Consider the following 71,609-nt stretch of genomic DNA (forward strand, 5'->3'; position numbering starts at 1 on the left):
GCCTTGCAGAAAACATTGATATGCTATTGCCATCAACACATTGTGGTGGTCGCTCTTATACGGCCTGGCCCGCTGGATTGCATACTAAAGTTGTGCAACTATAGCGTTATAAAACAAAGTGTAGGCAACTTTTAAACATAAGTCCTGACTGAATGATTAATGTGAGAAAACATTCTATTTTGTATTAGTCAGCAACCTTTTAATATACTTCTGTTTGTCACTTTAGTCCTAACAAACGCTGCGTCTAACTGAGGACATACCCAATGCAGTGCTCAAAGCGGTTGTGGGAGGCTCCAGGAAAAACAAAGTAGGTCCCTCCAAGCTGCTTGAGGTTTCGTAGTCTCTGGAACTGAGGTGTGTCGATGATTTGGATGAGAAGAGGGTGCAACTCCACATGACCGTGGATGGGATCATTAAACACCTGGAAGAAGACAGGACAACAGACAGCTAGGGGACTTACTTCACCATTCATAAAATCACAAAACATATATTCATAAAATCACAAAACATATAGCCATATAGTGTTAAAGATTAACATATAGTGTTAATCTTTGGCTGGCAGGGTGGTTTGAAGCCATTTTTTATTAAAACACCAGGAATAAAACCATTTTTTTTTATCATAATACGCTTTACAAACAATTTTACAGCATTAAAAACAAAACAAAAAGCAGAATAAGACATGGCTGTTTTAAATGAGGATAAGCAGATTTGAAGCAGGTTAAAATGCCATTACACTGGAAACACTTGCTGAGGCACTTGGGTGCTTGGGCACCATGCTGAGGCGTCACCATGAAATCATGATCAACTGTCTTCATTACGCACCCCACACGATCTTCACCTTTTATTCAAATTGTAACCTGTTTTTCTTGTTCACTTTTTTAGGCTGAGAACAAACAATGGGTCTATCTACTGGGTTTCGTGCAGTAACCCTTGATGACTAACTCCGTTGTTTATTCTACAAGTTCCTCTTCTTTATTCTAGGTCATTCTTATCCTTTTAGCCTCGAAAGTGTAGTATTGTGATAGGCCTAACAGCTGATACCTTATTTGCCTCTGCTTCTATCTGCCACAGCTTCCTGAGGCTGTGTAGGATCTGCAGACGGTCACCAAGGTACCTAGACATGAAAGGATCAATAGAAAGGAGTGAGGAGAAAAGTGAGGTGTAAGATTGTCATGTGGTCACTTATCTTTGACACCATTGTTAGCTTTGGTCTAAGCAAATTTCACAAATCCCACAACTCGGACACACTTACTTTATGCCAATCTTCTCCAGATCAGCATCCTTGAGATACCGCAGCCCGATGCCTGTGATTTTTTGTGCTGGGTAACAGAGCAAACATCACTGTATTACAAATCTTATATGTCACAACAACACACAAATAGGGACAGAACGCTAACGTTAGCGGCAATAATAAACAGCTTTGTACTGACTAGCTGGCCTCGATAAAATACGATCTATTTAAGCCAGCACACCACAAAACCAACCTTTAAATATATCTTCCCATTCTCCGAGACCCTCTCCTCGCAGGAATCGACATGTTTCCTCTACTCCCCATCGCATGTAGTCCGAGTCAGGCAGCCGGACCTCTGACACTCTCTTCTCCGGCGTTTTGAAGCTGTCATTAGGGGTCACAACTGCCCCTAACGGTCGTTTTCTGTTCTCCATGTTGGTCTACGAAAACAGGCGGTAATTTGGGTTAGTCAGAAGAGTGAATACCGGCAAAAATACAGCCGGTAATGTTTCCCACGTTGACTGCAGCAGCTGATCCGATAGCTAGTTCTGCACAGAAGACACTCGGGCGGCGTTGAAACTAGTTACCCGGGTTTTGTTTCTATACCGGCTCCGTCAAGCTAAACCTAAACACAGACAACGCTTCCGGTGACTGTTTTCAAAACAAAAGTCTCTTAAACACTAGCTACCTGAAATACAACCAGGGTTGTCATCTCCTACAGACGTGTGCATGCCATTTCTTATTCATCTCTATCTTATTTATCTGTATATGTATATATATAATCCTACTCATCTGTATATAAGAGAGGTGTTTATAGTTTAGTTTAGTTTATTTCAATTAATCAATCAATCACATAAATACACAACATCACTTACATAACATAAATGGTAAAAAAAAAAAAAAAAAAAAGTGTCACCTTAGTTCATGCAGTGCTCCTTTATAATCAATACTGATTGAAAAAGTGTAGGTTGAAGCATTTGCTTATTACACCTACCCTTTTTACATTCTACTTCTTAATTTGTTCTCAGGTCCCTCAGGATATTATCAATTTTATAAAATAATTAATAATTAATATCATTCATGCCTCGCTTTTATATTTGTTAATCATCCTACTTTTTAGTATTTTTTAAAATCTCCAAAGATTCCACATGTTTCCTCCTTTTGCTGATATACCTCTTTGTTTTACATTTGTTCTAATCTTTATCTTTGTGAACATGCACATTCCCCTCAGTTCATACTTGCTCTTTCTAATCTGAAACTGCTTTTGGATAGACTCTGGAACCATTTTATTTTTTACTTTATACATTATTGGCAATGTTTTGGCTTCCACCAATCTCTAAATTTAAGTGTGTGGGAGTTTATTAACAATCTGTTTGTTGGTTCAAGGTATTCTGCTCTGTTAATGAGTATTATAGTATACACAATGCTATTATTATTCTTACTCTTATTGTTCTATTCATATTATATATATATATATATATATATATATATATATATATATATATATATATATATATATATATATATATGTCTTTCTAGTTAATGTGTCTTTTTGTAGTGTTGCATTTGAGCTCCTTTAACAAAGGAATTTTCCTAGTGTGGGATCAATAAAGTCTATCTTATGCTATATAAATAAAATGATAAAGTGCTATACATGATTTGGAATGATTACTGTGAGCCAAACTTGTGATGTCATGTCATGTCAATGTTTGTTTTCTTTTTTATACCCAAATGAGCTTATTCTCTATGTCTGTCTCAGTTCTGAAACAGAAAATGTACCCATATAGTCATTCCCCTTGGTGCTCTCAGGACAATTTTTTTGTCTATGGAGCCTTTCCAGACTTTACTTGATGACATCATCAATTTGAATTTTAGCATCCTAGTTTTTGGATTTGGTAGAGTTGTTCATGTTTACTAATATATTAATATTATTTACTAAATTTCACTATGTTGAGTCTAAAAATAATGGAATCAGCGGCAGCCTATTAGGCCTACAATATCTACCAATGGTGACCCTGAATACAACTAATGATGAGGAAAAACATGTTTCCATAAATTCTTGCTTTTATAAGATAGCATTTGTTTTAGTAAATACTAATAACAGTCATACAAAAGCACGTAGAGGATTTTAGGAGAGTTTTGGCTGGGATGCCTATTTTTGAAAGTTGAATTCAGACAGTAACAGTAACCAAATGGTTTGCACTAATGGATAATGAGATTAATGATAATCAGAGTGTTTTACTTGTTTCACTGCTGTACAGAAAATAAAAATAAAAAAGAAAGTAATGTTGTGATGTTGACCCAATGTTGTTGATCAGCTTCAGTAAACGCTATTGTAAACAAATTGTATTGACTGTGAATAGATGTTATGCTTTTATTTAATAAGTAAAACACCTTGCTTCCGGTATATTACTTGCTGCTTTACCCTTGGAGGGTACCCTTGGATGTTGGAGGGTGGAGCCAAATATAGTGGAGCGAATAAGAGTGTTGACGCCAAAACCCCGGATTACGTTCAGTGACGACGGTGTACGACGTGCAGTGTTTTTAAAACAGATTACTCTTTTATTCTATTCTATTATTATATATAGTAGTAAAGCATGCTGAGGTAACTTAAACACAAGTGTTCAGGGAGAGACCAGCATTAACACCTGACATAAAGCGACGGTAAGCTTGCCCCCACTCTAAGGGACTGTAACATGGACACAATCTTCATGGTAGGCTATATGTAGGCTAATCTTTTTATGTTGTGATATGATCCTTTTCTAGAAATTCAATTGAGAAATTGTTCATAGATAAAATAAAATAAGTAGCCTAGATAGGAAGGTTTGTTTTGACACATTTAGTGAATGCAATAGCCTACCTGACAAATTAGGAACAATACTGTAATCCAACATTACCATAAAGCAGTGATGGTCTAATACTACAGTAATATTAAAGGGAAAGCTCTCACGTATAAACAGTATGGCTTACAGATTTATAGTCTCATGGTACTGTAGAATAATGTTCTCACTATTTACAGATAAATATAATAAGAATGTAAAAGGTTTCCATAAGAGACCAAGTGTGTTTTGGTGTATGCTTATTTAGCTTAAACCATAACTATAAAATAGTTAGGGTCACAGTGGCCTCGAGCCAAGTACATTGAGTAATAATAACAAATGAGACAGGAACAGAGTGAGAGCAAATGAGGACGAGACATAATATAGTGGCCCCACCCTGGCCGGTGTTGTGTTAAGATAGCAGTCCCGGTGCGGAAGAAGAAGAAGAAGAAGGGGCCCAAGAAAGAAAGTATAAGAGATGAGGGGAAGTAAAGATCGGGTCTCAGAAGGTCTGACAGTCTAGAGATACATGGACCGGCTCTGACTTTTTGTCTGAATACGTATGGTCCTCCATGTTTCCTTCTTCAAACTTGCTGGGGCCGGGAAGCAACAATACCCATTAACAGCATTAGCAGCACATGCAAATTTATCATGGGACAGCGAAAACGCGAAAGACGGAGCGGTATATCCTGTATGTCCCTTACCGGGACCAAAATAGCGCATGGAGCGTCTACCCCAGTTCATGCAAATGCAAATGTAAAATTTCAAGCCAAAAGGAATACTTGGAATTGATGGTGGTGGTAAATATTCATGAAAAGGACAAGTGAATGAACAACTAAAAGTGTTACACACTGGACCTTTAAGGCCTTTCTTTACTAATACATATTTTGACAATTTGTCCACAGTTTGACAACACACTTCATTGCTGACATATTTAGTAGATGCATCACAGCTGGAGAACACAAGTGTATGATTTGATTTGGTGTTGGACGAGTTAAACTGCACAAGGACAAACAACAAAGGGAAAAATAGTTTTATTTCAAATAAAGCAGGCCCAATCTGTTATCAACCCGTCTCAATAGAGATACAGTTAAAAAGTTCTATATCTTTGATATGTTTCCCTTTACAGCCCTGTTATATATTAAGAATCTAATACATTTTCAAGCTATGAGCAAAACACAACGATACCCAAAGTTTGTTTTAACCACATTCAGATGGTTACATTGAAGAAAGCAAGCTGAGCTATATGTTATGAGTACAATGAAAATAGTGATATATAATATCATTTAACCATAATGGTAATAGTCATCATATTTTCATTTAATTTTATAGATTCAATCTAAAGTGCTTTCCAAGTCAGACCTTTCCATTTAGAATATCTAATCAGATTACCACATCAATTCACACGATTAACATAAAAACCAAACACCTCTAAATATTTGAAATCCCTAAAGCACAAAATGTTCACTTTAACTCCAGTACAAATGTGGGTAGTGCTTTACAGCTTCCCCCCTAACATAAGGAATACACACAGAATACACAAAGAAACATAAATGTGACTGATAGCTGAATAAAACAATGCCCTAAAATATGCTTCAGTTTTAGACCAAGACATTTTAAGTAGCCATTATCGATTGTTCACAATGGAATTACACAGTGGCATGCTATTAAACAACGATTCAGTTCAATATGTGACAATATAAAGCTGCAGATGGAAAAGGGAGTCTAAAATAAAGCTGATTTCAAAATGATCAAACTAAAACAGAGATATGGCGCTAAAAAACTGAGTATATGGCCCAAATATGCAGTGATGTATCCTCATATTTGTTTTCGGGAAAACAAATGGTGTCAAGACTCAAGTAGGCTGTGATCATACTCATTTTATACAATCAATCAAAATGAAAATATGAGTATCGTGGAGTGCTTGCTTTCTTTTTTCAGTTTTAATCTCTATTTTCCAAAACTTCAGATGATTTGTTTTGGATATTTTCCTCCAGTGATGAACTATGGTGTTACAATTAGGCCTGTAACAATTATTAAATAGTTGTCCAACCGCAATTATTTTACATAACCGCGGTTATTTTGTATAACCGCAATTAAAGCATTAGAGCATTTTTTTATGAGATTCATAGGCTGTGAACCTGCGTATCTGGGTCACATAACAGTGCTATATAACAAAAGATGTATCCTGGGATTCATTTAAACTTTAATTTGTTTTGAAAAAGTAATAAATAAATAAAAATGATTTCACTAAAAGAGACACATTGTTAATCGCTATTATTTTTGACACAATTAATTGTCGGTTACAGGCCTAGTTACAGTGTCTCCATACTGCATCTAAAATCCGTCGCCTCTTCGGTCTGGTTCCGGTCTCTTTCTCCGCCGCCACCAGTGTCTAGACTCCATCGGGGGGTTATGTTCCTGTTCTCTACCCCTTTAAAAATATTATTAATTCGATGGAGTCTAATCTCCAAAAGACATTGTACATTTTATCATGCAGTTGTACAATACATATTTTGCATATCTGCAAACAAAGTCTCTCCTGATTGAAATGCAGTTGGTCATTACTGAGGCAGGGCACTAGACTGCAAAGGAGCTGAAATGATTTGTCGATTAGTTGATCAACAGAAAATAAATCTGCAACTATTTTGAAAAATGATTATTATATTCAAACATTGCCTTGATCCAGCTTCTCACTTGTGAGGATTTGCTCCTTTGTCTTATGTGATTGGTCAGTTAAAATAAGCCATTTGAAGATGCCACCTCGAGCTTTATTAAATTGTTGCAGACATTTCCCCCTTTTTTCTTACATATATAGACCAAACTATATTAGTTGATCTGTTAAGAAAATAATCAGTAGATTGATCAGTAATGAAAATAATTACTAACACTATCCCTGACGGCACTATCTCCAGATCCACGATGGAGAGCAATTTAACTGCAATCGGTTCCAGGAGCTCTGACAAGATGTAACATCCTCCTCCTTCCCTGCTCCCCATCCTAATACGCTGACGTAACACAGACCATCACTGCCATGCAATTAAACTTCCAGGGTACAGTACTTGTTCTATATTTAACAGTCTAGATCTAAATATTACCTGAAGTTTTGGCAAGCCATTGTTTTCGCACCACTGGTTAAAGTGCTTTGTGCTTCTATTGTACACTATACATGGGTACTTCTGGCCAACTACATTAAATGGCCACAAGATGACACTGTTGCTCAATTCTTTAGAGTTCAGTTTGCTTTGCTGTAAGTGATACAATAGAAATGCTGCACTATATGCTCGACTAAGTACTCTTCTTTTCTTTTGTCATAAGTTTTGTGCTACACAACAATCTACTAAACAAAATCAGAGATTGACACCAACAGAGAAAACCGGGGACTTATCATGTCACAAATGTTTTCTATGATATGATGATAGGATGTGTAGTTAGAAGTATTTGCATAGGCGTAATTTACAGGTTGGATGGGGGTTACTTTTGTTGTTGTTATGTCTGATAACTTCTAAATAACTAAACTAACTAAACTAAATAAAAATAAAGACAAGGAAATAAAAAGCAAACCCATATATGCACCACACATACTAGGGGTGTTGAAATTAATCATTGCATCGATGCAGTGACAGACAATAATCGATTATTGCTTAATGATGTTACTTGTTGTTTTTCCGCTCGCTGCTTTTTTTTTTGTGTGCCTTTTGTCTGTTGTCTTCTGTTTTTAGACTTGGCTAAATTCAGGAAGTGTCTTTTTGCAAGAGCAGATACAATAAAAGGGGGAGTCAATATAGATCTAACTGCTTGAATTTGTTGATGAAAACCATGTGTAGTAAGTGAATTTTATTTATAGAATCAAATCATAACCAGAGTTATCTCAAGACACTTTACAGATAGAGTAGGTCTAGACCACACTCTGTAATTTACAAAGACCCAACAATTCCAGTAATTCCCCCAAGGGAATTATACCATAATATATAATAATATTGAGGAGGTGACAGGATAATCGCAATCGAATCGTGACACCAGTGAAGATTCACACCCCTAACACATACCCCATTTGATCACACATTGATAACCCCTAATATGTACCTCATAGAGGCATACTGTAAGTGTAATTTTACTTTGCTGCATCTTAGAGGGAGACAGTATAGTTGTTGTTTTTTTTACTTAATTTCACATTAATGTGATTGCTCTTCTTACTATAGAGCAAAGAGTGATGATTTACTAGAGTTCAAACTGGCCATTGGCATACATTTAAAATATATTCTGCTACAACATTTAAAATAGTTCTTAGGGGTCATAATTGTAATGTAACAGTGAAAAGGGTCACTATCATAGCTTCTTGTTGAGTACATTTTCCAGCAAATACTTTTATATTTTTACATAAGTGGAATTTTAATAGAGGACTTTTAATGGAGTACTGCTATGGTTGGATTTGACTGCTTCTTCCATATCTGAGGGCTGCACTCCAAATCCGTAACCAAATTCAAGGACTCATAGCCACAGCATGTGGGTAACGAAGGATTTCTCCTTTGTAATGCTGCTGTTCCCTAACTGCCTGGGCACCAATAATCAGCCTAAAATCAGTCAATTCTGGCTGCTTTTGTTCACTCAATTGTACTTGTATCCACACGTAAGGGAAGATTAGAAAAGCCTCTTGGCCTGCAAGACTTAGCTGTGAACGCCTTCCCCCATGGTTAGCATTAGTAATCATTGCAGATATTTGGAATACTTCAAAAATCTTTAAAGTCCTTGGCCATTGTGCCCATGCTGCTTTGGGAAATTGTCAATGGGATTGACAGAAGGCCCACACACAACATAAATGCTTTAAGCTGCTGTTACCCTATAGTTATCCTCTGGCTATTAAAGCCAAGTCTTTGTTTAATTTCTTGAGCTCCTCAGAGAAGGAGAAATTTACTTGGATCATACAATTTACTACTCAAGACTGCTCACATTTCAAATGAACCATTATCTTAAAACATGACATGAAAATATATAAGAGGGAGCCGTTTTAAAAGTTGTTGCAACCCTTTTCCTATCAAAATACACTCCCATTTAATTAATGTGTTGAACAATGCCATAATTGCTGAAGCAGTGTCTTTTAATCTTTAATAATGTATTACATTGCATAAAATCATCATATGTTGTTGTTTTAGGTAAAATATTAAACTGAAAAGTAACCACAACTGTAAAATAGTACAATGTTTCCCTCTGAATTGTGGTCGAGTTTAAAGCATTTTTGATCCATGCTGTCCATATTAAGATTCAAAATGTTGGGCAAACTCCATCTGCTGAGGAAGTTCATGTGGTAGTATCGAAAGCTCCAGAACAGCTGCTAAAGAGATCTTAAGGTGACAGAAAAAAACAACATAATTCTGCTATAAAAGTATGCAGATTTTTCTTCTCATATTTTATGAGGATTCCTGGGTAATTTTACCTCCTGAAAATTATTCAAACGACACACACACAAAAAAAACAGGTCTCAGCTGGTTACACAATCTGTGACTAGGGTCAAGTCAAAAAGGTTTGGAAACAGGCTTTTAGAGAACAAATACTAATACAAATACATACTTTTAGTTTGGATGAAAACTGATTACTGACTTTACAGTAATCTAGTAGCTCTATTTTGTCTTTTGCACAAAGTAATTCCACAGATGGAGTACACCCTATCACCAGATCAATCCCATATACAGCAATGATTCTGTATTTATCTTTGGACAGAGACGACACAACCTTCCAGCACATACACTGTCAGAAATAAAGGTACGGTTGAGGTCCATTTATGTTCTCTGAGGTCCAACTGCTGGTGATGTACCCCCAAAGGGTCAAAGTTGATCCATAAGGTACACATTTGTAGGTTGAAAGGGTACATATATGTTCTAACGTGAGCAAGGGGCCATGTTTGTACCATTTATTGAACTTATAGGGGTACAATAAGAAAGATGTCAGTGTTTGACCCATGGTGTGACCAAAATTATGTTGGGGGATGGGATGGCTAGTGCCTCAGGGCTGTCAAGGAAATTATGTTCTCAAATTCATTACTTAGGAAATTAGAAACAATAAGTATATTGTTATTAATGCTAGTAAACTATATATATATAACTCCGTGAAATCAACAATGAATAGCAATATAAGAATTGGATAGTATATAATATTTATCTCGGAGGCAACATTGAATGTGGATTTTTGAAAAGAGGGAGTTCACACATGCGCAGTGGCTGTAGCAGCACTTTGCTTCTCCTAACCGTCACTGCTGCACCTGGCGCGAAAACCGGAGAACAATGGAGCTGTCAACGGAGGAGCTGCTCCAGAAGTTATCGGATTCAGGGATTATACTACTGACTGAAGAAGAGACACAGAGATTTAGAGGTAACGTCGATGTTAAGTTGATATAGTGCTTTATATGTTCTTTACAACTTTTTTTGTCAAGGGGGAATGGACTTTTACCGAACTGAACGGCAAATTGCTAGCTAGCTAACATTAGCATTATCTAGAAAATTAGCTAGCTAGCTAGCTATGTCAGTTAATTAAATCAGTCGTTTGCCATCCGAAAATTTGGTTAACGTTATGGCCTGCATGACCCTAATGTGTGGCTTTACAGACCATCTCTACTATAACGTTATATATATTCCTTTTTTTCACAATGAATTGTACGGAAGTTGTTACTTGCTAGCTAAAAAAAAAGTTAGCTAGCGAACTATTTGCTAAGGTTAATGTTAGGTGGGGTTTACACAGTTGATAAAAGCATGTAAATTCATTAGCTAGCTAGATAATTAATTGTGGAGCTGGTGAAGTGCCGTTGTATAGAGAACTGTCTAAATTGTTGAGTTTGGAGAATTCTATATTAGCATTTAACTTTGGTTTGGCTAACTTTAGTATGTGAAGCCCTCCTGTGTGCCCCCCTCCCCTCGTCATGGCGTTACAAGCTCTGCCTGAAGGAGAAGCCGCAGACTCGAGGTCTAACGTTATTGATTTGTCAATGTCTCTTTTCATTTACCGTTAGCACTAGAGTGAGTGTAACGTTAACGTTATGACAGATCTGTAAGCTGCTCTGTACAGATGCAGGCTGCTAAACCTGGCATTATTGGTTTAAAGTTTAATGCTTATCAAATTTTTTTACAGCTGTAACGGTGACCAGAATATGTTAATGTGTTTATTGGATACAATAATAGTTTTTTTTATTTGTGGTGGTTGTCTTTGTTTGTGTTAGTATACCTGGCATCAGTCACTTAAATGCAAATTCAAAGCGGAGCGTGCCCATTTGATTTGTGAAGACGAAGGGAAAAGGAGTAAAGAGAAGTTCGGTCACAAGAGAGTCTACAGAAGCGGCAAGAGCCTGTTGCAGATTTGTGTCACGAGTAAGTAGATCCATGTAGTGTATATTAGAAAGGTTTTTGTGCATGATAACATTTTACAGGATGTGTTTGTGAATAGTAACAGAGCAAAAATGTAAAAGTATCATTATTGTCAACTTACTGTATTATTGACACTGACTCATACAGGCTCTACCTCCCTCTATCTTTTTTAGTTAACACTGAATGGAAGGGGGAGTAACGTTACTGTACTGTCATTCCTGTCGTACTTGAATCCAGCTTTATTTAACTTCTGGGCAGTTCAGTGTTTGTTTCGTTTTCCTCATAATTTTTAAAATCTTTCTTGTGGTAGTGATAGAGACGGTGAGGTTTCCCATTTACTGTACAGGACTCTTATCACTGCCTCAAAACGGGAACGGCACCGCAGCCTCAAGTCAGGTTGACTCAATCTCAACTTTTGAGTTCAGGCAGCTGCAGTTTGTTCCGGCTACTACCCCCATTCAAAATAAATGGTTAATGGTCGCAAAAGCCCTGCACCTTTATCATACTGTATGATACTGGCCTGGTCTTTCAGTTTTGAAACAATGATGTATAATTAGTTTAATGCATTTCTCCTTTCTGTCGCTCTTTTCAGTTGTGCGATGAGGTTGACCGGATCCATCCATCTACGGTCAACGTGTACAGACGCTGGAAAGAGGGATTCACTGGCATAGTGCCTAAGGTGGTCAAGCTGGTGGAAAGAAAATCCGCGTTAGCCAAGATGTACACAGAAGCAAGGGAGGAAATCCTGACTCAGGATCTACCAGGTAGTCTACTGTTTCATTTTTGTATGTAGTGAATATTCATATCGCATACATTTTGGGTTATTTAATAGTAACTGTGTTTTTATACATTTTCACATTCAATTTACACAAAGCAACATGTTGTGATCTGCTTTGTGTACACAACTTATTTAAAGGCAATCAACTCAGTCATAAAAAGCCCCTCTGAAAGTAGCTAATAGATTAATTTGATACATAGACACACGCACACACATACACACATATATATCTATCTATATCTATATCACTTCATATTTACTGTACTGTACTTGTATGTCAATTATTTGTCTGGTTTCTAAGCTAACAAAGGGCACTACATAGCCTATAAATGACACAAAGTACTTTTTTAACAATGTTTTACAGACGGCCTGGTCACATTGTTGCATTCAGTGTAAATTGTAAATTTTAGCTAAACATAAATCAATGGCAGCTTTTCCGTAACAGAACAGTCCCTGTGTGACTGACTAGACATCAGACTTCTGCTCTGGACTTATTGCCAAATAAACAAAGTGCTTTGCTGCCATCGATCAACCATTAAAGTCATTAGACTATGTATTCGAACAGGACGGACACTAACAAGTGGGTGCTATAAAGTAAGCCCTATGTATATGTCAGCTATACCAGGCTTCTCCACATCTAAACAAGACCTGCTGGTGAGCTTTATGTTTCATCTTAACACTGTGAACACGTGTATGTCCAAAAGAAAAGCATTTTAGGAAATATGAAATTTTTTTGACAATATCTAATAACTTTTGAAGGGATATCATAGGCCTAAGAGGTTGGAAAATGTCAATCCATTGTGGAAAATGTAATCCTTACCTGATGGTAATGATGGGCTCTCTCCATCTTGTTTAGAAAATGATTTAGTGAAAGCCAATAAAGGAAACAAAGAAAAAGGGATGCATACATGTTCAGTGCCTTATGCTTGCTTTTTTTCAACATGTAGTTCTTCACAGTTGACGTATTAATCCTTCTCTTTATATAAAGTAAAAAATATCAAATACAATGTAAACTAAACTTGAAGTGACATGTCTAGATTTCAAAAACATGTATTTTTAAATTACAACTCTGTAAATGAAATACTAAATGTATGGCATTACAATATTTTCACTAAACCATTGTTTGACCTCTTTTGCTAAGGGCTTTCTTCTATCAAATGCATTTTTGTTTAAGTACATGAACCATTACGAAAACAGTCTGTAGGGGAAATAGAGCTCTGTGTTTATGGAGGCACAGGACTCTGGAAGTTAGTTAAATGGATAGCTATTGGTGTATTATAAACAACGTTCCTTGAATTCTCTGTATTGTGTCTTGTGCTCAGGGCCAAAAGGAGTAAAGGTTCTTGACTATAGAGAAGTAACATTTTGAATAAAAGGGTGATTTGTCTTAAAAGGTTATTTTTCACAGCACAACATCTGCACTTCATAATATTTATCTTTACTCTTTTTTTAAAGCTGCAGTATGTGCTCACTTCATCTCTCATCTCCTGCCGCTTTTGTTCTCTCACCAGAAAAACAACTGGAATTTATTTAAGTTCACATAATTAATTTAATCCCCCCCCCACACACACACACACACACAAACCAAAAACAAACAAGGTATGAAGTGCTTGAACTAAATGAACAGAATTATTTTCTCACAATATGAAATTACAGCTTTAAAAGTGCATACATCTACTGCATATATTTATGTATGTCCACAGCAGCACTGGTTGTGTTTTACGATAAAAAGCAATGTGATCCATCTGCTATTCACACTGTGTCTGTTGGTGCAAAAGAGGCAAAATGTGCACAGTACATTACTGTTAAGTACAAATATACTCAATAATGTGATGAAATAGTTAATGCTTAACTTTAACTCCCCCTATTTCTCCCCCAGTTATAAGCAGTATATAAACATTTGATAAATGTTTACAACACACAATTTTAAGCATTTATTAATGTATAGTCAGCAACAATAACTCCTCTAGTGTGCAACACATAATGATGTCCAAACATCTGCTTGCAACTACATGATAGTGTCTTATAACCCATTTGTTAAATGTAAACTTAACTGCAAACTTTAACCAGATTTCCAGAAAATTGGCAAAACAAAATGCAAGTTAATGTGCATTTACCTCCCATTACATGAATATTAGGAATTGCGAACATCAAGATAAACAGTTAAAAGTGCCATCAAAACCATTGCAGAAGAAGAGGGCGCAAAAAGATTACATAGTTAAAAGAATGCTGGTCAAAACCTCAAATGGTGGAAAGCAATGAAATCTGGCATTTATGTTTGTTTTTATGCGTTAGTTTGAGAAAAGTTTGTCTTTTCATCAGTCCACACAGATATGTTCATTTGTCGCATTTAGCTTTTGTCGATACACCGACTTTTCCACCTCAGCTGAATGATACGCTATACTAATAATGGATTCACATATTTAAGATGGTACTTGGTTATACTTCTCATCACTTCCAAAAACCTGCAGTGTTAACTTTACCAGATGGCAGCATCCAGACTCAGATTTTCCAGGCTCATCTGAATAGGCATGGGCCGGTTACTGGTTTCAAGGTATACCACGGTTTGAAAAAGTCACGGTTTCAAAACCACTAAAATTTATCATACCGTTCCTAAGGTATGCGCTGTTTTTTTCTAAACCGTTTAGAAGTTCTCCCTGACAGTGTGCAGTGTGTTTCAAAATAAAATACATTGTATTCAATGGAAAAAAAGTTTGTTTTTTACATTTTACATTTATAGCTGTAACTACAATACCGTGAAACCGTGATATTTTTGATGACGGTTATCATACCGTCAGTATCTCATACCGGCCCAAGCCTACATCTGAACAGAAATCTGCTGTAAAATCTAAGAAGCGGATCTATTGCAGGTGCAGGTAAGGTCAGAGTGAGTTTATTAAATAGACTGTCCATTCTTCCACATCCAGGTCCCATCTCTGAAATTTGGCTGACACTGGATCACCTTTAGGTGTCACTTTTTGCATTGCCTCACATTCAGAATACAATATATATTGTATTCAATAACAAGTTTAATTTATCATTCAATATGGACATATATGCCAAGAAATTGTTCCTAACATTGACAGTGTAATGCATGGTAGTCCTTGTTCTCAAGATGCAACCTTTTCAGAGTTCATTGAAGTCTTTTCAAGATGACAGGCACAGAATTGTCACAGATTGTCACAGAAAAGTGAAATAAAGAACTGGTGTTCAATCAACCCAATTCTCCATTGTTCCTTAGGTTTATGTGAGCATTTGCTTCTATCCTTCTCCATCTTCACCAACTCTGTCTGCCTCAAAGCTCAGCTGCTCCAGGTCCTCCTCAGAGCTACAGGCGCTGTGCTGCATCCGCTGGCAGAAAATCCTGCGCCTTGATTGGGTGCTGAGGTCTAGTAGGTCAAAAGAGTCAGAGGAGAAGAGGCTATCCTCGCTCACCACACTGGAGGGGCGGCTGTGGCGCTCCTCGGCGCCTCCTGTAGCCTGGAGGAGCTGCTGCAGAGCCTCAGGGAATATTGTGTGGGCTGAGCGGTGGTCATTAGGAAGATCCAGACTGCGAGAGAACTTGCCGTTACGTTTCAGAATCCCCTTCCTCCTTCTTACCGCCTCTGTGTGCATGGTAGGGCTGTCTTCTGCCGCTGGGAGACAAGTGTGCGGTTTGTTGGAGCACAAATCAGCTGCATCACCCCCCTCTTTAACTTCTGATCCAGGATTCCTTCTGTCTGAAGATGAGCCATAACCCGACTCCCCTCCATACAAGTTCTTCAGTATTCCCTTCTTGGGCATTTTGGATGAGGGCTGACGGAATGTAGAGGGAGATGGAAGGCTGGTGGACAGGACATCAGCGTGTGTGTGGGTAAGTGTATGTGTTCGAAAAGGCTGGGGAGCAGCGTTACACGATTGGGAGGAAGAGTTTTCTTTGGGAGGGCTATGAAAGACTGAGTCAAAACTCCTGTGGGGTTTCAGAATACCTTTGGGTTTCTTTCTTTCAATGGTGGAAGTGGAGGAAATCGCAGCAGAGGAGGCACCACCACAAGCTCCCAGTGCGGTCTGGGGAATTGTATTCTCCTTGCGTGACTTCCTCAGACTTGACATTCCTCCATGTGCCCTTCCTCCTCCGCCTCCTCCTCCTCCTGCATGATCGCTCTTCAGAGGTAAGCTGAAGTAAAAGGGGTGGGGAGAGAGCTGGGCTGGACGGGAGGAGTCCGAGGATAGGCACCCTGGGTCAACGGTCATGTTGCTGGTAGCTGCGACCCGGTTCTGCCAGTCGATGTAGCGAGCCAGCAGGGGGGAGGGGCATTCTTGGTGTGGAGATGAAGGGCAGTCACACACACTCTCTTCAAAACCCCAGTTCACCCACCAGTGGTTGGCCACGTCCTCTATCGTTGCCCTCTCGTCCACACGCACTGTCAACAACCAGTCGATAAGAGCACAGGCGTCTGGAGGGAACAGAGTCAACAGTTATTTATAGCAGCTAAACTGACTAAAACATTGTAATTAACAGGACACTAATAAGAACATGTAGACGTGGACATTGTAAAGGGTTACCTGAGGGGGGGTTGGGTCTGCGGTAGCGACCTTGACTGATCTGCTCTGTGAGTGTGGTGTGGCTGGCCCCATCGAATGGCATGCTGCTGTACACCAGGGCATACAGCAACACCCCCAGCGCCCAGCAGTCCACCTAGCATACAAAGACACGCATAATGAGGAACATGCCTTGCCAACTCATAACATTCCGGCTTTTTTTTAATGCAATGAGTAATTACATTACAGCGGGACAATCTGAAAATGTGCCCCACGTTTTGATTTTCTCCAGCTTTATGAAAGTTCATATTTGAGATATTAAAAATATATTTTGCTAGAGCCGTTTACTGTGGTGGTACTTCTGCAGCATATGAAAGGCAAAATCAGTGCTTTAAAGCTGCACCAATATATGTATGTTTATTAGAACTGGACCAAAATGATGTGTAACAAAAAAAGATGTTGGTCGAAGTGGTGAACCCACAGAGAATTATCACCAGACTGTAGTTCTCCTCAGCTCTACAGAGCACTTTGCCATCTTTCAGCTCATTGTTTTGGTTTCAGGGCCCATAAATTTACTGCTTTGGTTGGTTGTGGTGCATTGATTAATGTCTCCTAAAGAAACCAGCGAGGGCTATGTGTGTTGACCCACCTCTGGCCCCTGGTAGGGCAGTCCTTTCACTATCTCCGGGGCAGCGTAGAGTGGACTTCCACAGTACGTCTGCAGCAGAGTGCTCCTCCGGAAATGATTGGAAAGACCGAAGTCCGCCAGCTGCAGAGTCAGAGAAATTACTTCTTCTTAATCTTAATTATAGGAATTTTGTGTCCCTAGCTACAACTAAATAACTTAATGTGTTAACTAGACCAATAACAAGTGAAACCAGTCAAGTCACAGCAGACAACATATGAAAGACATATTGTCACAAAAGCAGCAACACTAATCTTTAGTAAAGAAAGCCATCTACCCACTGAATTAAAACAAAGTATTCAAAACAATATATTTATTAATAAATTAAAGACTGGTCTTAAGTGATCCTAAAAAATGGACTTATAAAGCAGGCAATATATACAAAACCTAAAAAACTAAAAGCAATACACACAACAAAAATACATTATGTGTCATTCAAATGTTTCACAGCTGTGGGCACCAAAGACCAGCCCAGTGTGTGTCATATATTAGTGCCAAATAAACAAAAGGGTTTATGTGACAATCACAGATGACATAACTTAAACAGCTGATAACAAAGACCACTTTAACTTTATGACATAATGGACTAATCAGTTAACACTGAACCCTTTTATAAATTTAATTTCACTCATTCATGTCAACACAAAATAGCTCCTCACGCAATCCAGATTCCTTTTCAGTGAGTATGCACTGCAGACTCTCACCCATGTGGCAAAACACAATAACTCAAAAACAATTCCTTTTAAAGGAGCCAAAAATAGGTATGCCGAGCGTTTGCCAAAGGAAGTGTGAGTGAGGAAAGAGGAGAGGTCCAAAAACATCAGGCTGCTTACGCTCACATAACGGAACAATCACTCACTCGAGGCTACGAGAGCCATACGCAGACATACCGAGGCTCCTCTCTATCTGAAGATATTATTAACATGAGCACCATTCTGCTATCAGCCCCTCTGGTGTTAAATATACTCAGCGTGACAGCTTTATTTCCGTGGAACAGAGGTTCAGGGGAACAGAGACCTTTACAGATTGATAATGGCACTGTGTATACAAGCCAGCTTACAGTTGTTATTACAGTACACGTGCAGAGGCAATAATGGTGTGTGGACTGAGCATGTCAGCTGTGAAGTTTATACAACTTTTCTTTCTACAAGCTAACGTGTGTGTGTGTGTGTCTTAGTGTCTTAGTGTTAAATGATCTTTAAAGCTACCAGAGCCTGAGGCTCCTGTACTCATTTCAGTGCTTTGACAATCCTTAAGTGTTGAATGCTTTGAATGCTTTGTATTCTAAAGATACAAACGACTCCTGTACACGTGCCTGGGAATTACGTGAGAAGCCACCGTTTCATACAAATGCTAGACTAAAACAGATTGCTGGTTAATGTTCTACACTGGCTCGCAGCTTGTTGGGGCAAATGTTTGAGCTGCCTGTTGAGGTTTTTATATTATCGTGTGAGAAGAAAGTGAAGTTTGATGTAACCAGCGGAATTATTTTGTTTGTCTGAGCCAGGATCAAGTCTTATTTGTGTTTGGATCCATAAAAGTATCAATGTTCCTTGTCTTGAATAAATCAGCTGATTCAATCTGGTGAAATGTATCATTTCAAGTCTGGCTGGGAACCCTTGTTGCATGTCTTGATACTTTATTTCCTGTCATCTCTCTACTGGCACTATCTAATAGGCATTAAAGTGCATAGGCTATAAAGTTTATATGTTTGTACTAAAACAATATGTGAGATGTCAGTGTCGGTTTAAAATACTTAATGAATACATTAAGTGAACACTTTCAAAATGCTCCATTCAGAAAAAAAGAAAAACAAGTGCAGATTTCTGCCTCTTTTGAACTGAAAATAACAAGTTTAGTAGTAGTATATTGTCAAATTACAATCTGTGACTTCAAACGTGATCAAGACTAACATTTTACCTACCATGTTTGGCTGTGCCTGCCTTCTACACATGCCATTAAACAGCTATCGTGCAGATTTAACACACACATGCATTGCACAGAGGCTTGGTCATTTCCTGCAGCGGATGCTGGGAGAGGCTGATGTTTGTGAACCTGAGGTTTGTGATGAATGAAGAGCGGGCTGCACATAGTGTTTTCTTTGATGGACAGACAGAGTATACTTATATTAAAACTCTCCGATTGCCTCTGGATTCCCTGCATTCCCCTTTGGTCATGCACAGCTCCCATATAAGGAGAGGAATACCCAAATAAGGCAACAATTACCCCATGGTTCTTTTATAAGACCTGGTAGTATGTTTGTGCTGGTTCAGTGTGCATGGCTTAACACATTAAAATGACTGTGGGCTGAAAGTGCTTGAATGTATATTCTGAATGTACACTTTGAATTTCAATTTGGAGCTGGCAAGATAAGCCATTACTAGCTGGACTATGTGAGGCTTCCTTTCAGGATGCTAAATACAGCAGCAGTGGAAAAAGACTGCTTCCTGAAATGTATCTACCACAGTGTCATAAAGATGTATGCCTTCATGTTCCAAAAGTTCAATCAGGGGCACGGTTGTATTTAACTCTCAGGCCAACAATGCTTTTGTCAGAAGACTTATCTATATTTTTATCCAGAGATAAATATCTTGTTTTAGTGCGGACATCCTCCGTTTATTTCCCAAAACTTGCATCATTATCACACTTCGTTGTCGGAAAGAGATATGAAGGCTCAGTATGTTTATGGTTTATAGATCTTACCTTAACACTGAAATCTTGATCTAAAAGGATGTTCTCCAGCTTGAGGTCTCGATGCACAACACCGTTCTGCAAGAGAGCAGAGACACGTGAGGTCCTGCGCTGCTCCTCCCTACTGTTTACAGTCAGATGTTTGAAGGGTCTAAAAGTTACAATACAAACCCAGCCTGTGGTGCATGAGGCGTTTGTCTTTCATTTATACTGTATATTATAACCATTAACATTCCACCCGGGCCTCGTGTTGCAGGGCCACGTGTCTAACATGCCTTGAGAAAGGCTCTCAGGCTGTTTAATAATCGACAGGCATGAGGAAGTGCTTTGTTTGGGTTAATTAATCTGATGAGATGCAATTTGATCCCCTGTGTAGACAGCTGTGGAGCCTGGTGAGGAAGACTACACTGGATGTTCGAAGGATGTTTCCCTGACATTGAATAGCTAGAAAATCATAAGAAGAGACAATGCCGTTATAGATAACTGTGGCCACCCAGGAAGCCGTGTGACGCAGGGAAACTTTAAATGTTGCTGTCAGTTTCTCTTAAAGCCACTGGCTGATGAGCCAGAATAGCCTCTTGTCTTTTGTTAATTACATCCTTTTCAGAGCACTTAAGTGGCGGCAATGACCTTAGACAATGTTTTGTTCTCAGTATGTGCAGTATGTATGCAAGAGAAGAAAAGCAGAAGAAATAAATCAAGGTGATTAACCAGGTTATTATTCTTGCTATTTTTAAAGGACTATGAACGGATTTGGAGGACAGCACAAAAAAAGAATTATTTTCATTCTTCTTTTGAAGCCTCAATAATCCCTCCATGTGCCCTGCATACCTCAGAGGCAAATTCAATAATTCATTCATGCTGGAACATTCGTGTCTATTTTGGGACAATATTTGAGGGCATGAGGAGCACAAAATCCACCTCCCCGTCTACTACAAAGCTACAGGAGAGGAATGATAATCTTTAAGTTTAATATGAGGGATTGAGGAAGAAGTCAAACTGCCAAAATAATAATTTCTTTCATATCCAACTCAGCTGACTGCAAGGCACACATAATAGGATGTATGTACAGTATTTCCTTGGTAATTCCTCTGTTCTTGCACAGCTGTTGAATTCTAGCCAGGAAACCAGACAGATCTGCCAGTTCATGTTTCATTTGCTCCCATTCAAACTGATTTTCAGCCGAAGAGTACCTGGACTGGGCCAATCACAACCGTCTACCTCACAGGGGGCGGGTTTAAGACGATGACTGACAGAAGTGCTTCATGCTTGAACTAAGTTACTGGACGTAACTAGCATTCTCCAGCACAATGCACCAGGCTCACGGAACTCAGATCAAAACTGTTAAACTAGACAGTGCTGAATCAAGATTCTGTTACTCTATTGCCTATTTCTCGCCTAAAGGCAATGTGTTTGTTAAATGTGTCAGTGTGTGACTGTGAAAAATAATCAAGGCTTAATGCGCTCTTAACCCAGAGAGATCTGAAAAAAGCAAGTCAAGTTTTCCTGCAGTATTAGGATTAGGATTTAGTGGATTTAGCGGTACTGTATTTACTTGTGCACAGTTGCACACATGCCTACATGTGGTTACCAAATTTATACTGAATTCCAGTGGTGTATTGCTGGAAGTATGTATCAACAGTATGTGTGCGTTTGCAAACCTTGTGGCAGAAGTGGACAGCAGATGTGATTTGTCGGAAGATGCCTCTGGCCTCTGTTTCAGGCAATCTCCCCCTCTCCTGGATGTAATCGTACAGCTCTCCCCTGCTGGCATACTCCATCACTATCACAATCTTATCCCGACTCTCAAATACTGTATAGGACACAGGACACATTTACAGGTCAGCATAACGCAGATGTGTTTATATGATATGATAACCTTCACTATACAACAATAAGAGATGCTACTATGCATTCTGCATCTATTTAAACTAAGAGGGAACCAGAAATCGGGCACACTGTTGGTCACATGTACGAGTTTCATGAGGTGAGATTCTTTACTTTACTTAATTAGGTGAAGTTAGTAGTGATCAACAAGTGTGCAGGATTACTGATTCCCTGTTCCCTCAAAATACATTTGAAATCTAGTCAAATGTATCCCATACAATGTCTCATTCACATGAACATCCAAAAACGGATATACTAAATATTAGAGACTTCCAAATGATAGTGCTGGCAAAATTCTATATTTTTGTTATTGTAAACAAATCCCATTAAATACCCTAACCAACAATGTGTTAGACCTCCTCCACCGTAAGTAGTGCACTTGTAGGCAGTGGCGGATCTAGAACATTTTACATGGGGGGGCAAAGGGGTAGCAAGAGATCCTGGTAGGGTGGCAGGGGAAGACGGTACATGGAAACCCCCATACGTAAACTGCTATGCCCTACTACGCCCCGCAACGTCCTGCTATGCCCTAAACTGCTACAACTATTATTTCTAGTCATAGTTCCATTTTCTTTTTCGTTACTATAATTACCATTATTTTGAATCATAATTCTCTGTAACTGTATATCTGTATCCATCTGTATCTAACCGGCAGCGGCCACCAAACCCTGGATCTGTCTGATGTTTCTGCCCAAAAGGAAGTTTTTCCTCGCCACTGTTGCACCAAATGCTTGCTCTTTGGAGAATTGTTTGGTCTTTGTAACTTAAAGAGTGTGGTCTAGACCTACTTTATCTGTAAAGTGTCTTGAGAAGAGTGAACTTTTGTTGTATATGTAAATATTTACATATCTAACCCTATAACATATACAACAGAATGGAAATAGCCAAAAACTGAAAACACGTCATGTCACGACATGTTATGTTATGTTACTGTACTGCAATTTATATGTAAGGAGAATATAAACCAACCATATGGTCCAGGGGTAACTGTAGCCTCCTCTTCCTCTCTGTCATCTTCATCTGCCTCCTCCTGATCACTCTCTGCTTCTGTCCCTCTCTCTGAACCTGCAGCCTCTTCTTCATCCCTCACTGTCAATTCTTCCTTTCCCTCTTCTCTTTCACTCATTTCTGTATCTTTTTCTGTGGTCTTCTCCTGCTCTGACCTGCCTGGTCTCTCCAGTTCCCTGCCTTCTCCTTCTTCATTTCCCTCCTTCTCTTCCTCCTGTGCACATCTCAGAATTTTCTTGGCTGGCAATATCCCCACTTTTAGGCTTCAGCTAATATCTCCAGCTACTCTGGCCTGCAAAAGTTAAGATGTGAAAAGCTCTTGTTATTCTTGTATTACATTAGACTGTATGGCCCTGTAGCTAATAAGTAGCGTAAAAAAGACGAGATTTATTACATGCACACATCAGTTATGTTTAGACTAGCCTTCTTAATCCCGTTGTATTTGTGGTTTTCCCAGTTTGACAGTAAAGGATGTTGCCTGGTTTAATTTGTGCAGCGTTATTATAGTAGCCTACTCCTTAACTAATCACATATGGCGTTTTTCCATTACATGGTACCTGCTCGACTCGCCTCGACTCTACTCTACTCGCCTCGACTCGCTGTGCGTCCGTTTTCCATTGCAGATTTTAGTATCGCCTCAGCGTGGCTGGTCGTCATAGCGACTGCCGTGGGCGTGGCTTAGTAGCTTGCTTTTCCCATTGACATATCCCCGACGCATTTCCTGGTTCTCCGTCTCCGTAAACAACATGATATCAAAGAGATAGTTAACGTTTACTGCTCCAGATTTCCCACCGTGGTCACATATATATGACTCTAGAGTCGCTACTCGCTGCGGAGATAATCGCCATCACTCTCTCACTTCTCCCTCGCTCACTAGCTCCCCCACACACACACATACGGCGACTCGACACACACACACATCACACATGCACACACCAGCGCACCAGTATAACCATCAGGCCACTTGTATGCTACGGAGAAAGCTCTGTGTGGAGCCTCCGGCAGCAAAAAAACACAGCTGGCTAAACTATTTAAAAATGCCGTCTCTCGCTAGCAATGCAGTGATCAGTGACGCTTCTTTCCGACCAATCAGCAGCCTGCAGGGTTTCACGTCACCTTCTCGGCTTGCCTCAGCTTGCTTGGAACCTCGACTGAGCAGGTACTAAAAAAAGTACCTGTTAGTAGGTACCAGGTACTTTTTTTCGTAATGGAAAACCAAAAAAGGCGAGTAGGTACCATGTAATGGAAAAACGCCAATACAAATGATCGGTCTCAGCAAGCACTGTGTAGTGTGTTGTAACGTAACGCCACCGAAAGAGCGACCCTCTGTAAACGTTATGAATTCAAACATGCCAGTTTGTAATATTTTGTATTATGCTCTTCTTGTCTTTACTGAAATCAAACTAATCAAACAGCAGAATGCGCTTACAAATCACGAGGGAGCGATTTGACTTTTGGCTAACGTAATGGACGCGCTGTTGTTGATGCTGACTCGCCTTTAGCATACATTATAATTATTACAAATTTAACTTTACATGAAACGTGTGTTTGAACTTCACCTGGGGAAACTGACTTCACTTTCAGAGGCTCGGGGGGAGGGGGCAGCTCGGTCGCTCCAGTCTTTGCCGGGATGCAGGGCCACCACACCGCAGCAGACTCGCTGTGTGTGTGTGTGAGCCAGAATGTGCGAACGCCGCTCTGCACGTTTGATGCAGGGACGTAGCTAAGTATTTGAGGGGCAGGGGGCTAAGATTACATCTACTATTATTATTTATTATGAATTAATATACATTAATTGTTTGTTTCAATGTTTTAAGAAGCCTGTGCACATAGTGGCAGTTTGTTTTTACAAGCAAAGTTTTTTGAACACCAAAGTTAGGGGGGCAGCTGGGGGGGCAAGGCCCTACAGTGGGGGGTCAGCTGCCCCCCCTTGCCACCCTGTAGATCCGCCCCTGCTTGTAGGGGACTTATTTCAGCTGCTGATTCGGTGCTCTACTGAGTATTTACAGTAGCAAGTTGGTTTATGTGGGGTCAAATCAAAATAAGCTACAGACTATGGGTCTCATTATTTTTGGACATCAATGGAGGTCTGTGACACAGAGGAAGAAGCTACATTAGGCTTTGGACAGATAAGACAGATGGGGTAAACTTGTTTAATAAGGTCAATTCATTGTTGGTTTTGGTGTTCAAGTAGAATTTGTTCATAAGAAAATATAGAATATTGGAAGCGTTATCCTTCATGGGCATTGTTGGATTCCTGACTAATGCAGTAAAGGGTTATGACACCCACTTGGATTTCACAGCACCACAACTCTGTACTGTATGTCACTGATTATAAATCAAATCTGCATATCTTTTGCCTCATGTACAGTAACTTTCTTTGAAACATTCAGAGTCTAAAAATCAGTCTGGCGATCAGACTAAATAATAATTCATAATGATATTTGGGACTTGTGTTGTGTTTTCAGACTGACCCTCGTAGAATCGTATGATGTTGGAGTGCCTGAGCGAGGCGGTGATCTCAATCTCTCTCTGGATGTGAATTCTGTCCAGGTCATCAGTGATGCGCTCTTTGCGGATCGACTTGATCGCCACCTGAGAAAGAAAACACTCTACTGAGTCTGTGCATGTCACATGAACAGTGAAAAATAATGTCTTTGCGTTCATATAACACATATTAGGATCACAGAATCTTCCACAGCAAGAAGACAGTATTAGATTATCAGGGGACAGTTGTTATCCTGGTGATACTTTGTACAATGCTTGTTGTTGCAGAAGATCTGCTGCCATCAAACACAGATTCCGCTTCAATTCATTCTTCTGCAAACCCACCAATTTACCCAATTTACCCATTTACCACCCTCACAACAACTTGAGTCATAAAATAGTGATAATGATGATAATGATAAACATAATGAATGGACAGTTCATGTATTACGTGCATAGACATGCATGGAAACAAAAACATTCATAGTGTTGATATATACACACACACACACACACACACACACACACACACACAAACACACAAACACAAATAGAATCTGTGGGTATTAGAAGTGATTACGTGGGTTTTAAGGGCTGGATGTGTCTCCTGTGATCTGAGCATGCTCAGAGGCAGAAGGTTGACAGCTGCACTGTTCACACTCTGTGTCCTTAATCCCAGGCACTCACTGTACCCCGATTTAACTCCCAACCATTGAACACACATATGACAGACACAACATGAGCCCCTAAACCTCTTTGGATGAACGGTCACCAAAATGGCACCATACAAAGACAAGACGGAGGCGGACCAATAAACACACATCAGGGTGTTCTATTTAGAAATATTATAAGCTAAATTAAAAAAAGAGAGAAAAGCATGTACTGTGCAGATGAGGCTACAGGGCTACTTTGTGAGGTTGACATCCTAACATGATCATACCCCTGTATAATTCTGTCAATTCTACAATGTCCCTATGGACAAGCAGGCCTCTACCCTTGGGTCACAACTCCAGCACTCTCAGCTACTGGAAAAAAGTGTCTACGAGACATTGGAACAATTCACACGCTCCACCAACCACACTGGTTATGCAACACAACACAAACACACTCCAGGGAACTCTCCAGACTGACCTGACCTTCAATAACTGATAGGACGCTATCCAGTGAAGGAGAATATTCAAGTTTTAAGGTTTGTATCTTTTATACTCCAGACTGATGCGGCATCTCTGTCCGGCCAGGGGTACTGGGACAAAAGATTAGGCCATGCATGTTCAGTGGTTGTGGAGCTATCAACATGTGTACGCATGCATGCTCATGAATGTTTTCTTACCCAAATACTGGTGGCTGGAAAAGCAACTTGAGGAAGAGAAAGGGAGACTATGAAATAAGCTGCAGGGATGTAGGAAGCAGCTAACAGGACAGGTAAAATGAATAGATGAAGTATGCCAAAGTATGTGGACAAACAAGATTGTATTTTACTGTCCATCTAAGCTCTGACTTACCCCCTGGACTGGTGCATTAACTGATCAGCAGAGCACAGAGAGCCACACACTGGGCTCAGGGCACTAAGCATTTTTAGAGGGGCACGTGTGCAGAGGAAGTGTGGGTATGATTTCACCCTTGTGTGTACAAATGTAGTATGACCTCTAAAGTATCCTTCTAACGAACAATATCTCAATGTCCGTGCACATAATGTGCTGCATTTGAGATATCGGCCAAAAATGCCAAACTGTAACAGGATGCATGTAGGGAAACATTAGTAGCTATGTGTGTGAGTCATGCAGATGAAATCAGATAGTCTTTTGCATTATCAGATAATGTGTGTAGTAGAGGAACATACCGTACATGTTGTAATGGTACAGCCAATACAGATGTGCAATATGTACAGAGAGATGCATGATGTTCTGCACAGCCATATAAGACTTCATTTAAACCAGACAACGTGGAAAATGTATTTTGTATCCTTCTCTTCTCTTTCATATTTATTGCGGTGATTTCAGTGCACTGGTTGTGTCTTGACAACAATGTTTCCCCATTGCACAACATTGCAACCTGATTGATTACAGGTGTTTTGCTAGTGTTGTGATGGGGATTGGGGGTGGCAACTCACTGACTTCCTGTCCTGTTATTCTCACAGACAAACTCAGGGACACACACACACGTACACATCCCAAGAGTCTGAGCATCCCTATGGATCCTTGTTGCATCTGTGAAAGGTTAAAGAGCAGGATTATACTAGCCTCGTGAGACCGTCCTGATCTCGCGAGCTCCAGTTTTCCAGTTGCAGATCAGTCTGGCATCTTGGGATAGAGAAAATTTGGACGACCGACCAATCAGCATTGGTTTTGAGGCGGGTTTAGGTGTGACGCAAATAGAAGGGACTGTTCAGTCTAAACAACATGGCGGCTTCCACGGATGAGATAAGAGTAGCCATCTTGCAAGATTTATCCAAATTACAAAGAATTCCTTCATTGAAAGTAGAGCAAAAAACGGCACTGGAGGCTTTTCTCAGAGGAAAAGATGTTTTTGTGTACGTCATACGCTACGTTGATCTGATTGGTTGATTTCGCCCGTCTATCACCAACATACGCTTGCACGCACACACACGCACAACCCCTTGCCATGACCAGGAACTACAGTACTATGCTGTGTATAGATAATGGGAGATATGAAATGGACAATTACACAAGCTTAATGCAAAAAGACAAGTAGGGCCAAACAATAAACTGTTTCAGTATATATTTCATGGTTCACTTTTTCATGACTACTCTTAAAAACAAACGGCCTAGTTAAAGCAATTGTTTGACATTTTATGAAATACTTGTACTTCTCTTTCTTGCTAAGAGTGAGATAAGAAGATTGATATCACTCTCATGTCTCTCATATATGAGAGAATCTTCTCATCTAGCTAGTTACAAGTTAAAGTTAAAAGCTGCACATATCTGGTGAAGTAACTTTTTTATAAACATCAAAATGTACATTACACAAAACAAAAACATGTTATTTTTATTTTAACATTGTTCAGCTTTCCAGACAAGTCAGGCTGCTAGCCAATGTAAGGGACCTACAGTACAGATTAATGGCCCTGCATACCCAAGACTTGATATTCATCATCCTTTCCTTCCATTTCATCCTGTACAATATAGTCTCCGCTTGCAGCAAGGTAGAATAACAACACAGACATTTTACAGGAACAATCTCAACTGAGCTCTTTACTGTAATCTCAAACCTACTGTCGCCTCCTTGCTCTAAAACTGTCTCCTCCTCTGCCCTCCTCAAACAACAGCCCCCTGGCTTTGTTTCCAAAAATAATGTCTGTTTTGTTTCAAAGAATCTTTGGTATGAGCTGGCTACTGGCTCAAGAATTCAGCATTTTCCCCCCATACACACACACACACACACACACACACACACACACACACACACACACACACACACACACACACACACACACACACACACACATACGTATGTCAGTCTCACTTCCACAATCTGATTGTAGAAAAGATTATCCCTATTACAGTGTGTTTATATACTAAAGAAACAGAAGGGGAATTTGAGATTGATGGGAATCTGTCTCTTTGTGCTCAGATCACAGCAGAGTAAGGGATTAAAGCTTGACTCTATATATAAACCCACAATTATACAAAGTAATTTGGCTCCACATTCTGTTTTTAACCTGAATATTCAGAATTATATCACTATATTATGTCTGTCTGAGTATGTGTGTGTGTGTGTGTGTGTGTGTGTGTGTGTGTGTGTGTGTGTGTGTGTGTGTGGTTGTGTTCTGGTAAAGGTAATCAAACTCAAATTGGAGAGACCTATTGTAGTAATTATATCCCCTTGTTCAAGTGCTGAGTGAGTCAGACCAAAGGCATCTCAGCCTGGCAGCACAGGAAGCAAGAACTGGGTTCAGCATCAGCCCATGAGAACACACACACACACACACACACACACACACACACACACACCATCCAGAGCTAAACTCCACCTCCACATTAATATTTAATAACCAATGGGCAACATTCTTGGAGCAGCAACAAATCCTGGTCTCACACACACACACACACACACACACACACACACACACACACACACACACACACACACACACACACACAACAGGGAGACTGCTGAATACCTCCTGCTGAAGACAAAAGCATGAGCAGCATATCACATATTACATTATCTCTATAAAGCTTTTGTTTAGAGGTTAAGAGGTCAAACATGTTAAGGTTCATCATAGTGTAGGCTACATACCTTCTTCATATCACCATCATCATCATCCTCTACATTTCTGCGTGTTAAATATTTAAGATTATACAATAAAAGCATTCCTTAGGCAAATATACTATTTTTTATCTTATTTTGCAACATGTTTACTAAAACTCACCGTCTTCAGGCTTGCTCTTTCTACCGCCTTCTTCACTTTGCCATAGGTGCCTTTCCCCAGAGTCTCCATCACCTCGTAGCGGTGTTTCAAGTTGTGTTTGTGCTGGTGCTTCTTCACTTCCATCGGTGCTGTGGCAGTCGGTGCCGGGCCCACCCTCTCCGTGTCTGAGTTCCTCTGCCACTTATCCGCGCTGCAGGGACGGCGGCTGCCCAGTCTCGGGGACTCCTCACCGGCACGGTGGCCGCTGGATGTCGCGTTCCGCAGACAACCGAGCTCGGAGCGGTCGCTTGTGTTCATTGCGCCTCTGCTGTGTGCCTCACGTCTGCCCATCCTCTCTGCGCACTGTGCGCACCTGTCAGGAGCACCCGTTACTGGGACTGAATCCCCAAATTACTTTGAGCTCTGAACAAAAGCAGCTAAAGCGCTTGTCAGTGACCAAGCGGTTGCCCATGCAGAGCGTTATCGAGCAACAAACTATAGTCTAATGGCTAAATATCAACACATTAACAAAACCCATCCGATTCATTTGAGTCGCAGCAGTCTAGTTCCTCCGTTACCCTCTCAAAAATACAGCAACAGGAGCGATGGGAACCACATGGTCCGGAGCAATGGGCGGGGCCTCCTCATTCCAAGGCCAGCTATCATAGCAACATCCCGGCGCGTCACACACATTTGACATCATTTTGGGTTTTCCGTGGGCTTATCTGCAGCAGGACAGAGGACGTGAAGGAATGTATGGAATGTCATGCGGGTCAGACACTTACCCTAAATCCACCACTTCAGACATGTTCGTGACGTGGGGAACTCAGATAAAAATAAATTCTTGAGAAGACTTTGTGGAAATTGTGAGGAAGCAGAGACTTTGAAGTCAGTCAGAAAGGGTAATGGTGGTTGGTAAAACCACAGGATTAAATTAATTTGTTTTATTTAAAATCCAAACTTAAATCGTATCAATTTATTACGCCACATATAACCTTATAAAAAGACCATGCAAAAAGTGATTGTAGGATTACAGGACTGCCGTATAATAACCCAGGTAAAAAAGTAGTATACTTTAGTGTATTAGAATATGAATGAAGTACATGAAGTATAAAACAAGTATGCTTATACTTGTTGTGCTTTATTTCAAGAGTAGTTAATATGTACTTTTTAAAAGTATACTTCAAAATAGATGTAATTAAGTTCAACTTCAGATTCCAAAAAGTAAGTATACTAATTTACCAGTAATCAAATTATTTTTTAAATGTACTTTTTGAAAGTGTACTTTGTTGTTAATGTATTTTAAATTGTATAGAAGTTTATTTTTTTTAAGTGTATTAAATTTGACATAATTAGAGTGGCAATTCAGTGTACTTATGGGAAGTATATTCTTTTGGAAATTAATTGTTAGTATACTTTTTTAAAGTGTACTATGATCTCACTTCATTAGAAGTGTGATTTTGTACACTTTATACAGTACACTCTAAAATAAGTGTATTTTTAGTGGCATATCAGAGTACTTTAATAAAATATGTTAAAATACAAAAATGTAAAGTGGTTACTTAGTGTACTTATAGTAAGTACACTTATTTTTAATACAGCGTTAGTATAATTTTTGAAAGTGTACACTAATTTCAATAATCTTGTAATCTTAGTACACTGTAAACAAAGTGCACTAAAAGTGTACTTTTATTAGCATATCAAAGTACACTGAAAAAATGGGAAATAGCAGGTCTTTGAATTTACAAAAATGAATTTAGAATATGCTACGCCATTCATTTATATTCCTTTCAAGAACATGGTTCAATCATGTAGACTTCAGTTGTTTTTTAAATTGATTGAATTGAACATTTTAAATGATCGAATTAAGTTTGGTCACTACCGGAAATGGTATATTTGAATCAAATGGCGCCAGGAAGTGTGGGTGGCACTTCCCGGGCACTGACACCAACCGTTTATATACTGTCTATAATAACTGTTTCAACAAGGACATCGCCAAAACAAGAAGAATGTGAAGAAGAATGTTGAGCATGTGTTGGCTGCGTGCAGGATTAATTCTACAGCAGCCATGTGTTGTCTCCTTCACGAAAAAGTAAGTTAACATCAATCAAAATGATTTTGTTCATGTTCATGTTTTGTACTGCATGTAACAGTTACAAAATTCCGTTCACTTGTTTGTGCATTCTATAAATATATCGGTTTTCTTGTAACTAAGTTAGCTAATACCATCACTAACTAGTAACTACTTAGTTTAGCATTAATAATTGTGTTTCTTCCCCTGACGGTCCTGCTCCTAACAACGGTATTTCAATGTAGCTAACGTAATGTTAATGGCAGCCGGTGAAGAGGAGCCAGTCAGCCTCATAAGAATGAGTGTTAAGTGGTCGGGTTTAGTTTGCAACATTTAGATTACATTGATGCTGTTGTAACGTTACTTTATGTAACAAAAAAAAGGTCCGTTGAGTTGTTTGGGCATAACGTTATATGTTGGTTTGCTAATAGCTAAGGTTAGCTAGCTAAGACCACAGGCTTACAAGTTCAATGTAACGTCGGGTAAGAACGAACGTGTGTTGTAGCTAAAGCTGTCGGTTATTCAGTTACAGACTCTGTGTGTGTGTGTGTGTGTGTGTGTGTGTGTGTGTGTGTGTGTGTGTGTGTGTGTGTGTGTGTGTGTGTGTGTGTGTGTGGGTTATATGCGGGATGGTGCTGCTGACATGAAAATGTATTGGGGCAACTAACATTAGCACAGTGTATGGGAACTCTTTGTTTATCATGTCATTTTCCTAAATCTCTCTCACGCAGCGTTTTTAAGGTCGGACTCAAACTGGATTTTACCCCACCTTTGTGTCTTTGTTGTGTGCTTTCTTTTGTGTGGTCTTTTAATTATTGATTCAATGTGCTTGGTTCACCTCACTGATTCTAAATGTTTTCTTTCATAGGATCCTATTTGAACAGCATACACAATCAAATGCTTTATAGTGGTAAGTGCTGTCATATTTCTTTTTTCTTTGTATATTTCCTAAAATAATTGAAAGTTACAGATGGAAACATTTATTTGTTTCTCAGTTGTTTACAAATGAAAATGGACCTACTCTCACAGATATCGCCATTTTAAACTTTAACAGTATCAGAAACATTAAAACACCAACTGGTTGTTTAGTGTTATTTCTTTTTTTGAAAAACTATAAGATTTTAGAATTGTGGAAAGGTTATGTAAAATATTTTACATACCACAATTTATTGGCAAGAACGGTATACAAATTGTAAGGCCCAACGTCTACTTATTTTTCATCTTTCTCCTACTATATTCATCTTTTTGTCTCAGTTTTAACCTTTCCTCTATTTATTTTTTTACTTATCTTCATATTTGTATCTTTCTTTGCCTTTACTGTCAATCTCTTTCCTACGTGATTTGAAGTTAACAGCAAGGCTAGTAAACCATGTTGTAATATTCTTAGAGAAATATGTACCCATATGACAGTGTACACCAGTAGTTGACTTCAAAGTGTAGTGTTTAAAAAAACAATGCAATCCACATATTTATATATGTTTATTACAGTTTAATAATTAAATAATCTAAGTACCACTAAGTGTGGTAAAGCCACATATTTTTGCAATCTGCACTTTAGTTTGTGTGATTTGTTTCTGATTTTCATATGAACGTTTACACCAAGCTTGGTCAGTGCTCAATATACTACTGTGATTGAAGTAGTTAAATAAAAGATGTCATTCATATAAATTCATGAATCACCTTATTTCATCATCACATCCAGACCTGGCCTCCAGCAAATAACAGTTTGTTTAATCTATCTAATCTTGTGTTATTCATACTATACAAGGATGTATTACTTCTTTGTTGAATAATACAGAAGACAAAGAGCTTAGAAAATTATTGCATATTAAATTGCCATCACAATATTTGTGGAAAAAAACATTGCTATTGTCCTTGAAGGCATCAAGATGTTGCAAGATCTTTATAATGTAGCATTACCTGTTGCTACGCTGTTTGGACTAATGTACAGTATGCCCTGAACTTCAGCTACCCTGCTCGCCTTTGATCCAAAAGATTTGCATGGAACTTGATGGAGGGAAACTTACCAACAAAGCACTTGCTCTAAAAAACAGGCTCTTCCAGTGAAAGGGCCAGAGAGACTGCGCCGTCAACCAAACAGCGTAGTTGTCCCTAAAGACATCGTTGGTATGGCTGTACTATTTGGACTAGTTTTTTTTTGTTTGAATTAACTAGACAGGATTTGCATGGAGCTGCATGGAAATAACCTTTTCAAACCAAGCAAAAGTTTTCTCTCTAGAAAACAGACTTCTTCATTAAAGACCAACAGGCATCTTTGGTACTGCTATACCAGATGATTTTTTTTTTTTTTACACAGTGTTAAAAATTTCTGTCATTTGAAAAACTACTTTGAAAACAGAGTGCACAATTTAAAGGATAACTTCGGGTTTTTCAACTTGGACCCTATGTTCCTCTGTTGTTTTTACTGATGGGAACAACGATCTTCGACATTGGTCCAGTATAAAGAGAGTAGGCCTGTCACGATAACAAGTTTTGCTGGACGATAAATTGTCCCAGAAATTATTGTGATAAACCATAATCTTGTCGTCCTGAGACCATTTTCATCTAATATAATGATAATGGCATAATAATGCAGGTACACTTTTTCAAAGATCAATAAACTTTTATTTCTAAGGAATTTTTAACACTAGAACTGGAAGATATTTTAAATATCCACAATATGTCTTTGATCTCCTTTAGTAGGCTATGTCGTCTTTCACACTGTTGTACAGTTGTGGAATTGCCGTTTGTGGCACGTATGTTCCCCCAGGCAATTGGTACTGACCGTCAAATGTTTGCATTATTACTTGAGTGTTTGTGCGATAGACTGCAGACTCTGTTACTGTACTGCTGTTAACAATTATTTATTAAAAACTAAATATTAAATTTAAATAATAACATCAATTATATCTATCTGTGTTTTACTTTTGTGTCAATAATAAAGATCCTTTTCTGAAATGCAATTTATAATCTGTTGATGTAATGCACTTGAACTGAATTGTAATATAATACACTTGTAGTGTAATAGCAACATTCATGCTTAAGTATAACAAAATGGGGATAAAAGTACAGATGAAATATACTTCAAACTATTTGTTGCTACCTAACACTATAATAACATTGCACTGAAAGTACGTGTTTATGATGTTTAGGTTGTAATTGAACTTCACTTCAAACACATTATTATTGTCATAGTGGGACACTTTAAAAGCACTAAATATAGTTATGAAGTGCATTTGTAGATCACTTGAAATATCACAGAGGCATACTAAATTAACAGTTTATAGTAATTATAAGTATGATAGCAGTATGCACAAAATATACTTAAACACAATTATAAGTTGCGCTGCAATGCCTTTTTAAGTGTATTTCAATAAGAATGGCAATACAATGCAATTGTACTGTAAGTGTGCTTAATTGCTCATGAATCTATTTTCATTAGTGTATTTTAGTGCACTTGAAGTTTAAAAAGAATTTACACTTGAAGTGTAGTCAAATAAATGTTAAGTTGAAGTTAATACATAATTGAATACACTTAACTATACTTGGATTTGACGAAAATAGTACAAAATTTAGAAAATATACTTAGTACACTTTATTAAAGTATATTTTAATAGAATTCTTTTTCACCTGGGAAGACTTAGGTCTACTTAGGTTTTTCATTTGTTATGGCTAAAACGTAGGGCTGGGCGGTATATCAATATTATATCGATATCGTGATATGAGACTAGATATCATCTTAGTTTTCATCTTAAAGTCTTTTTCTGGTTTTAAAGCCCGCATCACAGTAAAGGGATGTAATTTTCAGAACTTACCAGACTGTTCTAGTTGTTCTGTTATTTGCCTTTACCTCTAACTCAGTCATTATATCCACAATATTGATGATTATTTATCTAAAATGTAATTGTAAAATATTTTGTTAAAACACCAACTGTCAACCCTACAATATTGTCACAATATCAACATTGAGGTATTTGGTCAATAATATCGTGATATCTGATTTTCTCCATATCGCCCAGCCCTACTAAGACAGTGTAACAGTTCGTTAATCATTTATTTGGGCTTTATCCAGGGGCGCTGCACAAAATTCTGGGCTCTGTAGAAAAGAATTTTCAATGGGACCCTCCCCGCATCCAAAGCTATTCATTCTAGCATCTCTAGCCCTCCTCACATGAGGGCCCTGTGTACCCCCAGGAACTTGCTGGCTTTAGAATGTGGGTTTCATTCAAATGTTTTAAAGTCATTATTAAATGGTTAATGACCCAGATACTCGCTATCAAGCATTCCTTCTTAACTATTTTATATAACTTAAAGGACAACGCAAGCTCATTTGGAACATTCTGATCTGCCATTTGCTCACATAAAAGAAATAGTTTGAAATTTTAGGGAATCTGCTTAATCGTGTTCTTACTAAGGGTTAGATGAGAAGATCAACACCACTCTCTACACGTGGGATTGATAACATTCTTCTCATCTGACTCTCTAAGAATGCAAATAAGCAAATTTTCTCCATATGAAAAACTATACCTTTAAAACGCCAAATATTTTTTGTGACAACCAACCTCTTGTGGTAATGTGATACATTACTGTTATCTGTTAGAAGCAGGGGGGAGGAAGTGCATGCCACCAGATGCTGCAGTTTGCATCCTGTCTCCTACCAACAGACAACACCGACCACAATTTTTCTCTACTCTTATTCCAGTAGTTTAAATTCCCTAAACTAAACCAAACCTTAACCATAGCTGTGGAAGATTAGAAAACGTTCATATGAATAGTTTAGTAAAGGTCACATGGGTCTTTCACGAAGAAACTAACACAATTTTGATGTTTAGGTATGAGGCTCTTTTGATGGTTACACTTTAGAAACATTATACATTTAAAAAGTAAAAAGCTTTGCAGATATTTTAAATTTGCAGAGTTTAAAAGAACACAGAATATTGCCTTTTTTTGGGAAGTTATCCAGATTTGACATGTATCTTGACCTTGCTGTTGATACATGTGAAGTCCAGGAGTCATGCCAGTCAGGAGGAGATGAATTAGGGTGTGAAGAGGTCTCGAGGATTGAGGTTAGCCACCAGACAGACGTCATAGCTGTCGTGCACGGCTGCTCGTCTTTCCACCACTGTCCACACATTGTCTGCAGGGTCCATTTGCAAAATCTCCTTGGTGATGATCTCATGACGGCCTGCAGACATGAGAGAAAGTATGTGAGTTATGGCTAACCAAAATCTAATTTCCAGAAATACTGCCTCATCAGTTAGCTGGAATTCCCTAACTCTGATGCAGACCCAAAGTGTGTCTTGTTTTTGTGCAAGGGCCATTTTACCATAAAGTTAAACTTATTAAAGAGAACTACTAAGAATTAAGAGAAGAGGCCGCACAAAAAAAGCTGTTAAAAAAAGAGTTTGAGAGACATTAACTAACTTACCGGCCCCCTTGTAGTATCCACAGAGGTAGAGCTTGCCCTCCACTGCTCCTATGTTGGAGGCGTTGGTTCGGAGCGTGAGTAAAGAAGTGGGCAGGGTCGGCCCCGCCCTCCAGGTGTCTGTGTCTGGATTATAGATCTCCACAGAGCTCAGACAGCGACGTGATTGTCCATGATCCTCTCCATCACAACCTATACCACCTTTGAAGAACACACACACATCATCTGGCTCCATTTTTTTTTTTTTCATATAGAAAAAATACTTAGGACCACAATTCTGTCTCGTAGTCTGACCTAGTATGTAGATTTCTCCATTGAGGACAGCTGTGCCGCAGCGGTACCTGGAGTACTTCATCCTGGCACGCTCAGTCCACCTGTCCTTGCCGGGGTCAAACTGAAACACACGGTTACTCAGCTTGTCAGGCTCATCATCTGGCTGGTGCTGAGGGAGGAGAAGAGAGAGTTGGACAGAAGGAGGAAGAAAACAAAATAGAAATTGAGTTGAGAAATGAGAAGCAGCAAAGGGGAAACTGAGAAGGACTTAGAAGGCAACCGTTACACTCAATCTTACACCATCTGACTTTAAATCAGTGAGTTGATTTAAAGCCCCTGTGTGTAGGTTTTTTGTGTGATTATAACACATTTCTATTTTGGATGTTTTTAAAGCAGTTTTTGTGTTCACCTATACAACTAAAAAAGATGTTACTAGCATAAAAAATAAAAAAGGTATTTCAACAAAATAGCTATAGTATACCATGGTCTGTTGAGGTGAATGTGTGGAGATCGACCTGGGATGATATTGGTCATCACACTGCTAGAGGGTGCCAAAGTAATTTCAAATCTGCACAAAGTTGATTTAAAGCACCTGAAAAGTATTTCTCTATAACATTAAATATATAAATGTACAATAATTAACGTTAAAGTTCAGTAAAAACACAATTAGTTATTATGTATTGAGTTATTGAACTCCTAATAACTCAACTAATCTGCTTAATAAGGATTGTGGGGGTGCTCAAATTTGATTTGGGCTGGCAACATAAGCAAACAACTCACATTTTGATTCAAATATTGCTTACACTAATCCTGATTGGTGCACAGAAATATATGACATGACCAACTGCCACTTTGCTCGTTTGAAAGCCATAATGTCTCTCTCTCATTGGTGGGCCAAATTCTCTGGGCGGGCAAAGCAGAGAAAGGGGAGGTAACCTTTTCCAGATCGGCCCATCTGAGCTTTCATTTTCTCAAAGGCAGAGCAGGATACCCAGGGCTCGGTTTACACCTATCGCCATTTCTAGCCACTGGGGGACCATAGGCAGGCTGTGAAATTTTCATGCCATTGGACCTTTAATGAAGTAAACAACGTCCACAGCCTCTAAAATAGTTTAATGTAACAACTTAAAGGAACACGCCGACTTATTGGGAATTTAGCTTATTCACCGTAATCCCCAGAGTTAGACAAGTCAATACATACCCTTTTTATCTCAGTGCGTGCTGTAACGCTGTCTGACGGCCCCAGCGGCATCAGCCCAGCACAGAACATGCAGGTGAATGGTTCCAGTAATCCTACTGCTCCGAATAAGTGACAAAATAACGCCAACATGTTCCTATTTACATGTTGTGATTTGTAGATTCACAGCGTGTACAAAAAACAACGTAACATGAGACACAGCCGTCTTCTAACTGTAAACAAACCTGGAATTATATTCTCAGGCGGAAGAATATAGTACTTGGGCGGAGTGATATGCTCGCAGCAAGCCTGTCTGAGAATATAGTTCCCGGTTTGTTTACTGTTAGAAGATGGCTGTGTCTCATGTTACGTGGTTTTTTGTACACGCTGTGACTATACAAATCACAACATGTAAATAGGAACATGTTGGCATTATTTTGTCACTTTTGTCACAATTCGGAGCAGTAGGCTAGTTGGAACCAGTTACCTGCAGGATCTGTGCTAGGCTAAGCTAATGCTGGAACCGTCAGACAGCGTTACAGCACGCACAGAGATGAGAAGGGTATGTATCGACTTGTCTTACTCTGGGGTTACGGTGAATAAGCTAAATTCCCAATAAGTCGGCGTGTTCCTTTAATGTTGAATTCACACTCTCTTTTCACATCACAGGAAAGCACATCGCTATTGCCAGATGAGTGACAATTATGTTTGGCAAATCTTCGCTAACCAAGGTATGATGAAGGTATGTTGAGTCGGTGAAATTAGAAAGCTAATGAGTAGTGCAAGCGCAGGGTTCGGTTCGGTGTAAAAAAATTCTAAGGTTCGGCAGAAACCGAACCCCGTCAAAAAGCCCAATATTCGGCCGAATCCCTACCTTAAATTATTAAGCCTTTTTTTACTACCTGTGTAGAAAGTCTGTTTTCGGTTGTCAACAGGCTAACCTTAACAATAGACTTGACAATAGACCAGTGTCCTCTTGACACTCTTCAGTACACCTATCTACTGCAGAATTAATACTGACATGCAAAGTATTTTATGACAAGTCTGTGTACCTGTGGCGTCCAGCCCCCCAGCACATAGAGATGCTCCTTCAGGCTGACGGTGCAGTGGCAGGCTAAGGGGAGAGGCAGAGGGGCAAAGCTGAGCCAGCTGCCTCCTCTCTTCAGCGACCATCTCTCCACACTGTCTGTGATAATGTAGTGATTACGCAATTTCATCTGACCTCCTATCATATACAGGGCATCACCTAACAGCCCTAAAGCATACATGTCCCTGTATACTGTGGAGCACAGCTCCAACCAGCTGTTCTCTTCCGAATTATCGTACCTGGAACATAAACAGGCAGTTTAGATCTGGTTTTGAATGCAGTGGCATTCGAACTGATTGAATTTCACATATGTGAGCACACACACCTGTAGATATCCACCCTCTTCATCCTGTGTTGGTCTTCTGCCTCTATGGCCACCACTATGTTGTTGTCTCGTGTCACTACCCCAGCTGTGATCTGCCCCATACCTCCACAGCCCCTCAGTGGAGAGGGGATGTAGTAAGTCCTTCTACCATGGGGGGCAAAGCAAAAACTAAGGTCAGCAAGTCCTCCACGGCGGGCAGGCACCCCCTCCTTATTCACCCCACCCAAGCAGAGCAGCAGGTCGGTGGTCTCCATGCCGTAACGAAGGGCCGGCCGAGGTGGAGCTGACATCTCACAGAGACCTGAGGTCTGGAGAGCAGCGTCAATCATTCCAAAGCACTCAGCATCCCTTAGCAGCACCTGGAATATTAATGTATAGGTATTGTAGTCTGACAATCTACTAATCATTTGATAAATGTGGATAAGGATACCTGACTGTTATTATTTGTCCCTTCCCTCCTTTTCCTATCTCACCGGGTTTCTCCTCCTGGCTTTACGGAGGAATCCAGGGTCCACAAGTTCCAGCCGGACACGCCTGAGTAACTCCACAGCCTGGGCTTCGCTTTGGGAGTCCCCCCTTCGCCTCTCCACCCAACGCAGCACCAACTCCAGCACAACCTCCTCCTGCGATATGTTGAGGTCATCTGAACCCAGCAGATCCCCAAGTCTTTGGGCATCCAGCTCCAGCACTTCTTCTTCCTCACAAGCCTAGAGACAGCAGCACAATACAAGGGGAGTAACCAATGGTAATGACTGAGTTACAAAAAAGTATGCAGTGGGTGGCAGCAAAGAGTGATGAAGTTAAAAGCTACCTGTAAGAGCCATTTTATGTTTTGTTTGTTTGGTTTCAACCTCCCCCCACTTGAGGTACAAGAGGTAACTGAACTCAGGTGTTGCATGAATGGAGAAGCAAACAGTTTTTGGGATGTGTGGTAGATGCATGTTACGTTTTTATTCACGAGTGGAATAGGCTACAATAGGAACAAAGTGGCTGTTTTTATTTTATTACAAACGTCAAGAAATAAATTGTGTTGTTATTGGAAACACTGGACATTTTGGTTATTTACTACACACGTCTAAAACAAATTGACTATGCAATTGTGGTGGCGTTCTTTTGAATGGCAAAGGGGTCACTACGCTACCAAAACAATATATTGTAATTCCCAAAATGCCTCAACAAAAAAGGTAAGTGATTTCTGCCACCTAGTGGCAGCATAGTTCGAATGAGACATAATGAGACATTACGACAGCGGTAATGGACAATTCCGCTTCCAACCTGTAGGAAGACCGAAGCGGGAAAAGTGCTCCAGTGTTGCTTTAAAAACAGGTTGGTCCTATGCAGCCTGTATCATCATATGGCATTTATGTTCATAAATTAAAATCAGGCCATATAATTTTTCAGGTCCTGTAACGGATTTGATCTTGGAGCCAGGAATATTTATATTTAAGGCTCTATTTAAGAGTATATATTATGAATCTACCAAAAATGAAAGCCACACCTGTGAAAAGTGTTGGCAGAGGTATCTCAAGGCACAGTCAGCCAGACTTGCGGCCCCTAGGTCTCTGGCCCAGTGGTACAGACCGACACAGTTGGAAGGGTCCATACAGGCCTCCATGTGACTGACACAACCTGAAGCAGAAGGTGGTGATGGTAACAGAATATTATCAGTACTTCTTCAAATATACTTTAGTTCACTGTCCTCTTTACTACCTACACACCCTACTTCTATGCTTTACAGACATTGCAGATAGACAAAAATTACCTTGATGCCCCTAATGTCTTTAATGTTAGTTTATTGAAATAATCATCTCTTTTCCCACCTGAAGGCTCCATCTACATGGAGCAGGAAGGCAGCAGCAGCCACTCCCTGGATGTTGTCGTTGCAAAGGGGGAGTTCAGCTCTGTACATGTAGTTCAGTAGCAGCTCCAGGCTCTCAGCAGGTGTGTCCTTAAGAGGTACTTCTCCTCCCTGGGTCTCCTTCAGCCCACATGTAAACATGGCCTGAACACAGAGATTTACAATTACAGTCCCATAGTAATGTCAACAGATTTGCAAAGTTTTGCAAAACACAGGTTGCATCATCTTGTATTTTTCGAAACAATAACAATAACAATGCATAGCATCTTAACCTGGAAGTACGGGCTGAAAGCAGACAGCACCACCTTGTGGCAAGCAAAGGGGATCCCCTCTGCCAGAAGCACCACATCAGTGAGCTCCTCAGCTGCCCTCATCCTCTCTAGCTGCCTGAGCAGAAGTAAGCCATGTTCTGCCTGAGCAGATGAGTCCAGCACTGGATCATCCATCGACTCTTTTTCTGGATGTCTGTAGTATTTTTGTCAGCATACAGACCTTGTGGCAGAGTAGTGCCAAGCACACATAAGAGAGAAAAGGTGGGGAGAGTTTAGTTTACACACAAACTTTTAGTACATAAAGGTTGTTTATGCTTCTGCGTCAACTCCACGCCGTAGCTACGCCGTCGCTCAGCACAAAGTAAAATTTTTTGGAGGTGCACGTCGAGTTACGGTGGAGGGCTTGGAAGTGGGTTCGCGGCGACACAGAGGGGTCTGCGGGGGTACGCCGTCGATTTGACGCAGAAGCATAAAACAGCCTTACATGTGTACTTGGGTAATGATGGGTAAACACATAAGATTATTACAACAGGAAACAAGAGAAAGGCAAAGTTCTTTTGCATAATGTGTCATTCATATTTTGGACTTTTCTCAAATCTTTGCTTTGTTTGTGAAATACTGGACTATTTGATCTTTCAAACAGATATTCAAATTAAAGGAGTTTAGAGGGGAAATGTCACAGGTCACAAGCCAAACAAGTTTGTAAACCACTGGTTTAATATTTCACAATGTGTTCTATATTTTATAAACTTATATGTTTTTTTTATGTTTATTTTGAAAATTCTATTCTGAGGTTTGTAATGTGATCATATTTAACAAAACTAAACTCATAGTAAACTGACAGCCAAACATATTTGAGATTTGCTTTGTGTTATTTGAAAGTTGAGCTCAAACCACAGCTGGAATTTTAATAAAAACGTGAATCTACTGGCTTAATTGAAGAACTGCATAAAAGAAAAATGTTTTCCAAAATGAAGTTTGAAGGCTGAATTTAACGGACGCATGTATTTTCCGTTTCCTTCTGCTGTTTTCGTGTTGGAATTTTAAATTCGGTGGATTTATGAGGACTATTGTTGACTGCTCCTCAGATCTTTGCAGGGTACATTTAGACAGCGAGCTAGACTATCTGTCCAATCTGAGTTTTCTCTCACAAGACTATTTTGCAGCAGCTCTGTGCGGAGTTTAGTGCCGCCCATGACGATTGTGATTGGTTTAAAGAAATGCCATTAAACCAGAGCACGTTTTCAATTCAATTCAATTCAATTTTATTTATAGTATCAAATCATAACAGAGTTATCTCGAGATACTTTACAGATAGAGTAGGTCTAGACCACACTCTATAATTTACAATTTACAAAGCCCCAACAATTACAGTAATTCCCTCAAGAGCAAGCATTATAAATGGCTATTGCAACAATGGCGAGAAAAAACTCCCTCTTGGGAAGAAACCTCGGCAGACCCAGACTCTTGGTAGGCGGTGTCTGACGGGGCCGGTTGGGGGTGTGATGGCGATAATAGTCGCATTGAAAATAGTGGAACAGTGACTTTGAAGGTAGTCGTTGTAGTTCATATCACAGCAGGACGTTGCGGGATGAAACGTGGCGCTGCAGAGCATGGGTGGGTGTAGCAGACGCAGCAGGACACGGCCGGGCGTTGAAGAAGAAACATAAGGACTCCGGAGAGTAAACTCCCCAGAGCTAGGTTAGTAACAAGCAGTTCTGGGACAGGATGCATACAAAAGGAAACAAATGAAAACATTGATGAGAGGCTGTACTGACCTGCCCCCCTCAACTCACACTATATTATTGATTATATGATCAATAAATCTGATGACTACGAAGAGAAGCAGGTGGGCTGGGTTAAGCGGACGCTGCAACTCCTCACTCCACCATAGACCCATATCTAACCTAACTATAAGCTTTATCAAAGAGGAGAGTTTTCAGTTTACTCTTAAATGAGGCGATGGTGTCTGCCCTCGAACCCAGACTGGGAGCTGGTTCCACAGGAAAGGAGCCTGGTAGCTGAAGGCTCTGGCTCCCATTCTACTTTTGGAGACTCTAGGAACCACAAGTAACTCTGCATTCTGGGAGCGGAGTGCTCTAGTGGGACAATAAGGTACTAAGAGCTGTTCTAGATAGGATGGTGCTTGACCATTTAGGGCTTTGTAGGTCAGGAGAAGAACTTTAAAGTCAATCCTGTATTTTACAGGAAGCCAATGCAGAGAAGCATATACAGGAGAAATATGATCTCTTTTCTTAGTTCTCGTCAGAACACGTGCTGCAGCATTCTGGATCAGCTGGAGAGTCTTAAGGGACTTATTTGAGTAACCTGACAGTAGAGAGTTACAATAGTCCAGCCTGGAAGTAACGAATGCATGGACCAGTTTTTCCGCATCGTTTTGAGACAGGATATTCTTAATTTTGGCAATGTTACAAAGATGGGCATTAAAGGATATATCCTGATCAAAAATAACTCCTAGATTTCTGACAGTAGTGCTGGAGGCCAGGACAACACCATCCAGAGTAGCTATATCTGTAGATAATGAAGTTCGGAGGTGTTTAGGGCCCAGCACAATAACTTCAGTTTTGTTACAGTTTAACATCAGAAAATTATAGGTCATCCAGGATTTTATATCTTTAATACATGCTTGAAGTGTAGCTAACTGACTTGTTTCGTCTGGTTTGATTGACAAGTATAATTGGGTGTCGTCCGCATAGCAGTGATAGTTAATTGAGTGTTTCCTAATGATATTACCAAGAGGAAGCATATACAAGGAGAAGAAAACTGGTCCAAGCATCGAGCCCTGTGGAACGCCATGCATAACCCTCGCATACTTAGAGGATTTATCATCAACATTAACAAATTGAGATCGATCAGAAAAATAAGACTTAAACCAGCTTAGTGCAATTCCTTTAATTCCAACTAAGTGTTCCAATCTCTGTAAGAGGATTGTATGTTCAATAGTGTCAAATGCAGCACTAAGATCTAATAAAACAAGTATGGAGACAAGTCCTTTGTCTGCAGCGGTTAGAACGTCGTTAGTAATTTTCACCAGTGCCGTCTCTGTGCTATGATGCTTTCTAAATCCTGATTGAAAGTCTTCAAATAAGCTGTTGCTATGGAGAAAATCACATAACTGATTAGCAACTACTTTCTCAAGGATCTTGGAGAGAAAGGGAAGGTTAGATATAGGTCTATAGTTTGCTAAGACCTCAGGATCGAGGGCGGGTTTTTTCAGAAGAAGTCTTATCACAGCTACTTTAAATGACTGCGGTACATAACCTGTTAATAGAGACATATTGATCATATCTAGTAGAGAGGTGTTAACCACGGGTAATGCTTCTTTGAGTAATCTCATTGGGATGGGGTCTAAGAGACAGGTAGATGGCTTTGCTGAAGATACCTTTACCATTAGTTGTTGAAGGTCTATAGGGTAAAAACGGTCTAAGTAAATGTCAGGTCTAGTCGTTCTTTCTAGCAGTCCTGCGTTGAAAGGTGAACCATTAGTAGTTGAGGGCAAAAGGTGATGAATTTTATCTCTAATTATTGTAATTTTATCATTAAAGAAGCTCATGAAGTCATCACCACTCAGAGCTAGAGGTATCAAAATTGAAGATGACTGACTATCTGTCAGCCTGGCTACAGATAGATAGTGCTCTTGTTTTCTTCTATTAATGATGAGTAATAGTCTGACTGTCTTGCCAGTCCAAACGAGACTCTTCCATTTTGATGGAGCGCCATTTACTTTCAAGTTTTCGCGAGTTTTGCTTTAATTTACGAGTTTGGGAGTTATACCAAGGTGCTAGTTTCCTTTGCTTCATCTTCTTTTTTTTGAGTGGAGCAACAGAGTCTAAAGTAGTCCGTAGGCAGGCCGTAACACCATCTACACAATTGTCGATTTGAGAGGGACTAAAGTTTACATAAAGGTCCTCTGTTGTATTAAAACAAGGTAATGAGTTTAGTGCTGTTGGAATGTCTTCCTTAAATGTAGCTATAGCACTGTCAGATAGGCATCTAGTATAGAAGCTTTTATCTAATGTCGTATAATTGGGTATGAAGAATTCGAAAGTAATTAAGAAGTGGTCTGATAATAAAGGATTTTGCGGGAATACTTATACATCTTCAATTTTGATACCATATGCCAGCACGAGGTCAAGGGTGTGGTTAAAACAGTGCGTGGCCTCATGCACACTCTGACTGAAGCCAATAGAATCTAGAAGTGAGTTGAAAGCAGTAGTAAGGCTATTGCTGTCAACGTCCACATGGATATTAAAATCACCAACAATAAGTACTTTGTCTGATTTAAGTACTACACATGATAAAAACTCTGAGAATTCAGATAAAAATTCAGAATACGGACCTGGAGCTCGGTAGACAACAACAAATATAATTGGCTGTACTGATTTCCGTGTTGGATGTTGAAGATTAAGAACAAGACTTTCAAAAGAGTTATAATTTAGTTTGGGTTTAGGGTTAATTAACAGGCTTGAATCAAATATGGCTGCAACTCCCCCTCCTCGGCCTGAGCCTCTAGGAATTTGAGTATTAATATGACTGGGAGGAGTCGCTTCATTTAGACTAACATATTCTTCATGGCCCAGCCATGTTTCAGTAAAACAGAATAAATCAATTTGATTATCAGATATCAATTCATTTACTAGTACTGCTTTAGAAGACAGAGATCTGACATTTACTAATCCACATCTAATTTTCCTATCCTTTTCTATCATTGCAGTGGTAGTTTTAATTCCAATTAGGTTGTTAAGTATTGCCCCTCTATTCACCACTTTGTGTGGTCTATTGTTGATTATAATTGGAATAGCACTAGTACTACATGTTACTGGAATAGCACTAGTACTACACGTTACTGGAATAATAATAGTACTACTTGTTATCCTGCAGAAAACATTTTCAGAATCATCCACTTGTATAGTGCTATCAGGATCAATACCTGGGGGACATGAATCTGTGATATTTTCAACATAATGTCAATACTTGCCTGTCAGTGTGGTCGTTATGTTTTCCTCCCATCCCCGAATGCTATGTGGAGTAGCCAGACCCTCCTTTAGTGCACTTTGGAGGAGGGTCTGGCAAACGAGACTAATGTACAGTTAACTTTAGGCAACACTTTTTTTCCTTTTTCTTCAGCTGAGCTAACGAATGTATGTATACATATCCCAGTATGCGGTATTTTGCTCTTGTAAGTTTACTGCTACTGATCACTGTGGTCACTACATTATAAATACAACGCATTAGGGGCATTGGGTTGTTCCTATAGCAGAAGAGAGCCTCTCAGATGGTGTTTGGTTGCAGAGGTACTAGGTACTGAATGGCTTTGCTATATACGCAGAGGCCTTTCTTCTCATTGTTGACCAGTATCTTTAACTGGTTCCGCCCAGTGGTGTAGTCTAATGTATTTTAGCGGGTATACTGTATACTATATAAATATATGGACCAGAATGGACATTTTAAAGTGCCGCGTCTGGGTTTCTTCCCCCAGGGAAATTTTGAGCATCAAAAACTTAATTTTCTTCATTCTGATACACTTTAATGCACCAATTTACGGTGGAAATACCTTTATTTGGCCTATGCGAAGGAAAACACAGATGGCAATTAAAAATATATTAAACATATAATGGAAAGTATGTTGTTACCTGTCATTGCACATTTTTAAGTGGGTATATGGAAATCCTGGAGCTTTCTTAGTGGGTATATTGTGTATTCCTGTGTATCACGTAGACTACACCACTGTTTCCGCCCATTAGCAGCTGGCCCACCAACTAACACACTAATGGAGAAGACACTGTCAGTGGGTGTGCTAAACATACACAGGTCAACTCACTGCAGGCAGACATGCACAGACAGTCAGTTCAGAGTGTGAGCAGTAGCATGTTAGCATGACTTTAGCTGAGCACATGCAGAAAACAGCTGTCCTACCAGTGGTGTCCTGAGGCTATCCAGAGCCAGAATTCAGACGTTTCTGAATTAAGATAATGTCAGCTTTGATTTCTTAAAGTACTCTACACAGAATGTTGTATATTTTATGGGTGGCAGGTCTTGTGTTCTGTGCTAGTTTCTGCCTTTGAGTAAGTTAGGACAGTAGCATGCAAAAGGTTTAAAATAGACCAGCAAGGGGCAATCTCTAGCTCACCATGCAAGCCCCCAAAAATAAATCTTTAAAATAGACCAGCAAGTGCTACTGGTGCTGTTCAGGTTTCTTTTTTGTAAAGTGTGGATTCCATCTAGAAACTGCAAGAATGGAGGGATTAAAGTGATTAAATTATATAATGCATTGTTACCTTGATTAAACACACCAATTATCACTTATTAGATTGCATTCCATGTTCAACAAATCCCTTCCTGGAATCACTTTATCTGGTAATTATTCCATACTATAGTATGCTTGACAGCAGATTCGATGGTGGTTATACAGTCTTTGCTACTGATTATGTTTCAGCAGCTCCATGCACATTTGTTACACTAAGAAATAACTGCAGCAAGCCTTTAGTGGTACATTTTATGAGGTGTCTTTGGACAAGTGATGAAGACCACAACTGAGCACAGTCAAACATTAACACAAATGTATCCACACAAACAACATGATTGTCATTTTATAGACTGCTGCAGGTCCAACAGGTCGCAGGAGATAGAAGGTGTGTCTGCTTTGTGGACAGGTTATTGGACAACCTTAAATCTCCCACAGGGTTATTTCAGGTTAAATGGCTAATTTGAAAATCGATAGTTTTGATAATACATAACCATTTACAATCCCAGTCCAAAGTTTGGACATGCCTTCCCATTTAAATGAAGCCAGTGGCCATTCAAGGGCCATTTAATGGCACTTTGTTCAAGTGTGCTTGAAAATAATGATCTTTTAATGTATGTCTGGTTCATCTTTAAATTGAATGTGGCTGGTCCAAGCAGTATAATTTCTTAAACATTTTATAACTTTTATATTGCATGACTGTTATGCACTTAATTCTATGTAAGCTAGCTTTGCTTTTTAAATTTAAAATGTTTAAGATTATTTTTTTTGGGACTTTTAGGCCTTTATTTGACAGGACAGCTTAGACTTGAAAGAGGAGAGAGAGGGGAAACTACATGCAGCGAAGGGCCGCAGGTCAGAACCAAACCGCGCCCCAAACCAGCGGAGCTTTTAAGGCAATGTTGATCTGTTGGTCAGTACCACTTTGGTCCAGACTGAATCTCAAAATGTATTCATGGTCCCAGAGGATGAATTATACTGACTTTGGTCCCTTGACTTTACCTCTACCACCACCATGATGTTGACATTTGTGGTTTTAAGTTAAATAGCTTAATAACTATTAGATGGATTGCCATTCATGTTTGATATTTATGTTCCCCTCAGGATGATAATGATTTGTAATAACTTTGATAATGCTTTGACTTAAATTTTCATAAAAATGTTCATGCTAACATACTAAAGTAAGATGGCGAACGTGGTTAAAAAATGAAAGCATTGTTGTGAGATATGTGTACATGCTGGCTTTAGCATTTAGCTCAAACCACAGCCTCACGGTGTGGCTTTAAAATCTTAGCTTTGTTATATATTTTCATCTCTGATGAAATTATATGTCCAGTCATTGTAAAACAAACATGAACTTTAAATGGGTACTGTAAGAGAGAAATATGCAAAACATACCGGTTGATCCACCTCTATGTCTGGACTGAATTATTTAGGTATCAGGTGTTATTGTCAAAACTTGTGTTTGTTTAAAAAAATCAGAACATCTTATTTTTGGGGAATTTTATTTTTTTGTTTAGTAGTTGTTTATAAACTCCTGGTCAGGGATTATTACATGATTTCCCTTCCAAGGAAGAAAGGAACTGTCATTAGTCAGAATTTTGTATTAATGCCATTGTATTGGTGTCAGCAAATTCACACAAATATACACACAAATAGGATTTCCTATTTCCTATTGTTTCAGGCTGGTCAGTATATTTATTGTAACAATAACCAATAAACAACCACATTGTGTTGAATAACATTAAAATTAAACATATCAAACCAACCTATCAAATGTTTTTTGATCCAAAAGAACAACATGCATTTTGACTGAAATTTGTGTAACGTCATACTTATTCTGGGCTCTGATAAATTCAAACACCTGTAAATAATCTGGTGTCTGCCATTTAATCAGTTATAGACCTGTGGCAACTCACATGCTTAATGCTTAGTGATTTGAGTAAAACAAGTTCTGTCTTTACTTAAAAATGTATGAAATTGTGAGTGGAGGTTGTAGAATGTTCCTGCAGTTCATGCTTTGTTATCCTTGTAGCTGTGCTTGGTCATCAAAACAGCCCCAAGTTTTAACAGCACACATTTACATTGGTGTGACAGAGACAAGGGTTAATATGTGCAAGAATGTTTCCTGTTACGTCTAACAATCATCAATTATTGCATGCAATTTCAGTCACAAAAGGGAAAGCTGTCCCTGTTAGCCATTTGATCCTTGTGTAAAAGGCTTGTTTTGCCTTACAGCAGCACATCTTTATCTTCCACTGACATGGATATTTTGCTTCAAATTCAAGCACTTGTCAGTAAATAGACTATATTTATATAGCGCTTTTCTAGTCTTAACAACTACTCAAAGCACTTTTACACAGGAACCATTCACCATTCACACTGTGGCCAAGGCTTCCATACAAGTTGCCATCTGCTCATCAGATAAAAATTCACACACATTTATACTGTCTTGCCCAAGGACACTTCAACATGGGACACCGAACCACTAGCCTTCCGATTGGTAGTCGACCGCTCTGAGCAACAGTTGCCCCAGTAAAATAGAATTTAAACATAAAACAACATGTTAATGATATCACAAAGATATGTCTGTATGTGTCCTACCAAGTACTTATCACTGATATGCTGAGTGTACGGTGCAATCTAGCAAACATAGTAATGCTAGAAAGTGAAGGAAAAACTAAATTTCAGTTTAAAGATTACAATTGGATTAGAAAAATTGATTTTTGTTAAAAAAACAAAAACAAAACTTTTCTTTTGAATCAGTGTATCCTTCTTGTCTCAAACCTTCACCCCCTCCTTGGTCCACATTTGAGTTTACACTGCCTCTTTCACACAGACTGAAAAAAAGATCAATAATGAAAGACATTTTGACAAAGACCCTATAAAACGTTAACCAGCTCAATATAAAACATAAAATAGATTATTTGAAGGAGCCCTGTCAGGAGTGTGACTGATGAATTTGCATTATAAGGTTACCTAGTTCAAAAGTAAATTGGCTTTCATTTAAAAAGTTTTTAAACTAGAGTGATATATTGGGCCTTTTTAAATAGATAGAGAGACATATATACATATTGTACCGTTTTTGATTTTCAGTGTCTAGTAAGACACATTCATTCTGTTTAGTACCTTTTATTTTATTTTATTTAGTACTGACACTTAACATGGTATATGAGAGAGAAGAGTGACTGTATGTTAAAGAGTGTCCCACATTTCATCAAATTGCTAAAATTTGTACATAATACTTCTGTTGACTCGTAATGGTAGGAGGGGGTTGCACTAAATTTCAATTTGTCTCTTTATTCACTGAAAACAAGAAGAGAAAATGGTTAGGCAGTATAGATGCCACTCAAAGGAATGTTTTAATTACATTTAAAAAATAACTTGACTAGCCACAGAGATTTCAAACATGTACTAAGCAAAATCTGCTAGTCTCCTTTCAGTCATAGGTTTTTTTGGGTTTATGTAAACAACCTTTAAAAAAAAAAAGTCTTTCTTTTTGACTGCCAAATTCCATAAAGTGGCACAATGTGTCACAACTTTCCTGATGACAATAAACATATTGTTACTTTATATCCTGAATGAGAATGGTTATTGCAGCCATAAAGATAATAATTTGTTTTAGTCAATCTGGCTTTGTTCCATAAACGAGGGAGGTGCTTCATCAAAGAAAAACAACAATACAAACTTTAATTTTTTCCATATGAATTTAACAATTTTTGTCAGTTGCAGTGTTTCTATGTGACTCTGTTTACCAGTTTTTCCAGTTTGAAATGCGTGAAATAATTGTGTTACCTCATATGTGTATGTATGCAGAACAGGGACATTTGGGTGGTTGGACAGGAAATACACAGTCACTCCCACAGTCCTAAAACACACACTGTCAATCAGTATAGAACAGCGAGGAGGCTTTGCTCTCACAAACTGTAAGAAGGAGCTCAAAGAGACACTGGAATTAAGGAGATCTGCTGAATTTGGTCTAACAGACATGGACATTGAGGAGAGGGACTGTTCAGGTGGGGGTTATTTTGTGAAGAGGAAGGTTCTGGATGAGTTACGCCTGGATGAAGTGGCACAAAAAAGGACGTGGTCCACTAAACCAACCCTGAGTGAGCGGGCGAAAGAGACCCTGAGGTAAAGATAAAGAGGAGATGATTCTAGGGATGGAGGTGTGAAATGCTAATGAGAAAATTGGAAAACACTTTGATAAACAAATGACACAAACTGACAAAAAGGATACTTTTGTGTGTGTTTGTGGATGTGAATGAATTTGTGTATGCTTGCAATTGTGTGTGTGTGTGTGTGTGTGGCCTTCACTGCACCTCTAAATGCTCACTTAACCAGCAGTCTTTTACTAACAGTGGATGAACAATGGTCAGTTTTATTTAGTTGGAAGCGTTCATGATAACCTGTGACGCATCATATACGACTTCTAAAACCAATTTTTATGAAATCACAATACCACTGGACATGTTTTAAGATCAAATATTCCCAATTAAATTAAGACAATGAGTGAATTGTAATCTACATTTTAGCAGAGGAGGACAAAACTTAGTGTTAGTGTAACAAGTTGCTAAAACTCTTCTTGGAAATATATTTAATATTTGTTTACCCAAAGGCATGCTTACATTTTAATATTGAGTTCATTGCTACAGTGTAGGCTATCCGCCATAAGAAGTGAACAGTAGCACATAGGCCGGTGTTATCCACTGTCACTGTTTTACAGGGCCAGCTGATAAAAACTGTAGCAGGTGTTACAATTTACAAGTCTCATTTTATGATAAAGAATCATTAATATGTGAAGCAAACAGTTTAAAAGTTCAAATTTACCTAAGGGTACAAATAAAGTAACCTGATCTTGAACCTATAGAAGATTAAAGTTAAAGACTTTTCAGATGGACACTTCCATGGGTAAATAATTTAAAAGTGAAATTGTGTGCTAAGTTATTTCATATAAATGGTAAGTAATATATTACTGGGATGACTGTTGCAGGTGTTCAGTGCCCAGGCTGAAGCGCACAGCGTTGAGCTGTGTCCCTGTTCTCAGCTGGCTGCCTCACTACTCCATCAGAGAAAATGTTATAGGGGACCTGATCTCTGGCTGCAGTGTGGGCATCATGCATCTACCACAGGGTTTGTATGAAAGAATGTGTACTAGGGCTGCACATTATATCATTTTTTTATCGTTATTGTGATATCATCTGGCGCAATAAACACATCGTGAAAGGCTGTGTTATATCGTGAAAGACACTCAGAGATTTTGTTAGTTGAAAGAAAATATCAGTAGAAAACTGCACTTTAAAACGTAACTGTCATTCTTTTTCATGTCATGTCTGTTATATTCATTTCAATGTTCAATTTGTTAAACCAAATAATGTTGGAAATGATTTTCTTTTGATTTGTTTTAAATTCAACAAGTAATTTTTTTGTATTTTAGCAGAATACTGAAAGTAGAAGAAATGCGGAACTGAGTGCACTTTAAGATCTGTTTATTTATTGCAAGTAATATCGTTATCGCGATCTTCAACAATGTTATCGCAAATCGCATATTTTCCTCATTTCATGCAACCCTAATGTGTAGCCTACAGTGGAGGGAGCTCAGAGTTTATCCACATCGCACCTCACAAACCTAGCAAACTTGTCAATAGAAAGGATATTCAACATTTTGGAAAATGCGTCTGTTCAATATGAAGCTAAATATAAAGTTCTTGTTTTCACACTTAATTTTAATTTGTGTACGGATTAAACGTTTTCTCATGATATCATATGAAAACTAAAACGTATGATCAGAAAACTAGGAGACCTCCGACTAGTCACGTGACATCGGTAACAGAGCTCTGTGCTACAGAGTGGCAGTTGCTAGCTGTTTTAAAAATAAAATAATAATAATAATAATACATTTTATTTATATAGCGCTTTTCATGGTACTCAAAGACACTTTACAGTAAAAAACAGTATATATATATATCATATTAAAAACAGATAAGCAATGAAACCAACACATAAGCCGCTGCAGAACTTCGTGCCACTGACTACGGTGCTCTGCATTGTGCTCCGTCAAGTCAGCGGTAGTTGGTGATCTAGTTAACCCAGAATAGGTGACTGTGAGCCGGGTACAGAGCACCGCGAGTTGCCGGTCTTAGTGCTCCGTCAGGTCAGCAGTAGTTGGTGGTCTAGTTACCCCAGAATAGGTGACTGTGCGCTGGGTACAGAGCACTGCGAGCTGCCGGTCATTTCGGCGGAGATTACAGTTAAGTTTAGGCAAGAAAAAGTGACCGTTATGCGGTGACAAAAGTTAAGTTTAGGCACCAAAATGACTAGTTAAGTTTAGGAAAAGATCGTCGTTTGTATTAAAACACTTTTAACACTATTAAAACCAAGGAACATGCATTTCCTGGATGAAAATCTTCTGTTTTCCCCAGAAAGCGAAATCCACTCTCTGGCTTGTAAGTCCTGTATGTTAATGCCCACCCATCCTCCCTATGTGACCTGCCGCATTCTTATACAGAAGCAGTCAATGTGGTGCACACAGCAAAAAAAAAAAAATGTTCGTAGCTTTTCGAAGTATGGTTCCTGAGAACAGGCTGCTTTTTCCACCTGCCTCCTGTCTTTGTTTTAAGCTAAGCTAATTGTCTCCTGCCTAACGCTTCATATTTAACAAACAGATATGAGAGTAGTACTGTATTGATCTTTTCATCTAACGCTCAGCAAGAAAGCAAGTTTGTAAATTCCCCAAATTTATTAAAATGTTTTAAACAGCAACTCTATCACTGAATTTGTGAATCACTTGTTTCTTATTTCTTTGTTTTTACCAGGCATGGCATATGCCCTTCTGGCTTCCTTACGCCCAGTGTTTGGCCTTTACACTTCCTTATACCCGGTGCTGGTCTACTTCATCTTTGGTACTTCCAGACACATCTCAGTAGGTGAGTAAAAAGATGTCTTTGAAGAGGGCAGTGACTACAATTTACTGAAAGAACATAAATAAACGCTTGTATTTTGTATGTTCAGGTACGTTTGCTGTGATCAGCATCATGATTGGGAGTGTGACAGAGAGGCTGGCACCAGATAGTAACTTTATTGTAAATGGCACTAATCAGACAGGAAGTGTGGACCTCGATGCACGGGACGCTTTCAGAGTACAGATAGCATGTTCCGTCACAGTCTTGGCCGGAATCTTTCAGGTATGTTGGTCTTTCCATTTTGACCAAATTGAAAACTTTAAGTCACTGTATCGACGAACTGAACAACCCTTTTAAGTCATATTTCACTACTTTTGATAACTCTCGCTTACCATTCTAAGATCCTGTTAGGTGTGGGGAGGTTTGGTTTTGTGGTGAACTACCTGTCTGAGCCACTGGTCCGAGGCTACACCACAGGATCAGCATGCCATGTATGCGTCTCCCAGCTCAAGTACCTCTTTGGTGTCATGCCAGCTCGCTTCACTGGTCCGTTCTCTCTTATTTATGTGAGTATACTATGTATTACACCATTCACATATGGATACTGACAAGAGATTGATAGACTAATGCTTCATTTCAACTGAATAGTTTGGCTTGACTCAACTCACTTTTGGTACCAGTACTTCTACCAGTAATTCTCTGCTCAGGACGCCATTACTTCACTACATCTTTACATAGCAAATATTTGTTTGCTACTATATCAATGTTCTGAATGTCGAATAAAGAACCTCAGTAAAGGAATAGTTTATCATTCTGGGAATGACTGACAAATACTTGTGTGTCTGTTAAATATAAAGTTAGAGCCAGCAGCTTGCACATAGGTAACAAAATCCACCTACCAGCACCTTACCAACTCAAAAATGAACACAATATTCAGTAGTATTGCATTGCCAGACCTATCTTATCAGCACTGTGAAGAGTAGCCTAAGGTCTGGCTAAGCCACACATTCTGGGATAGGAGAAGAAAACTCCACATACAATATTACACACAATGAATACAGTAACGTGATCTATTTAACATGGTTAAACATCATTTTCTTATACCAGTGAATCGCCATGTGTACTACGTTTAGAGCAATCCCCAGCAATCCGTCCCAAAACGTCCCAGTTAGATAGTAAATGCCGTAAACAAATTCTTTGTAAATCTTTACAATAATTCCCCAAAAGAACGAGGCAGGCCTGCCTTGTTGCACGATCAAAATTTTCTTCAAAACTTGCCATTTTCAGCTTGCTAGCTGAAGGTTGTTTCCCAAAGAGAACAGAATTTGAGAACGGCAACACACAGAGAGCGGACGGTAAGGGATGTCAGGCAATTATCCTGGAAATGTACTGTACTTCCATTGGTCTGGACTAGCTAATGAGTAAAAAAAAAAAAAACAAGTATAAAAACCACAATTTGCAATTTTACAGATGGTTATGTAGCTTCTGGACTATTTCTTGTCCAGGACAACCATTTGCCACGCAACCAGCAGCATCAAGCAGTTAATGCTCCTATTAGTTTACCAAGAAAACACTTTTGTACAAAACATAAATAAATTAGATATAATGTGTTGGTAGAGGGATTTTGTTACCTTGGAACAGAACAAGGCTAGCTGTTTCCACCTCAATCCAGTCTTGTGCTAAGATAAGCTAACTAGCTGTATCCTTTTATTGAAACTGCACATATGCGAGTGTTGATCTTCTCATCTAACTCTCTGCCAGAAAGTGAATATAATAATTTTTTTTTTTAAATGTTGAACTATCCCCTTAAGATACTTTTCAGAACTAATACTTGTTTACTTTTAAAGGCCCAGCACACCTACACAGGTTTTTTCAGTTACTCCGGTTTATTAGATCTCTGCTTAGTTTGACGTTTGGTAGAGGTTGGCAGGGAAAACTAGGTACCATTATATATAATAAACTGTTCTTCTCCCTGCTTGAGGTGTAATGGACTAATCCTTCTGGTGGGGTCTCTAAAAATATGAATATCAGAGTAGAGTTGAGTAAAAACAAAAATACACCTGTGACAGTCTCTAAGAAGTCATCCTTCTCTCCTCCATTCTTCTCCTCTCCAGACTCTGGTGAATGTTTGTTGGCTGCTGCTGGAGACTAAAGTGCCGGAGCTGCTGGTCAGCCTGGTTGCGCTCTTTGTTCTTATTGTGGTCAAAGAAATCAATACCTGCTACAGACAGAAGCTGCCTATGCCCATCCCGATAGAAATCGTAGTGGTACGTCTCCTGCTTTGCTGTTCCCCTCTTTTCTTTTTTTCATTTATACAGCAGGTATGTTCATTTAATAGTCCAGCAGGGGGCATCTTTACCACAGTGATCATACTGGACTGAGGTACTGATGACCTTGTTTACACTTGCCAAAAAGAGGACTTGTGTGTTCTTAAAGTAATGATTTACCCCACATACAGAACCAACATTCCTTGTGCCCTTTTTCAACAGATCATAGCAGCAACAATTATCACCCACTTCTGTGGACTGACGAGTAAATACAGCATTGATGTGGTTGGAGAGATTCCCAGTGGGTAAGGTCATCTTTGTGTGTTTGAAATGTGGTGTTAGTGCAATACTGTTCATAAGATCACAGACACAAAAGTACAACATTTTTTGGTTGTGGAGATATGTTGCTGTTGATAAGACAACGTTACACAGCCTGCAAAGAAACAGGGTCACAGTTAGGGTTGGGTACCGAAACCTACGCAAATGGTAGTATTCGCACTGGATTAAAACTCAAATTTCGGTTCCTCATTTCGGTTCCAACTGAAATATTTTCCCTCTGTCGCTCTGGAGAGCGGCAGACTCTTTTTTTCTTTCTCCTTTTTCTGCAGAGTGGCGCACGTGCCCGCTCGCGGTGTGCAGCGCATGTCCGCGCTATTCTCCGAGATGCACTCTACAATCACTGCTGATAGACGGCTTTTTGTACACGCTCCGAAACAGACGTAAAAATATCAGACTTTCTCTGTAGTCTACCGTTAGCTAGCTATCGTAAATGTTCCTGCTCACCAAAATGGACGTAAAAGCATATTAACCATTCTCTGCACCACTCCCTGCAGTCTATCGTTCAGGACAAGACCCTGTAGCCTGGTGGTGGGGAGGTGGGACAGCCTCCCCAAATTGTCTGCCCTTTCAAACTCATACCTGTGTGTACAGGCCTCTTGGACACCATCTGAGAGTTTTCTCCTGTGCAGGACATGCCATGAGTCAGGAGAGGTGTAGTATCTTGCCAGAGAAGGCAAATATGCTGCTAAAGTTTGAAGCTGGTTGGCATACCAACTCAACAACATTTATTTTGTTCGGAATCGGAAACATAAAAATCCAAACGGTACCCAACCCTAGTCACAGTGTATCTGAAGCTCCTGTGGTGGAAACGTTTTTTTCCCTAGGCATAAAACATGGATGTGTAAACAAAGGGTATAATAACAGATCATTGTAATGCATAGACAAGCTAATAGGAGCTTTTGATATTAATGGAATTCTAATATTGGTAATTTTTGGTAAAAGAAAGAAGAAAAAAAAGGTTGGGTGTCTTTCTATAGTATTGAAGTTAGGCAGATTCCATATTATATGTTAAATAATAGCCCCAAGACTGAAAGTCAGCAACGGGTCACACATGCCGCTAGAGTTTGAGACATTCACATTAAAATTCATTTTAAAGTCAAGAGTTTTTAACAACCTGATAATAATGTTAGCTGTCCTATTGTCCTGTTTGTGGATCTGCCTGTGCGTCAGGACTCTGTACAAGATAAAAGTGCTAAACACCTGAACCATTGATCTTTTCCTCCGGCTCTAGCCTCAAGGCCCCTCAAGCTCCAAATGCCACATTTTTCTCACAAGTGATAGGTGATGCTTTTGCATTGGCCATTGTGAGCTATGCCATCAACATTTCTCTGGGCAAAACATTTGCCCTCAAACATGGCTACAAGGTGGATAGCAATCAGGTGAGGAATACCCCCCCACACACACACCACACACACACACACACACACACACACACACACACACACACACACACACACACACACACACACACACACACACACTAGCCTGTAGCACATTTTATTCCAGATGTCAGTCAGTAGAAGAATAACTTAATATTCAGCTGTGCATTTGTATAATTTTATGAGTGTTTCACCAAAGCACACACACACATTTGAATATACAAATATGTGTATATTCTCTTCTCGTTCACAGTTGGTCATGACTATCACATAAAAAATAAAGTAATCCTGAATAAAGCTGTACCCTGACAACAGAGCCATGAATAACTTCACAGACCTATGTTTCTTTTTGTACTTTTTTCAGGTGCTTAGTTAATTTCAAATTATAATTTTTAATTTGAGAAATAATTTTTCATCTTTCATATTGCATATTTGTGCAATTTAGAAAAAATATTTTTCTTTTGTTTCTCCAAGTTTCTCCAAGTCATTTTATGCAACATCAATTTCTGAATTATATCATAATTGTACTGACAGGCTGAAATTTGATCGCCTAAACCTCTCAAGGAGTTAGCCAAAGATGCATTCAAGCCAATAATTATACTAAACCATTTCTAAATGTAATAATCCTTTAAACGTCTCACAGTGCATGATATCATGTTACAAAGCCATCCAGGATTTGCCTCACAGTTGAACACATACATATGTGCCACACCCATAATTGCAGTTACAGTACATTTATTTTGCAGTTTATATTCACAAGATAGCAATAAAGTTCTGCTTTTGATAACTTGTTGTGCATCTGGGAAATGTTAATGAGAAGTGATTGTCTGAATAAAATGTAGACACGTTTCATGAAACAAGCATGTAGAAAAGAGATGACAGGTACTACAGAAGAGTATGTATCATGGAGATGTTCTCTTGTTCATTCTCCTGTGATTATTCATTCTTTATGCCAAACAATGGCCTGAGATTGAACTACACTTTCTTTCCTTTGCAAGTACATCAGGCCATGTCATCGCTTTATTTGAAAAAACTATTAATGTACCCCTGGAAATAGACACACACACACACACACACACACACACACACACACACACACACACACAAAGGAAGAACCTCTAACAATCTGTGCTTTCTCTACAATTCTGCACATGTAGACAGAAGTTTTTTTATTTTTTTTATTTAATCTCTCTTTATTCTCAACACGCTTTATGTAATCAAGTGTCTTAAATATGCTACATGGCCATAAAGTTAATGAATAGTACACTGTGTTATTAACCCGAAGGTAAAGACTACAGGCATATATATATATATATATATATATATATATATATGTATATATATATATACTGTATAGTAGTGGAATAAAGGCCATGATATTTATTGCATCACATTTCAGTATTAAAGGTGCTGTAGGTAGGATTGTAAAGATCCAGGATTTAGCCAAAAAAATTGAACATCAACAACTTCTCAGTCCCTCCCCCTTTCTGCTAAAGCCCAAAATGGTCTCCTAAGCACCTCCCCCCACAAGGGAGAAAGAATGCGTTTTCATGAGCGGTGATTGACACGCAGTTAGACCCCCCGCCCCTGGCCCTGATTGGTGCATCTGAACAGGGAGCTATGGATTTTTGCAAATCACACTACAGGCTGTAGGTGGTGCCAGAGGAAATGATCTGCTTCATGTAGTTCTACTGGAACAAAGGGTCAGTTTCAGCAAATATGACAGAAAGTTAGTTTTAGAAGTCTTACCTACTGCACCTTTAATATGAAAATTCATCTGTTTCTCAGCCTAAATGTGCATGTTTTTACTTTAAACTGAAACGTTGTGTCTGTTTGCTGTTTCTCTTTTATCCAGGAACTGGTTGCCTTGGGTCTTTGTAACACTGTTGGCAGTTTTTTTCAGTGTTACTCTGTGACTTCCTCCTTGTCTCGCAGCCTCGTCCAGGAGAGCACAGGGGGCAAGACACAAGTAGGCCTAAACACACACATGGACATTAGGGGTGGGGATCACCAGAGTTCCCACAATACAATGTTATCACAATACTTATTTCACGACACAATATTATTGCGATTTTAAACATATAGCAATATTCTATTTCTTATTATTGCAATTCTACATCTGTTTTATCTAAAAATATATATATTTTTAAATCTCAACTGCACCATCTAGTGGACTGAAAAAAGCAATTGATTTTGGTATTTTAGTACCAAAAAGTTAAATTGTCATGTGCAATTTATATAATTAAAGATTGATACTGTATTGCCACGGAAATATATTGCGATTCTATGCTGTATTGATTCCCCCCCCCCCAATGGACATATGTGCACACGCAGCACATATACCTCGAATAACATGTAAGTCTTATGTTGACCACAAGACCATTTATTATATAATAAGTTTGTGTGTGTGTGTTTATGTTTTGTCAGGTTGCAGGAGTGATTTCGTCCATCATCGTGCTCATCACAGTTTTGAAAATAGGTTCTCTCTTTTCAGACCTCCCCAAGGTTATACTCTAATAATGAGTATCTTTCTCCGCACAATTTTTTAACAATCAATAAGGTTGTGGGTATATGCCAATACATCTGTGTGTTTGTCTTCCTCAGGCTGTATTATCCACAATAGTGTTTGTTAATTTGAAAGGAATGTTTATGCAGTTCATGGACGTACCTATGCTGTGGAAGACCAACAAGGTTGATCTGGTACGACTTCATCCTCTATAAGACTCATTTGGTCAGTTATATATTATATACAAACCTTATAGCACTTTGACCCTGCTAACTGTCAGTGTTCATGCTGCCCTCTAGCTGGTGTGGCTGGTCACGTTCACAAGCACACTCCTGCTCAACCTGGACCTGGGTCTGGCTGTCGCCATTGGCTTTTCCATGCTCACTGTCATCTTTAGAACACAACTGTAACTACATGCCACTAATTATTAATTTTTGATTTAAACACTGATATATTTTGATGAGATTTTCATCGAGCTGCAATAACGATGTCATTTACGGTAAATACCTTTCAGACCACGCTACTCTATCTTGGGCCATGTGAGAGGCACTGCCCTGTATCTGGACACAGACACCTACAAGGAGGTAAGAGTCTTTTAGTGAGAAGTTAAAGATGCTCAGTAACATATTCATCCACAGAAAATTAAATTGTCAGTTCACCAAAATGATGAGAAGATATTTTCTCACTTACCATTTGTAGTATTTAACCATGTAGATAGCTTTGGATTGAGTAATTCAGAGTCTAGGTTGTTCAGTAATCTACAGAGTTCACTGTCAGCAGTGCTCATTGGAAATAATTTCATATTGCTGTGGAATTGCAGGCTGCCTGGCTAAGTATGGCACTGTTGTTCAGTAAATCCAGCACTTTGGTCCAGATTTAAATATATTAACAACTATTTGATGGATTGCCATGAAATTTGGTACAAATATTAATAACTTTGGTGACCCCCTGACTTTTCCTGTAGCGCCACCAGCAGGTACAGGTTTTCACGTATACTGACAGATGCCAACATCGACCAAATGGATTGGCAAACAATGTTGTACAGACATTCATCATTTGCAGAGGATGAATCCTAATGACGTGATGATCACCTAACTTTTCTTCTAGCACCAATATGTGGTGAAATGTGTTTATTAAAAACTATTGCCAACTATGAAATTTGGCACAGACATTGCTATGAAATCTGGCACAGACATTCATGTCGACCTCAGGATTAATTGTAATACTATTTCCATATAGCATCAGGTCCAATATCTTAAAAATTGTCCACACAAGAGGAAAACTATCTGTGTTACAAGATACAACTAGGGGTAAAGGGTAAATGAGAAAATATTCTTTCCCCCCTTGAAATGTTGGTGGACTGACCCTTTACAGAAACACTCTGTGGAGAGAGTTAGCCCAACCTTCAGTCATTAGGTAGTAGAAGAACTCCATTTAGTCAAACAATACCTGGGGGAGGTACATAGTGAAAATAAAAACAGAACAGGGTGGACGTTTCTGAACCCTTCTGCTTCATGATGTGTCACTACAGGCTAAAGAGATTCCAGGAATTAAAATCTTCCGTTCATCTACAACTATCTACTACGCTAATGCTGAGATGTACTTGGAGGCCCTGCAAGAGAAGGTGTGTTTGCGTGTAGGCTTGCATTTGATTTCAAGATGTAATCCCTGTCTGCTGTCTACAGCACCCTTAATTGCTTCCATTATCACTCTCACTCGTCTAACTTTCCCTCTTCTCTCTTTAATGTGATGCTTGGCTTTTTGTGCAGAGTGGACTTGAAATTGGGAAGCTGCTGACTGCAATGAAAAAACAAGACGCAAAGCTGAAACGTAAACAACAAAAAGAGAAAAAGGAAGCTAAAAGGGAGGCGAAGAAACAAGTATGATATCCTAAATGACACATTAGAGATATATGAAGTTACACAAATTATGGATTTAAACTGATAAGTCACTAATAGTTATTCCCATTTTTATTTTCCTTTTGGCAGAGAAAAGCAGTCAGCCACCTGTCCAATGGCACATTCTCAGAGGTGAACGAGAGGAAAGTCTCTGCAGGAGTTAAGGAACAGAGCCAGGGGAATGTTGTAGCCTTAAGCCTGACAGATACCTCTACACATGGCCATAGTAAAGGCCAAGTGAACAGGGCTTACCAAGATGACACAACCATGTCGGACTCAGATTCAGACACGGGGAGCCACATTTTTGACAGCATCACCCAAGTATCGAAACCGGGTGGTGAGAAAAAGGGAAAGGCCTGCGGATCGATTACGCACAGCATCATCTTGGACATTGCGACAACCAGCTTTGTGGACACAGTCACTGTGAAGACCTTGAAAAATGTATGTGTCTGCCAGGATCTGTGTTCGTTAACATTATTGATTTAACAATCAATTGTTCAAATAAGTGAATAAAGTGTCCATTTACATTTTTAAAAGAATGAAGACAAAAACAGACATAAAGTGATATTGGTCTTTTTTCTACCAGATATTCAGGGACTTTGGAGAGATTGATGTGGACATCTATCTAGCAGGCTGCCAAGGTGAGTGGCACACCACACGAAACCGAGACAAACGTAATATCCTTAATGCGGAGTATAGGCACTGGAGCTTTAGATAATCAATGTGTCAAGTTCTCAGCCTCAGTGGAGCCACATAGTTGTGGGACACATCAGTCAAACATAAATATTTATTTCTATAATCACAAAATTCTTTCTGTCTCAAGCATTCATAAGACCGCTCATTGTCATGCATGTTTTCCTGTGTGGTCAAATATTAGCATGTGTCGTGGAGCAGCTGGAAAGGGCAGGTTTCTTTTCAGAGTCCATCCCAAAGAGCAGGCTTTTTGTCACAATTCATGATGCGGTGCTTCATAGTCTCAAGAAACTGGGGCAGACTGACTTCGTACTTGTGAGTTCATCACTCTGAATATTAATTACAGTTCGGAGCTCTCTCAGCTTCACTTATCACTTGTCATTGCTGTAATATATTCTGAAATGTTCCTACCCTCAGCCCTGAATCTCCCAAATTTTTCCAGGATGTATCCTGCAGCACTCGGATGTAACCAGCAGGGGTCAGGCTGTTCCAACTCTCACCATCTTCCTCCTCCTCTTGTTAGACTGCTGGCTTTTCTATTGCTCACTACTGCTCGTCATTGTCTCCTCCCCCTTCAGTAGTGGAGAATGCACCACCTTGACATGGCGGCTGGTTGCCATGGAAATACAGGGAGCCGTTTCTGTGGCAACAGGCTTTTTATGATATCTTCTAATGAGACAGCCAGCAATACGTCATTGCAGCTCTCTCGCTCTGTGGTGTGTGTGTGTGTGAGAGACAGAGAAGGGGCGGGGGTTGAGTGGGAGAATGTAACACTGGACTAATAGGAGTCTGTATTTATAGCCTGTGTGAGAGAGTAGAGAGAGTAAAAGGTTCAGTGGGAAACTCATATGTTAGAGGTGTTGTCAACAGTTTGCCTGCCATTCTATATTCTTGAACCAATGCACGTCTTTCACAATGAATCAGTCAAATGTAAACATTTGTCATTGATTTGGTCGGACCATTCCCTCTGGTAGAGGTTCTCACTCATTGCAGATAATAGTGTAATAGGCATTACATTGAAAATGAGCAGCAACTTTTAAACACAACGTGAGTGTATTTATAGTCTGTATTCACACGTCTGATTCCTCTTGAGCTCCCTTCTATTTTTGGGATAGCCCACCCAAAGAAATTTTCTCCCAGCCATAATCAACAAGTCCATTCAAATGTGCAATTATAGAAATTGGAAAAATTACAGTACTTTCCTAAAAAACTCTTGAGTGTTTATCAGGTGGGATGTCAGGGCTTCCCATCACAAATAATTCTCAACCTGCAGAAAACACTGAAATGTGTTTCAGGGATCCTCAAATATTGGTTACTTAGATTAGTAACTGCAATGTAAACAATGTCAAGTGTTACATAAATTACAAAACACACATATTTCCTTGAGAGTGCTTATTGCTCACAATTATTCTAGTTGATTGTTTACACATCCAGTTGTCTGTGTATATTTGACTAGTTTTTATACAGGTGGAACATATTTAACGTGATTGAAACAGAATAGTTTTTGTGCACATCTAGAGTATGCCTTATGAATTAAGTATGAATGAGCCAGTGTAAATAAAGAGTAATAAACAACACATTGCATCCATCTTTATCTGGTCATTTATTGCTTCTTTTCTGACATGTCATCAAGTCTCTTTCCCCTCCCCACAACCCAGTCTCCGGCTCTTTGCACAATTCAGTCTTAAGTTTCTCTCCTACTCTTAAGGTGGAAATACTGATCCTAATCCCCTCCAAATATTGTTAACACTGATTCACAGACCCTACAATACACTGGATACTTAGGTTAGTTCATAACATGGTGATGCATTGTCACGTTTTGATTTTTCTTTTTCACAAATGGAGGTTGTTTTTGTAATTTTAGTTAATTGAGAATACAGTTGGCAGAAAACAATGACCAAAGACAATGACCCATGGAAATGAAGACACCACTGCCACGGTCCAACACACACAAGTACAGATATACACAGCCATACGTGCATACACACACACACACACACACACACACACACACACACACACACACACAGACCATGGAATATCAGCAGCAGATATGGCGTGCATCCTCACACACACACGCAAACATTCAGACCATAGCATATCAGCAGCAGATATGAGGTCTTTCATTTTTAATCTTTTAAGTTTCTGCTCATTCATCACAAAATGGCATGACATGTTGGGACGGATGATGCTGTTGAAAGCCTGACAGACACAGGCACAGAAAGGGAAGATACTGCAACTACACTGGACACATCACATTCACAGAACGAGACGAGACGGGACAGCACAAAGGCAGGGAGCAGAAAGAGGGGAGAGTCAGCGAGGTAGAGTCAGAAAGCAGAGCAGAGCGTGTATCAGCATGTGATGACTGTATGGGTGCGGGTGTGTTTCAGTTCTTCTCCCATCTTTTTCTTTGGTCCATTTGTCCAGGGATTTTCCAATGTGCACTTTGCTTTAACCAGGCCTGTGTGGTGTGCATGTGTTTTGTGTAGTTTGTGTGTTGATGTCATGGGCGACCTTGGCTCTGTGTTCTGTGGGGCTAAGCTCATCAGATGACACTTTCAAAGAGAAGCGTGCTCTTGGTTTCGGCAGGGGGCAACAGTTTGGCCTCGCTCTCCGGGGCCAGGTACTCCAGGTGATGTCGGCCCCAAACCGGGGTGGTTAGGTGCTGCCACCGCTACATGGAGAAAGACAAGGGCATACAGATGATGAGCTGTTTATTAGACGTATGCTTCAGCTTTCTCTAATGAGCCCTCTCTAATGAGTAATGATGAAAATCAGCAAACCAAATAACAGACAGGAGAGGGAGGGCAGTATCCAAGGAGACAAACAACACGTGCACAAGAGAATGTGTACAACCATGCACACCTGCAACCAGGCATACTGACCTCCCGCAACGATCCTTTGCAGCGCAGTAGTTTGTAGATAACGGTGACAGGGATACAGAGCATGGAGGACAGGGCCAATGCCCAGCCAAGCACTTCACCCCACAAGGGGTAAGTGTACACTGTGTTGTAAGTCAGAGGCTTGTAGTTCACCACGTGGAACAGGAACACTGCCTATATGCACACAAAAAAAAAGTCAGCAATTTTGCAACTAGCAGGTAAAACTTATAGAAAAGCATACAGAGGAGTCCTTACCACACAGACAAAAGGCGTGATGTAGGACCAGCACCACTTCATGTAGGGTAGGGGCTGATAGCCAATCATACGAGCCACGTCATCCATGAAACGGTCTGCGCCTGACAGAAATGACAGGATGTTGAGATAATGCATTGAATTGTGCGGTTTGTGTTGTTTGTAACGTAATTGTGTAGAATTGTCTTACCATAGACCCATGCAATCACCACACACTCCCAGAAGGCCTGCCACAGCAGAGTGATGCCACTGGCAGAGTAGTAGTCAAACAGCTGGAAGACATACATTCCTCCCTGACAGAAAGAGAGATCATCCTGTTAATACTTCATGTGTGACCTATTTCTAGCCTGGTCTCCACTGTTTAGGCTTTCATCCCAGTTTATTCCTGGCAATGGTTCACTGTGCCTAGTTAAGAATTAGGAACACAATCAGTCATGTATTTTAAAGAAACATATCAAATAATCTTCTGCTACAGTAGCAAAACAATCTCAAGCTCAGGTAATAGACTCTGACCTTTCATCTAGTTCATGAATGCCATCATATTCGGCCCAGAAGCCTGTTTTGTTCTAATCTGCCAGCCTCAATAATAAAACCAAATGAGTTTTATATGAGTCTATAACTCAAGGAAATCCTCACTGTACCTCAGTGACCATGGACATGTCGATCAGGAAGCAGATGACGCAGCAGATGGCTGCTACCACCTCTCGACGCAGGGCAGATTTAGGTGGTAGCATGTCCATGATTCCCGTTATCAAACCCTCTACCCCAACAAACTGAAAAAGAGTGTACAGAGATAGCAGAGAGAACAAGAGAGGTAGAAAGGGAGTGAGTGAGTGAGCAAGAAACAGAGGGACACAAAAATGAGGAAGTGGAGCTAAATCTGAAACATGCTTCTGACTCTGTGAACATGACTCTGTGTTGTGCACAGGCATGCTGTATGCATGTAACTTTAATGTGTTCACTAGGTGACATTGTTGGATATACCTAACAGGCTCAGACCCAGACACCCCTCCTCAGTCTGCCTATGCAAGATTGTTTATGTGTATCTTAGCAGAAACATATTTAAACGATGAGTTGAGAGGACAACAGCTGTGCGGCTATTTTTTTTTTACATAATTTACTAGAAACGTCAGCACATGCATGGTTAATGTGGCTAGCGCAGGAAAAAGAGAGAGGTGGATGGAGAAGAAATGAGGGAGAGAATGGAAAGTGAGTGTAAATGAATGGATGGGAGAGTAGAAAGACGCTCCCTGTGTGAATCAGACAGAAGCTCATTCACAAATCCCTGGGATGTAAAACAATGGATGTAGGCACCAGCTCACACAACAAACAGGCTGCTAAGAAATGCAATGCTAAGACTGGGCGTGATGGGTCTAGACTGTTTGTGTCACACTTGTGTAGAGAAAGTAAAAGACAGAGTAAAAGAAATGTAGATTAACTACCTATTCTACATAAAGTGCAAAATATAGAAGCAAGTTATACCTTACAGTTTCTCTGAGCTAAAGGTAATCCTTTTAAAAGTGTATGCAAACAAACTAAAATGTGTCAGAAATCAGTTTTACCTGGCTATCCAGGCCTAGTATGAGCAACATAAAGAAGAAAAGTGCTGCCCAGAGCGGCGCCATAGGCATCAGAGTCACAGCCTTGGGATAGGCTATAAAGGCCAGGCCTGGACCTGCACATTAATAGACAGAGTCAGAAGCATAAAGTATCAAGGGCATATAGCTCTTCTATCACTGTCAATACTAAGCTCATTGCACTGGATTTAAAGCAGCCATTCAATGCACGGGGAAGCTTTATTCTTACCACTCTCAGCTACCTTACTGATGTCCACGCCTTGCTCTGCAGCCATGAAGCCCAGCACGGAAAACACCACAAAGCCAGCAAAGAAACTCGTTCCACTGTTAATGAAGGCCAGCAAGAATGCATCCCTACGGAGAAATACAGAGAGAAAGAAAGAGGAAGGAAGAGAGAGAGGGGAAACAGAACAGAGAATGACATTGTGAGAAAAAGATGCATTATAAAAAGCTGTAACATTAGGCTCACGTAAGGTACTCAAGACAAACATTGGCAACAGACGAGATGGGCTGGGATGGTGAATAGGGGATCAATAGCAATTTCTCCGAAAGCTGCTGTTGTCTTTGTAGATGGCCGGTAGAGAACAGAAAGGCCAATGGGTCTGTCAAGTCTGTCTCAAGGTCTGAGAGGGGAGAGAGTGAAAGGAAAACCCCAATGGATGTCTTGCTACAAATAAATATACCTAACATAATAATGCACGCACGTATAATCAAATTATGTTGGGGATCTAATTCTCATTTAAGTCTGAAGTCAACGTCATTCCTGTTATCTGGTCTACACAGCAAGAAATGACCTTCTGTTTATCCTGACAAGTGAAGTTTAGCTGGCAACACCGGCCAAGAATCCTTTCTGATATGAAGAATGTATAAACTGTTGCATTGTAGCAGCTGTGCTGAGCAGCAGCCCACACTCAGTCAGCCGTCAATACGGTTTATTAATCTGAAACAGTACTTAGAAGAATGCTTATGAATGCATACAATTTAAACAATTGAGAATGAGTGTTTGGGTTAAGAAAGCAGTCTATATCATTTAGTAAACAAGACTAAAAGTCAATAGCCACTCTAGCAGCCCTACATGGCTGTAATGCTCATTACACACCAGGAAACAAAGATGATGGATGGAGACAACTTTATTCCTACTGTTGAACCTCACCAATAGTGGTGCAAAAATGTTACATTTTGTGAGGATAGTTAGGCTCAGCTCTACACTGCCAGACCTGGCCCAGGTTTCATCAGACCTAAGGGCCAGGTTATAATAGAAAATAAGTAGTTTGTACGACCGTCCGACCACCTCGGAAATCAAAAGTGTTTATACTTGATCCAAGCGGCCCCAATCGAAGGTGAAATAAAAAGCGGGACATAGAGAGGGTTGAGATACGATATTGTTTAAATATGGGGACAACGGCACACATTTCAGTCCCTCCTGAAAAGCATTCATAGCGTTGCACTTGGTTGTTCACGTGAAAAATAGTTGTGCCAGTAATGGAAAAAGAGAGAGAAGCTAGATAGAAAGGTTTTATTCCTCTGTGCAGCTTTGAATGTCGGATCATCAATTTTGGAAAATTAGAGAAATGGTCGGACATATACTGCCCTAATCCGACATCGGAAAGGCGTGTCTGGCGTGGCTTCCCGAAGTTATTTGATAAACCAATAAGCACTTCTGGCGGGAGTATATTGGCCCCTTAGGTGTACTTCAGCCTCAGGTTACTTTGGCTCACTTCTGCTTTGAGCTGAATGCTAATATTAGTGTGATATTAATTAAATATTACCCATTGTGTTAACAACTATTGGATGTTACTGTTCTGATTAGCATGCCATGTAACATTTAACATTCTGGCATGCAATTTTAACATTGTAAAGTTAAGCATGTAATGCCTAGCTACATGCACATTAGCATGCTACATTAGCAATAGTCATGTGAAGACAGCTAACAATCTATCGTAGGGGTGGGAATCACCAAAGGCCCATGATACAATATTATCGCGATACTTATGTCACAATACAATACTACTGCGATTTTAAACATATTGCGATATATTGCAATTTATTACCTTTTTTTCCAACTTCAAATTATGTCCCCGAAGGAAATCTATTTTTTTTTAGAAAAACAAACTTAACTGCACCATCTAGTGGACTAAAAAAGCAATTGATTTTATTATTTTTATTCCAAAAAGTTTAATTCTTATGTTCAATGTATATAATAAATCATCAATACTTGCTGTCCGTATCAATACAGTATTGCCACGAAAAATATTGCATAGTATCGCTTCCAGTGGTTCAAGATATATATTACTTTCGACCGGAAGTCTTAGACAAACAAATGGAAA

General features: G+C 39.4%; 5 protein-coding genes and 1 long non-coding RNA gene across 6 annotated transcripts in view; 2 read left to right on the top strand and 4 right to left on the bottom strand.

Annotated features, from left to right (window-relative positions):
• Positions 1 to 1,844, bottom strand: part of samhd1 (SAM domain and HD domain 1) — an 11,823-nt gene extending 9,979 nt beyond the window's left edge. The window contains exons 1-4 of the mRNA XM_028583101.1: positions 1,485 to 1,844; positions 1,253 to 1,319; positions 1,042 to 1,114; positions 261 to 421 (exon numbers count right to left, since the gene is read on the bottom strand). Coding sequence (XP_028438902.1) covers positions 261 to 421; positions 1,042 to 1,114; positions 1,253 to 1,319; positions 1,485 to 1,665 — 482 coding nt within the window. The 5' untranslated portion in view covers positions 1,666 to 1,844. The remainder of the gene's footprint in view (positions 1 to 260; positions 422 to 1,041; positions 1,115 to 1,252; positions 1,320 to 1,484) is intronic.
• An 8,389-nt stretch (positions 1,845 to 10,233) lies between these two features.
• LOC114559352 (uncharacterized) lies at positions 10,234 to 16,978 on the top strand. Its single transcript, XR_003693081.1, has 4 exons — positions 10,234 to 10,416; positions 11,258 to 11,405; positions 11,995 to 12,166; positions 15,422 to 16,978. It is a non-coding gene; the product is annotated as an uncharacterized LOC114559352 (long non-coding RNA).
• On the bottom strand, positions 13,757 to 30,449 carry LOC114559351 (NUAK family SNF1-like kinase 1). Its single transcript, XM_028583945.1, has 7 exons — positions 29,853 to 30,449; positions 25,447 to 25,567; positions 21,739 to 21,890; positions 20,090 to 20,155; positions 17,351 to 17,470; positions 16,726 to 16,858; positions 13,757 to 16,616 (listed from the first exon to the last, which is right to left on the bottom strand). Exons 1-7 carry the CDS (start codon positions 30,180 to 30,182, stop codon positions 15,442 to 15,444), a joined length of 2,097 nt encoding a protein of 698 aa, XP_028439746.1. The 5' UTR covers positions 30,183 to 30,449; the 3' UTR covers positions 13,757 to 15,441.
• Positions 30,450 to 36,304: 5,855 nt separating this feature from the next.
• LOC114558519 (kelch repeat and BTB domain-containing protein 12) lies at positions 36,305 to 48,409 on the bottom strand. The gene is made up of 10 exons (XM_028582579.1): positions 48,257 to 48,409; positions 42,320 to 42,539; positions 42,010 to 42,191; positions 41,688 to 41,808; positions 40,663 to 40,896; positions 40,190 to 40,548; positions 39,830 to 40,103; positions 37,622 to 37,769; positions 37,331 to 37,528; positions 36,305 to 37,087 (listed from the first exon to the last, which is right to left on the bottom strand). The coding sequence occupies exons 2-10, from the start codon at positions 42,491 to 42,493 to the stop codon at positions 36,939 to 36,941; spliced, it is 1,839 nt and encodes a 612-aa protein (XP_028438380.1). The 5' UTR covers positions 42,494 to 42,539; positions 48,257 to 48,409; the 3' UTR covers positions 36,305 to 36,938.
• Positions 48,410 to 52,572: 4,163 nt separating this feature from the next.
• On the top strand, positions 52,573 to 65,351 carry LOC114558932 (solute carrier family 26 member 6). Its single transcript, XM_028583234.1, has 19 exons — positions 52,573 to 52,718; positions 53,578 to 53,717; positions 55,400 to 55,510; positions 55,596 to 55,768; positions 55,888 to 56,052; positions 57,601 to 57,753; positions 57,976 to 58,058; positions 59,324 to 59,471; positions 61,327 to 61,440; positions 61,899 to 61,976; positions 62,076 to 62,171; positions 62,277 to 62,383; positions 62,492 to 62,561; positions 63,509 to 63,601; positions 63,747 to 63,857; positions 63,966 to 64,316; positions 64,462 to 64,516; positions 64,753 to 64,883; positions 65,011 to 65,351. The coding sequence occupies exons 1-19, from the start codon at positions 52,573 to 52,575 to the stop codon at positions 65,035 to 65,037; spliced, it is 2,352 nt and encodes a 783-aa protein (XP_028439035.1). The 3' UTR covers positions 65,038 to 65,351.
• A 796-nt stretch (positions 65,352 to 66,147) lies between these two features.
• si:ch211-117c9.5 (sodium- and chloride-dependent creatine transporter 1) overlaps positions 66,148 to 71,609 on the bottom strand; it is a 17,513-nt gene continuing 12,051 nt past the window's right edge. Inside the window, exons 8-14 of the mRNA XM_028582149.1 lie at positions 69,512 to 69,636; positions 69,268 to 69,380; positions 68,347 to 68,478; positions 67,896 to 67,998; positions 67,709 to 67,809; positions 67,457 to 67,627; positions 66,148 to 67,245 (exon numbers count right to left, since the gene is read on the bottom strand). Coding sequence (XP_028437950.1) covers positions 67,117 to 67,245; positions 67,457 to 67,627; positions 67,709 to 67,809; positions 67,896 to 67,998; positions 68,347 to 68,478; positions 69,268 to 69,380; positions 69,512 to 69,636 — 874 coding nt within the window. The 3' untranslated portion in view covers positions 66,148 to 67,116. The remainder of the gene's footprint in view (positions 67,246 to 67,456; positions 67,628 to 67,708; positions 67,810 to 67,895; positions 67,999 to 68,346; positions 68,479 to 69,267; positions 69,381 to 69,511; positions 69,637 to 71,609) is intronic.

The sequence above is a fragment of the Perca flavescens genome, chromosome 7 (genome assembly GCF_004354835.1).
Source record: "Perca flavescens isolate YP-PL-M2 chromosome 7, PFLA_1.0, whole genome shotgun sequence".
Taxonomy (NCBI): Eukaryota; Metazoa; Chordata; class Actinopteri; order Perciformes; family Percidae; genus Perca; species Perca flavescens.

Excerpts from the sequence above, each read along its gene's own strand:
- LOC114559351 (XM_028583945.1), bottom strand. The coding sequence starts at position 30,182 with ATGGGCAGACGTGAGGCACACAGCAGAGGCGCAATGAACACAAGCGAC. Across the intron at positions 25,568-29,852 it reads AAAGAGCAAGCCTGAAGACG|GTGGCGATCAAGTCGATCCG; the intron begins GTGAGTTTTAGT and ends TTTCTTTCTCAG. Across the intron at positions 17,471-20,089 it reads ATCAAGATTTCAGTGTTAAG|CTGGCGGACTTCGGTCTTTC; the intron begins GTAAGATCTATA and ends CTGACTCTGCAG.
- LOC114558519 (XM_028582579.1), bottom strand. The coding sequence starts at position 42,493 with ATGGATGATCCAGTGCTGGACTCATCTGCTCAGGCAGAACATGGCTTA. Across the intron at positions 41,809-42,009 it reads CATGTAGATGGAGCCTTCAG|TCACATGGAGGCCTGTATGG; the intron begins GTGGGAAAAGAG and ends AGGTTGTGTCAG. Across the intron at positions 40,549-40,662 it reads AAGCCAGGAGGAGAAACCCG|GTGCTGCTAAGGGATGCTGA; the intron begins GTGAGATAGGAA and ends TTAATATTCCAG.
- LOC114558932 (XM_028583234.1), top strand. The coding sequence starts at position 52,573 with ATGGACATTGAGGAGAGGGACTGTTCAGGTGGGGGTTATTTTGTGAAG. Across the intron at positions 52,719-53,577 it reads CGGGCGAAAGAGACCCTGAG|GTGTTCAGTGCCCAGGCTGA; the intron begins GTAAAGATAAAG and ends TGACTGTTGCAG. Across the intron at positions 63,858-63,965 it reads AAAGGGAGGCGAAGAAACAA|AGAAAAGCAGTCAGCCACCT; the intron begins GTATGATATCCT and ends TCCTTTTGGCAG.